The sequence below is a fragment of the Vigna unguiculata genome, chromosome 10 (genome assembly GCF_037176805.1).
Source record: "Vigna unguiculata cultivar grain cowpea cultivar isolate G323 ecotype 2 chromosome 10, ASM3717680v1, whole genome shotgun sequence".
NCBI lineage: Eukaryota > Viridiplantae > Streptophyta > Magnoliopsida > Fabales > Fabaceae > Vigna > Vigna unguiculata.
In genome coordinates, this window is record NC_140801.1 from 13,319,150 (window position 1) to 13,391,238 (window position 72,089).

Consider the following 72,089-nt stretch of genomic DNA (forward strand, 5'->3'; position numbering starts at 1 on the left):
GATATATTTTTTAGAAGAATGGTTCCAAGGATAAATTATGAGATAAAATGTTCAATCTGCCTTTGCTAAAGGAAACTAAGTGAATTGGAAATGATTGCGAGAGGATTTGAAATGATTAAGGGGATTATGTAAAAAAACTTCAATATTCGTGTTCCGGTCAAAAAAGGTGTAAAATAACCTTATACCAAAGACAAAAAGAAAGAAGTATTTTAACCTTAGCTAATGACTCACTTAGGTCAAAATAGTTGCGTCCCTTGACCGTGGGAGTAACATTCTTATTTATAGGGTTTAAAATTGGTTACAACTGTTACGGATATACATAATTAGATACCTAATAATATTTCTAAAAGATAATCTAATAAATAACAACTGAAACACTTCTTTGGAAAAATACCTATAAAATCTTCTTAAATAATAACTAAGATATCCCCTTTTACATAATCTAAGATTCTTCCAGCGCCACTCTTGGAGCGACATTCTCACCAATTCTGTTAACAACTTCAGTTTATCATTATTCTGGCCTCGATTTTGTGGCGATGCGATATTATCAGTCTTACTCCAAAATTGTCAATAGACAACGTTTTTTTTTGCTAATAGATAGCGTTTTTTAAGCGCTATCTATTGGAGCAGTATCTATTAATAGATAACATTTGTAAAAAAGCGCAATCTAATGACACCTTATAGACAACACTTGACTAAACAAACGTTGTCTATGTATTTTCAAAAAGACAACACTTTTTACATGAAATGCTATCTATGTATTCTTCGAAATACAATAATATATAAACAACACTTGGAGACACAAGCGCTTTCTATTTATTTTTCATCAATAAATAGCGTTTTCTCAAATAAACGTTGTGTATTTATTCAATTATATTTTTTTATAATTTATTTAATTTTTTGTTCATTCTTTATTTTTGAGTGTTGTCTCCGTAGAAAACATTTGGCAACTATAATCGGTCTCTGAATACCTCTCATATTAAATTCAATTTATTATGATAGGTATTCCCTGACCTTACATAAAAAGGGAATATTTTTCGTTTCAGTTTTCCTTCATTCATAATATGATTACCTGAATATAACAATGTACAATTCTCAAATAAAATATTTCATTGACTTACTTTATCCAATAAACATTATTTAAAAAAGACTTACTATATCAAATTGTATATATAAAGATTCCTACAACTTTAAAATTTATTCATACATTTAAAAAAAAAACTAAACATTGTACATATCTGAGGACGAACCAACCACCTAAGGTTGGGATAAACAATCCTTGTTCTTAACACTAGAACCGTGCATAGCCTTGCTGCAATTTGCACAATGTTGCCATGATAATGGAAGTTTGGAAAAAGCATACGCTACCATCACACTTCCGAGACTCGAGCAACATTTGGCAAATGCAACAACAGTGTTCCCATACTTTGGTGCTGGCAATGAGACTAGAGAAGACTGGTGTTCCTGCAGAGTTTGTGAGAGAGATGAAATTGTACAGTGCACCAAAGTTTTTTAGACCAAACAACTCTGAAGCAGTGGCTGGAACAATTGCCCAATGAGCCCCGTAACTAAGTCCACACAGTAAAGTGCCAAACATACATTGACCCTGGCCATCCAATACCAATGAAAAGTTGCCCAACAGTCATAATAAGTTGAAATACAACTAATGCAAATGGTCTTGGATATGCACAATCTCTGTTGTAGAGTAATGTTTGCAGAGACAGAATACAAAAATAGAATCTCACTATTCAGAAAAAATTAGAAACGATGAGTATACATGTGGAAAATGTAACATTAGGATAGGACTTGAAGATCTACATACCAATGCCTGGATGACATTGGAGTCCAAGTTAGAGCTACCTCAAAATTACATATATATTCTTTGATGATATACCAAAGTTGTGCATTTGTATCCATCAATTGTAATGCAAAAGCAAGATTATATGATGTACACCAAAAAAGATTAACACTTAATGTAGACAAAAAAATTACATTAACACACATTACAAATTAGGTTAATTATATGATGTAATAAGAAAAAAAAAAGATAATACATATAGCCAAAATTAAAATGTACGTGAATTATTATTCATCTACACTTGGTAATGATTTAAGTCGATAACGATTAGATAAATAACTGGTAAATAGACAAAAAATAATTCTTGAGATAGGACTAATATTAATTATAAAATTTGGATTTAATCTTAAAAAAAATTTTAAAAATCAGTTTATAAAATATAGATTGAATGTGAATGTTAATAAAACTTTATGAATATATATATATATATATATATATATATATATATATATATATATAAATATATCATTTGGGATTCTTGTTAGGAGTCTCATTTCGAATCATGATTTCCATCTATTGAAACATGAAATATTGTTTGAAGATATATATTGACGTATAACAACCAGTTAATTTGTACAGTATATTCGATATCTTTATCTTCTTGTTAAATTCAAAACTATACATATATCAATAAGAATTATCACTTTATTTACACTAAGAAAATACTTCATAAATGATACAAAAATATATAGTGTAGGTGAATGCAAAGAAGACATGAAAAACTGAAGGTTGAAATATTAAATTGTTCTGAAATTCTAGAAGAATAATGACGATACATTTACGATAGGAGTATATCACATCCTCGTCATAGCAGTGAGAGACAAGCTAACTTGTACCATGGTTCAAGAATAGAAAATAAAGGGGAAATATGTATCACTCACCCTTGTACCGAAAGCTTTTGGAGACTTCTCTAATATGTTGGATTAACTTTGTATGTCATTTCATTCTTTACACTAGAAGGAGAAAAAATTCCTGAAGTAAATTGGATAAGGTAAGGCTCCAAAGCTTTAAATTAGATAAGCATTATTTTCCATTGAACTACATCATGCCATAAATAAAATATGATATAATCACAAAGACCCTTGAACACATTGCAAGAAGCAAAACTGGTGTGCATCCTTCACAATAAGGGTTGGCCTTCATCTAATTTTTATTTCAAATTAACTGAATGAGTTCAAGAGTTCAAACCATTCAGAAGCTCAAATGTCTGCTCTCATTTTCACAAAACTGAAAAAAACAAAATGTTTCATCATGAATAAATATGTACCTGTCAATAACTTCAAGGAAAACTCTCAACTTAACCAGTCTATTAATGGCTACTCTATGCTTTGAAACTCCATCCGGAAGCACCCACTCCTCCAACAATTTAGTTGCCACTAGCACATCAATTTGTAGCATCTGCATTATGTATTTCTTCGCAAGAGGCAGAAGAGACCTGATATTTTAAGATATATACTAGTTATAGTCACAAACTCATATTCATGTCGTTTAATGCCACTTCTCTACCTCACTTAACATTGCACTTGTAGGTAAAATAAGAATCCAACCTAATTCCACAATAGTGGCCTAAGGAACCATAAAGTTATCGAGTTGGTGGCTGTGAAGCCCAGACACGGACACGGATGCGGACACGACACCGACATGGACACGAGGAAATGTCTAAATTGAAAAAGTGTAGGACACGGACACGGCAATATATATATATATATATATATATATATATATATATATATATATATATATATATATATATATATATATAATTACAGTTCATAGTCTAAAAAATTAAAGATTAATATTTATATAAAAAACAATCTACCAATTATATTTCATGATCTAATGGAAATCAAGATAAACAATTATAAAAGAAACAAAGTCTAGCAAAAGAAAAACAAAAAACGTATGTAAATTATGATGTTTGGCTCTCATATTTATTTATCTTCATTGAAAAATGCTTCTTCTAATTCTGGTTCATCAAGAGATAGACTAGCATATGAAGAACTCCGCTATCTTCCAATGAAAAGTCATCTCCTCCAATATCCCACAATTTAGTTTTCTCTTCTTTGTACTTTGATTATATATAATTGGTTAAGATTTTTAGTTTAGATTAGTTGTGTATTTATTTTTATTTTTATTTTTTATATAAAATAATTTATTTATATTTATTTGAAATACGAGACACATATATTATAAAATATATTAATTATATAATTATATATAAATTAATGTAATAGAAATTAAATTATTTAAATATAAAAAATAAAAGATATCGTAAATTAAAATTAATTATAATATAATATATTATATACTAATTAAACATATTAAAATTTCTTTAAATAAAATAATTATATTGAGAAAGAAGTTAAATGATGAGGATGTGACAGAAGAGAATTCTTTGAATCCGTGAAATCAAAACAAATTGATTAAATAAAATAACTATTATTAAATTTATATTATGTTTTCTTTCCAGCTTCTTCTCTTCGTGGCTTTTCCCTTCTCTGATAACCCTATCTTCTGCAACGGTAACTGTAATAGTAAGATCAACACCTACTTTTTACTTTTCTCCGTGCGTCCAGAAGGAAGACCGTGTCCGACCCAAATATCAGTATCTGACACCGCGTCGTACGCGCTTCCGACTCGGGGAAGCGCGACTCCAACACCGTGCCGGAGCTTCATAGGTTGGTGGTCATTCACATTCCTTAAAGGTCAAAAGTAGTTAAAACTAAACAGAATTTGAAGAGAGGGTGAACGAATAAGAATTTGTTATTGAAGCAAACAAAGATGCATTATCATTTCCCTCGATTATCAATTTTTTCAACTAGCTTACCAAAAGAATAGAAGAAAAGGAAACTTTTCACCCAAAATAATTAGTGACACCGATAAAAAAAAGCTAGAAAAAAAGAATGACCTGAGAATTGCCTCATAGACAAATCGTTTTTCATAAAGTTTACCTAGCTTCATGGCGGGCATGGAAGCCACCATGTCCATGAAATTTTTGGCAATAAAATACCCTAAAATCTCATACACTCTGTTTGGTTTCAACAGCACATCAATGGCCAAGAAAAGAGGGAGAATGTTCATCAATATTTACATACAATCATTCAAATACACAAACCCTTAGACCCCAAAAAAACCAAATTCAGCACTCAAAACTCAGTGATTACTCAATATCACAACCAAATAATCTCCAATCGACTTTCAATCGACGAAACCAAATCGCAGAGTAATCAAAAGAAGGAAAAAGAAATAAGGAAGGGGAATATGAACCTCTCGTTGAAGCGTGAAGGCAAGAAAACACAACTCGTCGATGTCGCAGCAAGAGAACACGAACCCTAAGAACAAACAACAACCCAGAACGGAGGTGATTCTAGTGGAAAAAATGGAGGTCCACCCTGTGGGATTCAGTAGTGGATGTTGGCCGACAAAGGAAAGGAATTTCACCTCTGCTTAGAGTTCGGTAAAGAGAACAGAATGATCAGAGCAAAGCTAGAGAAAATAAGAGAAATACCTCTATTCATGAAGTCCATGTGTCTCCCTAAAGAAAAAGAAACCTAGAAACGGTGGTGATAAAAAAGACTACTCTTGACGCTTTAAGGTTGAGAGAAGAACAGTGAGTGTGAAAGTAAAAGTAATCAATTAAGCAAGAAGAGTGAAACTTGTGCAAGTAATAAAAGTCGAAGAAGAGCGGAGGCCAAACATTTTTTTGAGAAATTATGCTAAAATAATAGTGGTATTTTACTTAAACGCTATCTATTAACATAATACAATTAGCGCTTAACTTTACAAACGATTTCTATTAGTTTAAATTAAAATATTATATTTTTTAAAAGGTATAAAATAAATATAGATAACATCTTTCGAATAAAGCGCTGTCTATATATAATAATTTTTATAGCGTTTATTTAATAAAGTGCTATCTATTGGTTCGTATTTTGATATATAGCATTTAATTGTTATCTAAATAGCGCTGTCTATTACTAATTCTGGTCTGCATCGACTTTATGACAACTTAACTATATATCTTTGTATATCACTAGTCTTGCATTGGCTTTATGACGATGCAACACTATATCTTTGCATGTCACTAATCCTGTGTTGGCTTTATAACGACACAACTCTACATTTCTGCATGTCATCAATCCTGTGTCGGCTTTATAACGACACAACTCTACATTTCTGCATGTCATCAATCTTGTGTCAGCTTTATGACGACACAACTCCACATCTCTTCATATCACCGTGATGTTTCTGGACAGGTACAGTTTGTTTTCTGCATGCATTACGTTGAAGAAAGTCAAAGCATCCAAGTGAATTTGTTATAGGAAAAATATTCTAAAACTTAGCGTAAGGAGTTGAGTTATATTCCTATAAGGTCTTAGGAAAATACTTTGGATCGATGTCACAATATACTTTGATATATAGATCTTTTTTTTTTTTCTCTCTCTAACATATGAATAAAACAGTTCGTTAAACTAATATATTATTTTCATAGCTTTGTACTGAGTTTTATATTCTGGATTTTTTATAATGAAAAATATTAGAAAAAATATTCTATTAAAAATTATTAACCAACCATTTTATGAAAATTCATTACCAACAAGTCTATGAAAACTCCACTATAATTACGTGATTAGAAGTCTGATTAGACTATTGTATTGAGTTAATGGTTAACACTGCAATTGCTTAGTGGTACTAAATATTCTTAATTACTAGTATGGTTCGTGACGTGTTTGGCAATCCAACATTAATATTGAAGCGACCACACTAATCTATCGTGAAGTAATTATTACTTCTAATTTTTCATATTCTATTTAATATATATAATATTTATATTAAATAAATAATAATATATTATTATTTATAATAATATTAATTTTTTTTATAAAATGTTGGATTGTCTCTAGTAATTAAGCACTTGTGTAACATCTGAATAGTTCGACACTTCTTCTTATCTGGAGAGGGCCATTTTCTTCTAACTTCATTTGTTGTGGAGAAAAATAACTGAAACAATTTTTCAGCAGCTTGGAAACCTGTTCTGCCGTACTTGTCACAAAATAAGATTTCCTTAACAACATTATATCCTTTGGTTCTAGATAGTGAATTCTTTTGGACATTTTGAAGTTTACCTCCTCCTCTTGATCTCTAATTTTTAGTTTGCTCCCATCAACATCTATGATAACTTTGGCGATTTTCATGAATGGTCTTATAATAATGAGAGGAATATCAATATCTTCCTCCATATCAAGTATGACGAAATTCACTAGAAAAGTGAACTTGTCTACTTGCACAAGTACATCCTTAACGACTCCTTTTGGGCATTTGATTGATTGATCTGCTAGTTGTAAAGTCAAAAGAATTGGTTTGCTAACGTATAAGATTGCATTACCACCACAACTGACAAATTTACATAACGTATTCCATGTATCGCAACTGAAAAAGTATGTTCCTAATCTTACACATGTGCTAGAAGACGATGAAGTTTAGATCAGAGAAGATTTATCTTTAGATGTTGGACCAGTACGAGTGGTGGATTTTCAAGTCAAAAAGCTTCGAGGAAAAGAGATTTGTACCATGAAGGTTCTTTAGGATGAATGAACGCAAGAAGCAACATGGGAATTGGAAGACAACATGAGGAAGTCGTATCCATATATGTTTCCTAGTAAATATAATTTTAGAGTAAAATTTTTTTCCGGTTTGAGAGAATGTAAGATCTAGGAAAAATATTTATTATTCTAAGAATGGTAATTGGTTAAATTATTACATAATGACATAGACATAAGTGAAGTGTAGCATAGTTGGTTAGGGCCTTGGTCATAGGTTGGTGGTCAAGGGCTTGATTCTTAATATGCACATTTTGTGTGTTTATATTTTAAATATTGTTTTTATATATCTATTTTGGAAGTGTTCAATGTGCCTTGGTGTAATTTGTATTTTTATTAATTATTCATAATTTAATTGAAATGCTTATACTTTTATTTTCTCGAATGCATTAAATGTAAAGATGTTATTGTATGTTGTTATGCATGTTGTATGGCAAGGTAAATGTGATATTTTGTTTTTTTAGAGTGTCGTTTGAGTGTTGGTGTATCTTTAATTATTATTTTATGATTATGTATAGAGAAGTATTTGAAGTTTGGGATATGGAATTATAAAGTGTGTTCTTATTAGTGATAGTATATGATAACTAAGTTTCAATGGATGAATGCATGAAATAAGTGTGAAATGCACTTTTGGGTTAAGTTTTGACGTACGGGGTGCTGAATCATTTTCTTGATTGTTACGTAATTAGAACAATAATTGTAAAAGGGTTTATGGAATGATGAAATGTGTTTTCTTGAAGGCCTTAATGTGATGTTTAAACTTTTACGGGAAATCAATGGTGAAATGCATCTTGGGTTAAGTTTTTTGTGTAAGGAATGTTAAACCATTTTTCTATAAAAAAAGATTATACTAATTTAGGGAGTGGAATATTTGAAAACTTTTGTTCTTCTTATTAGTCTTGTAAAAAGTATATAAATGTAAATATTTGCACATAATTTTATATTTTATGTTTTTGTAGTGAGTAAAAACTGAGAATATGGTGGACATTATCTTCATGGTCTCTTAAGCACTTGCATTGGGTTCAAGAGAAACTTATGGGGGTTCAGAAAGCAATCCCCAGAGTAAATTTCAAATAGACTCCTTAAAAAACTAGATTAAAATAACACTTGGATCGTCCTAAAGCTATCTCTTGGTTATTTCTTTTAGCACTTGTATACATTGTTACATGGAAAAAGTCCAAATTATTTATAGGTTGGAAGCATTTCTAATTGCACAATACAAAAACCTATTATAAATTGTGAAACCAAAAATTCAATAATGTATTTCAAATTGTATAATTAGTAAATATGTTATGGATTGTAAATCCAGAATACATTTGCAAATTAAAAAACGTATTCTAAATTTTACAAATATTTCTAGAATTTACAATAAAAAATATATTTTCAAATTACGTTATCTATAAATATATTCCAAAAATTAGAATATCTTTTCAAATTAAGTAATTCATAAATATATTCTGCATGGTATAATCCAAAATGTATCAGGATTGTAGAATTTAAAAATATACTCTAAATTACTAAATTATGTTATCTAAGAAAATGTACGATGAGATTCATAGAAGAAAAAAAAACATTCCATATTGTAATTCTAAATTTTAAAAAGTGTTTTCCAAATGACATAATCTGAAAGTAATCTAAAATATATTTGTGGATTCCACAACTTGAGAATTCATACACTACAAGAGATTTAACGGAGGTTATTTTTGGCATTTTCGGCAGTTTTAACCTCCACTAAAGGTGTTACCCGCGATTTGGTTTTCCTCTAGAAAAGTCAGCATCGTTAATAGATTACTGGCAATTTTCAGCAACCCTTGGTAAATCAGTACTTACCGGCAATTCTGGAACCCCTACTTTTTATCGGCGGTTCTGGAACCCCCGCTACTTACTGTCGGTTTTAGAACCCCGCTACTTACCGGCAGTTCTGGAACCTCCGCTACTTACCGGCGGTTCTGGAACCTCCGCTACTTACCGGTAGTTCTGGAACCCCCGCTACTTACCGCCGGTTCTAGAACCCCCGCTACTTACCGGCAGTTCTGGAACCCCCGCTACTTACCGGCAGTTTTGGAACCCCCGCTACTTACCGACGGTTCTGGAACCCCCGCTACTTACCGGCGGTTCTGGAACCCTCGCTACTTACCGACGGTTCTGAAACCTCCGCTACTTACCGGTTGGAACCCCCGCTACTTATCGACGATTCTGGAACTTCTGCTACTTTCTGGAAGTTTTTCAAACCTCTGTTGGTTTTCAATTTCAATCAATTTCAACGTTTTTAAATCCCTGGTGGAGTGTTTTCACTCCTACAATGCAATTCATTATTATAGATGACTTTTGCTTGGTGTTTTAAATCCCTTTAATTTTATTTGTTGCACTTTTTTAATGCACATAATTCCTGAAACATATCAAATAATAAACAAAAATTCTAAAATTTTGATATTTGTTTATAACTAGATATAATATATAAAAACAAGAAAGTTTGTTTGCTCAAGGTAAACAATAAAATTTAAATGTTCAAACTAGTAAAATATTACAATATCTTTGTTTCTTCATAAAAGTAAAATAGTAAAAGTCTAATATACCATTCTTCGACTATCAGTCTTGATCTTAATCTGAATCATTTGTTTCTTCATTAGGAACACTCCCTTGATCAGACACCTAACATAAAAGAAACCATAATTAGTAACATTCATTACAATATAAAATATATATTAATATACTAAAGATTTAATTATTACCGGTGATATATGAAACATAGGAAAGTCTTGAGGCAATTTTCCTTGATAGTTTTGTACAAAGAAAGTCATCATTGCCTTCATTTCATTGACCTGTGATGTTAATGAAGAAACCTATTTTAAAACACAATTAATCAAACTAATCAAACTATTTTAAAAACATATATAAGGTTACTGCCCAAGGCAACCCAAACCTGTCTTAAATTCTACATACCAGCAATCTATATTTGTTCACAATTTAGTTATTACTAATGATGATGTGTGTTGGGTGCTGTGATTTTAAATTGCAATTGTGCTACTGTTTCTGAAATTACCAAAAAATTATAAGCAGATAGGATTATGACAACAATATCAGATTGCAATTTGTTGCAATACTAAAGATAAATGCAGAGTATCATATAAACATGAGAATTCTTGATTGGATAACATTATAGATGTTGATTTATAAGTGCAATCTATTTAAATTCTTATTAATTATTTGGTGCAGCTGTGATGATAAATAAAAGTCTCCAATTTTCATTCAGATGAAATAATACATTAACAATTAGATAGGTAAGAGTTGAGCTGTGGGATTTGTTCATTATTTATACACCATACAAAAATTATATACAAGCATTCATGGCCTTATTCCATTTGTCTGCATTATTTAAAACTAAAGAACAGTCCAGGTTTTGGATGCAGGTTAAAGTCACATGTATTTAGTAAATAGATGATTCAAACGGGTTAACGTCACATGTATTTAGTAAAGCTAACATTAGAAAAGAATAAAGATGAAAAGGATTGGTTAGGATTTTTATTCGGATTCTCCACTGTTGAAAATACTGAAGTATGGATACCAGTTTCAGTTGGACACTCCAACCTTTGTTTGAAGGTGATAGTGCATATTAGACCAAGGTTTTCAGTCAAATGACGACTATTTTTCTTGATGGTGATATGAGATGGAATCAATGTCTTAAAGAAGAAAAGGAATTCGCCATGTGGTATATTCTAGCATTCTCCAATCCAGTGCAAAATGCACAACATCATTAAAAGGTAGAAAATATGCTTAAAATAGTTGTAGGCCATGACTAGTTTCCTAAAATGATTGAAGGCCATGACTATTTTCCTAATGCAACTATGCAATTATGAAAGTTTATGCATAGACTTCGAATCCTAAACTAAGTTTGAGCCATAATAATAAACAGGATGAGTTTATCCCCTCTGTTATCAATACCAGATATTAGACATGTTCTGTAGAGAAAATATGTACCATATATTGCAACCAATGTGACAAATGCAAAAATGACCAAGAAAATGTTATAAAATGTTACTAACCTTGTTTTGTAATTGTGTATAAGAAGGAAAGCTTGAAGATTTCCTACTACATGAATGAGCATTGAAGCCAAACACTTTATATGGGCAAGGTCCCAAACCGAAACCCCTAACACGTCCACAATGTTCTTGACTTCCAAAAGCATGAGCTAAGGAATCATTAATTGATATATCTTTTGATTGGGATGATGATAATTTTGATTCATACGCTTGAATCTTTTCCTATATAGAACACATGAAGAAACTAAATAAAATAACATGAAGTGTGAAAGATAATTATAGACTTTATTAGAATCAAACTTACACTAATTTCCCTTGCTTCATCACGAACAAATGTTCCATTAACACGTTTGTGTGTGGCTATCCATACTTCTCCTCTACTGACCTTATGGCCACACTCTTTTTCATATAAAATTGAAGAAAAAGTATATTACATAATTCAAAAAATTAAAACAAATTTCACATGAAGATATATAGTATTGTCATTACCATTTCATCTCTTTTTCTTGCAATGCTCTTAGATCCACCTGTATGAACAATGGTTTACTTTGTCCTATTCTCTCTATTTTGGAAGGCATGGTCCTAATAGTCAACATATAGAAATTAATAATTATGAATAAGATTGATGGAAAAAATTTTCAATTGGACCTTTGTGTTTGAATTTAGACGATAATCAACAAAAGAAGCCCATTGATCTCTATCTATTCCTTTTGGAGCCATTGCGATGAATTCTTCTCTAGTACGTGTACCATCATTCCTTTGTTGCCATAATTCCTGGCGATAGTCTCTCCACTTTGTGTTAAGTGATTTGAGAACATGGTTTACATGAACATCATAATGGACATCAAACTTAACCTTCAAAAAATGAGACAATTAAAATTAACAACAATCATAGTATAATTAAATTATAAATTCAACTTTTACATTCCTTACCTGAATAGTGTTTTTAAGTATATCTTCTTTATAATCTTTAGGAATCTTCCACCAATTAGAATAGCTAATAGGAAAAGCATTGAAGTTTCTTGAAATACTACCTAAAAACCTATTCAATAATGCTCCACTATCTCCAATTGGTTGGCCCTCATTATTCCATTGCATAACAATCCTTTCATTAGTAGGTAAATTCCATACTCGTAGCTGTTTTGTATTTATCTTTCCTTGATCATCTATAAAGTTTGAAAAACAGATTAAATAGGCCATTATTTGCAATATTACTAATGACTTCATGCAAAAATCTATATGATTAAAAACAGAATCTTAATAACAATACCATATCAAATTATAAATAAGAACAAGTATAAACAAGGACAAGTTCTTACTGCTTGAAAACATTCATATATACCAAAGTAATGTAACATGATTAAAAACTACAAAGATTAGTAAAAATAATTGATAGATAATGAGTAGTTTGTTGTGAGTAATTTTCAAAGAATATGTATAATTTTAATAGTTGCATACCAATAACATCAATAAACCATGCTCTTTTTAGTGCTGCAAGTCTTTGTTGAACTTCTTGCAACTCAGTCTCGTCACTTTCTTCCTCTTCCCTTTTCAGAATATACATATGATGTACGAGTTGAAGATATCCTTACTTTCAATGTTCTTGGAAGTAAACTAGTTGAATGAAAAACAAAAGCAAGTGTGCATAATGATTGAAGGATTAATAAATTCAAAAAATACATCAAACATATATTACTTGGCTGAGATGCACGTGCGAATGGAGGGGGATCCTGTTCATTACTTGGCTGAGGTGCATGTGGAGGTGGAGGGGGAACCAATTCATTACTTGGTTGAGGTGCAGGTGGAGGTGGAGGGGGAACCTGTTCACTACTTGGCTGAGGTGCAGGTGGAGGGGGATGGGGAGCATGTTCATTACTTTGTTGAGGTTGAGGTGCAGTTGGAGGTGGAGGGGGAAATGGAAAACCTGTTCAGTTTTGGAAAATGAATCAAATTGTTGAAAATTTAATTATTGCAATTTATATATGGAAAAAAAATTAGTAAGAGAGTTGAGATATGTAACCAGGTTTAGATAGACGTTGAAGATGTGTAGAATGAGTAAACTTAGGTGCAGGAAATGGTATATGCACTTGTGTAACTAACTTAGACTTATTTAAGGTTGCAAATTTATTCTTGAAGACTCCAGACTTAGATTTATGATCAACTACTTGTCCCATGTAGAAAAGGACTTATGAGTGGTGTGTACATTTGATCTATTATTCTTGGTTGATGTTTTCTTCATCTTCAGGTGGCCTGCAAACACTTCAAAATCAATAGACATACTTGTTTTCAGTAAAATAAGATAAGATGCCTTGTCAGCGAAATTTTGCTAGTCAGAACATTCTTTTTAATTGTGTTCAAAATGCGCAACATTATGTCACAGAAGAAAGATTCAGATCAAAGTTATCTTGCTAACCATAAAAATAATGTCATCCACTATTTGTTTGCTGCAGTATCATCCACTATGTTGATCAGAAAAATGTCGCTCAAAATATCCAATTAGAATTGAGAGTTTTTGAAGCACGAGTACCATATAAATGAAAAGATGAAAGGATTACAAGTGTTGAACGAGATCAAAGAATTTGAGATGCAAATAAAGAAGGAATCATAAACAAATAAAAAATACCCCAACAATACAAATGTTGGAAAAATAACAAATGGGCAGGACTGCCCTCTGCCTATGCTAAAATAATCCATTTATAAAACTAATTAGAAGCAGGACTCATCTAAATTACGACCTGCACTTCAAGAGGTAACCCCCACACACATATATCAATGAATATATCAATGAATGATCTAAATCATAATAGCCTATTTAAATTGTCACGTCATATATATATATATATATATATATATATATATATATATATATATATATATATATATATATATATATATATATATATATATATACATATATATATATATATATATATATATATGTATATATATCAATGAATGATCTAAATCATAATAGCCTATTTAAATTGTCACGTCATATATATATATATATATATATATATATATATATATATATATATATATATGTATATGTGTATATATATACATGTATATATATACATATATATATATATATATGTATATATATATATATGTATATATATACATGTATATATATATATATATATGTATATATATATATATATATATATATACATATATATATATATATATATATATATATATATATATATAAAAGGCAAAGAAACACATTTTAGTTATATGTAATGTGGCTAACTGAGATGTCATGATATATGAACCATTTATTAGTATTTATTGTTTGAGTTGTGTACATTTGAAAACAGTTTTCTAATGAAAGTAACTTACACATGTAATGAGTTCATTTCTATTTAGTTATTTTGTAACTTACACATTCATTAGAGATAAGAGGGTAGCATGTTCAAACAAAGGAGATACTGACTATACCATTAAACAAGAATATAATCAACTACTACTTAAGCTATACTGATTCAGTAAAGGTTACCTAAAAACTACCTATATTCAGATATACTAAAAGTATATTTCTAGAGAGAAGTTAGATATACTGAAATTATTATGTGGAATAGATTGAAAAAGACAAGATATCAATTCATAGAGTGAAAGTTTCACAAGCCTTTATTTATGGATTAGGAAAAAGAATGTGTTGTGACAATTACCTTACTAGTTGTATATTTCCATCCTCATATGAAAATAGTAATTCTAAGTCTTGTTGCTCAAATGGTTCATATTGATGAAAATTGTCAACATCATATTCACCCATGTTATACATATCTTTAGGCTTTAAATGTACACGTATGCACCAATTTTTATCCAACTCATCTTCTACATGTTTCACCAAAATTAATGTGAAGCATTGTGTGAGTGTATATATATATATATATATATATATATATATATATATATATATATATATATATATATATATATATATATATATATATATATATATATATATATATATAACTGGAAGGGCTGAAACTAAAGCAGGAAAACATTAACCAGAGTTCAATGTTATCTATTTGAGCATGGTGAGTGGAGGATCAAAAATTGAAAGAAAAAAGGATTGTTGGTGTGTAAGATATTTGTTAAAATTAATCTTTCTTAAAATAGAGCACGTGTGTGGTAACCATCAAGGTTCAACATCATGTGTTGCAACCTATCTGATAATAAATTGATTGCTCATGGTTCACACACCAATCAATTGTTATCCCACTTTCATGGTTGATAATGTCTCCAAAACAATTATCACAAACCAAAATTGCCTTTTGTATGTGAATTCATTCCTTATATTTCTCTTTCATACCTACCCTACATACATAAATCTATAAAAACCTTTACAAAGATAAAAAGGAAAAAGTTCAATTATTCATGTGAATCTTCAAAAGTCGCATCAAACACATGAGGTAATTAAGAAAAGTATAGAATATTCTATTTTAAAAATGTTACTGGTAAGTGATGAACATAACATTAATTAAATATTTTATTTTCTTAAAAAACATTAAATAATTAATGGTATACTTTAAAATTTGAAAGAAATCTGAGAAGACAAAAAATATCAATACTGTTTCACAAAGAACTAACCATATGCCATTCATCTAAATAGTTATGGAAAAAAAGTTTAAAAGTTTAGTTTATCAACCACACTATCATTTGATGTAATTAGGATATCTAAAACAAAAATGAAGGACATAACGAAGTAACTTACAGATACAGGAATGATAGCTATCCAGAAATATATGTTAGATCCTGCATAAGACAACCAAAAAAATAGTCATTTGTAAGCTTCTTCTAACAACATGCAAAACTAAGATTGACTTCACCATAAGATGAAATTTCAAAACTCTAATATTGAAGGTTGATTAGGAATATGAAATTGTAAGTACAACTGTCACCCGATAAGAACCACTTTCAACCATCTGTTATACAAAATAATAGAAGGGATGTTGTGATCTTATTGAATTACCATTTGCATATATTGTACTGGCACTGCATAAATCAAACTTTAGTTGATTGTAAGAAAATTTGTCTTTCACAATAACTCTATGCCGAATTGATTAGCTGAAACAAAAAACACTCACAACAAAAGACTAAATCCAAAAATTTCCATCACATTAGCAAAAACAAACAATGGCAGTAATAAGTGCAGTAATGCCAACAACAATGGCACATGTACGAATAGTTCCATGAAAATATTCACAAATCTTGAAGGCTGTTGTCTGCTCTCCATTTTCTGGTTTATGAGGGCTTAGGAAAGTATTTACTTGCAGTATACAAGACAACATATAATAGTGAATCCAAATTTCACATGTGTCAAGCTCACACAAAATCCCCACAATGTTATAAACTTATCCCTCATTTCCCTTAAAAACTTTCACTTATCACAAACAACATGAAACTTCAAAACATGTCAATTGAAATTTTATAAGATCTCTTAACTCCACCTTGAAACTTTTTTCCTTCAACCAGATCGATATTGTCGCAACCGGAATCGCGACGGGAAGGCGAATCGAAAAATAAAACGGGTTAAAAAAAAGATTTGGGAGTCGCCACCATAGTTATTCTGGAAAACTATGGAAAACCATAAAGATAAGACAAGTCTGCGAAAAAACCATATTTTAGATTCGGGAGTCGGTTACGCGTAGGGAAGGTGTTACCACCCTACCGCGCCCGCCCGAGGGCGGTACCTTTAATTAAAAATGCAAAGTTGATGTGGTTTTCAAAATATTAATTTTCCCCAAAAATAGTAAGACAAAAATGTTAAAAAGAAACAAAGATATATTTTTAAATTTTTTGGGCCCGACAAGGATTGACCTTGGTCCTACGTATTCTCATTAAAAATGAGAAATCAGGGTTACGTAGTTCTTTAAAAGATATTTGGAAAACATTTTTTTTAAAAAAAAGATTTAATTTTTTGGAGGTGAACCTGACAAGGACTGACCTTGCTCCTACGTATCTCACAATGGAGAATCAAGGATCACGTAGTTCTTAAAAAGATATTTTGTTTAAAAACATTGATGTTTTTATATTTTGAAATTTTATATATTTTTTGGTGTTTTTGAATCATTTGAAAATAGGTGCCATACGATGCGAGCGATCGGACAGACACTAAAATATAAAGAAAACTATTTTAGTATTTTTTTTAAATTATTTGGAAGAATAAAGCAAAAAGAACATTTTTCATTTTTTTATATTTTTTTCTATTTTTTTTTTGCAATTTTTGATAATTTTCAAATATTTTTTTTATAAATAAAAAGAAAAGAAAATAAATAAAATAAATAAAGAAATAAATAAATAAATAAAAGATAAATAAATAAATAAGAAATTAATAATAAAAAAAAGACAATTTAATTAAAAAAAGAAAGTAGAAAACAAAATAATGAGAGTATGTGAGTAATTAGTGGGAGGTACATGAAGTAAATGAGGTTTGTTTATTAAGGGCGGGGTGCAGTAAATAAAGTATAAAACAAACCCAAAATAGGAGTAAAAAATGAGTGTGGGAGTTAGTAAACTTAGGGGTGCAGAGAGTATATGGGACAGGCCCAACTGAAATACAAAGAAGGGGTGTAGGGATAAGAAATGGAGGGTGCATGAAGAAAAGAAATGAGGAGACATAACATAGCATATGGGGGTGGATGAGGTAAAAAACATGGGTGCATATGGTAATGGAGGGGTGCGAAGAATAAAGATGGAAGTGCAACGAGCAGAAGCGCGTCAGCCCCATTTCCATTCAAAGTAAACCTAATTTAAAAAAAATGAAGCTTCTTCTTTTTCCAGCAGCCTCTTCTCCTTTCCCCTTCGAACCACCACGACTCCAATCTGCCACCGCGCGTCCCCGCTCCGCTTCACCACGCCACGACGCAACTGACTCACCGGCGACACCCATCGACACCGGAGCCCTCCACGGCAGCTTGACCGCTTCGTCCTCACACGCACGTCGAACTTGTCGGCTTCCGCATTTCTCACACCTCTGACGGCCAACCGACGTCGCTGCCATCACCTCCATTCCATACCGGGCCGTCGCCGTGAACTGGGGACACTGCCGGAGTTACAAGTTCGGCTCCCTCTTTCCTCACATTAACGTGGCCGAACGTTAGCGCTAGCCCACATACGACTCGCAGCGACGCGGTGAAGACCCGACTCGCCGGCGGTTCCTTTTACCCTTGATTTCTCTGTTTCGATGTTGGGCTGCGATGATGAATCGTAGGGATGGGTTGTAACAGAAAGAAGGTGGTTTCTATTGATGATGAAGAATGGGTGTGGTTGTAGTGCAAAATAAGAGTCCAAAATTGAATCTGCTGTTGGTGATGAAGGTTCGTTGCGGGTTTATGATGAGGGTGATGGTGGGAGAGTTTGTGTTGCGCAGAAATAATGGGGGTGGAGTGAAAATGAAAGGATGAGTGGACTATGAAGGATGATGGGATGCAGTGTGGATGACCGTGTGAGTACTGCTTTCGGGTCTATGTTTTATTTTTTTATTTTTATGCAGGTGTGACAAGAAAGTTAGTGAAAATGTGTTCTGCAGAATATAATTGTTGGTGAAATGTTTGGGTTCTGGTTTGGCAATTTCTTGCAGGTAGAAGGTGATGAGGGAAAGATGATGGTGGCGAGAGAGATTGAGGGTGAGGTTATTTTCCCGCACTCATTCGGGCAGCAGTAACACCCAAATAAGAACATATCTTAACAACAGCAGATAAAAAAAATAAATAAAAAACAATAAAAATAAAAAATAAAAAAACATTGTGCTCTGTTCTTTACTGTACCCAGGTGCGATGGGAATAAACAAAATGAATAACAGATGTAACTATGCTCATCTCAAACCATCTTTCATCTATACATTCATGAACATCAATATCAAATCATGTGTTAACATAAGCTCTAATTCATACACCCATGAACATCAACAACAACATCAAGTCACGGTAACATAAGCTAAGGAGGAGTTAAGAACACTTACCGTGAAAATAAAACTTAATGTAGTAACAACTTTGCTTTCGTTTTCAAATTTGACTCCTTCTCTCCCTCATTGATTTCTAGTGCCCTCTCCCCTCTCTGTAGTAATCCAAAAAAAAGACCCCTCCTCTCATGAATCTTCCCCTTTTTATTATGTAACCCTTTGCACCTTCCAATCTCGAAATCTGGGATAAGGTTGAGAGTAGGTGTTGCTTCCTGCTCCTTCAGCCATCATGACCCTGCTACATGTCATTCCCAATACAAAACCATGATAGCCTAGCAGGCATGGGTCTGATAACAGAGACCTTACGTTACCTCTTTCTTTCCCTTTTTCCCTTTTCTTTTTTTTTACTTTACCTTTTTTTTTTGGTTTTGTTGTTTTTTTCTTTTTTTTTATTAAAATAGAATGAGAGACGTAAAACAAAAATGGAGCTGTAATAATAGAAAGGAAAATAATGTAATAATACAAATAATAAGCCCAAATAAATAAATAAAACAAAATTAAATTAAAAGAAATAAAATAATAATAATAATAATAATAATAATAATAATAAACAACATAGATATTTTTATTTTATTTTTTTTCTCAAACTAAAACATATATTTTTTCTTTCATTAATTATTTATTTATTTATTCTTCTCAATTGAACTTTAATTAATTGATTTTTTATTATTTTTATCATTATTACCCGGACGAAATTGGGTGTTGACAGATATTATGGTGAATAAAGAGTTCAAAGTTCCATTAGAAGCTTTCTCACATGTCGGCAACCTGTAATGACAGCCCCCAACGCCTAACAGCAAAACATCATTGCACTCAAACTTCACCATCTCCTTCATGTCTTTGGAATTGAATTTCATGCCATGTTCACTCGGGAGTTGATGTCTCCTCCAACTTTAGAGAAAAAGAACCTTTCCTTCACGAGCTTGGAATTAAGCCAAATAAAATCTTGAGAAGTGTAAAACCAAATACAGTAGATTTAAAATCAAAGAGACTGAATTGAAAAAATCACGTTTCATGATTGATCACATAAGAAAATCTTGCCACCTTTGTAACACAATCCATGTTCCCCAATATCATCAACGAACTTGCCATAGCTATACCTCAAAGGCATTCTCCCCAAGACCCTATGAAACTCCCCAATACACCATCCTCTTCTCTTCCTATGCTCCCCTTTCCTACTACTCAACCCTACTCTTTTCGCCCCCACCAACAATGGATCCACTTGTGTCTCCTTCGCCACCACCAAATTCATCAACACAGCCACATAGTTCCGGACTGCAACCATGATCCCCCGCGCACGCGCGCCATGCCAACCCCACCCACACATGTGTACAGAAACAAGTTCACAGAAATGTCTCAAATGGAAATAGGTTCGGTGAAATTAAATTTCAAAAATGTGGATTATCAAATGGAGTAGGAATTTTCTAATTGGTAGCCCACACATCAAACACAAACTTATACCCCTTTTACCTTTTGCAAAAGCAAAAACACAGATTATTTTAAAAAATAATGAAGAAAAATTAAGGATTAGTGCGAACTGGATATTGTGAGAGCTAAATAGGTTTCTGAATTGAAAATTATACCTATTTTGATATACGAGATGACATCCAGTTGCAGTGTTTGCGGTCACCGCTGCTACTTGACAACACTAAGTTAGAATAGGGAAAATAAACAGTGAGTTAGGGTAGTGAGATGAAATAAAAAAGATGAAATGAAACTTGAAAACGAAAGAGCAAGGGATGCGAAATCGAACTTCAAATTAAGAATACAACGTAGTGATGCGGAAGATGAAAACATGAGATACAATCAGAATGAGAAATAATTATGAAATTGAAAGAGAAATAGTGATGAAATAACATGGAGAATGAAAAGGTTGTTACCTGGGACTTGAAATTTGATTAGAATGGAAGAGTGATGAAGGAGAACAAAGAGAGCTTCTGAACCACGTGGAGCACGAAAATAGAGACAAAGTGTTTTTAGGTTGATAAGGTTATGGAATGTTGTTTAGGAATGGTGTTCTATAGCACGTGGCCCTATTCAGAGACAAAGTGCAAATTTTAAAAATTATGAAAGCAGAAAAATGAAATAAACATTGGGAATTTAAATTTTATTGGGGTTCTTAAGAAAACCCCTGGTATTTAACAAGGGTTTTCAAAACCTCTCCTATGTCCATTTCTTTCTAGAGGTTATTATAACCCTTGTTAATAAACCCCTACTAAAATTTTATATTTTTGTAGTGATAAATGTATTTTGTAAAATATTTCCAAATTCCGCAATCCAAAAATCTAAAGCATAGAATATTTCACATTTCTAACACACATAGAGAAACCTGGGTGAAAAAAAGTAATTACCCTAGCCTTGATCAATCCCGTAAAAGCAGGCTGTCTTAAGAAAATTTTAGGTTAAAATACTTTTTTGGTCCCAATTTTCATCATGTTTTGTCAAATAAGTCCTAATTTTGGTTTTGTGTTCAAATATGTCCCAATTTTTGTTAATTTTGTTCAATTGGATCCTTTTTTGCTAACACCGTTTAAATCATTAACGACTATGAACAGTGACTGCACGTGTCACTTCGTGATTTTTTTTGAATTTTATTTATTTATTTTTTATTTTTTTGAATTTTTTGAATTTTTTAGAATTTTTTTTAAATGTCCACGTGTCAACCCAGTAGCGTGTCATGTGTCAAATTCAATGTTTTATATTTAATTTGGTCCATATATTTGTTATTTTTGTTCAGTTTAGTCCCAATTTTTGTTACCATGAACCAATTTGGCCCTTCTTCAAATTAAAACCAAATTTATTTTTTATATTAAAATTCACATTTTTTATTAAATATTTTTATATAATATATTAAATTCACATCATTATAACTTTGATATAAAAATTAAATTTGGTCACATCTTCGATAGGGACAAAATTGGTCAATTTTAAACAAAATTGAGACTAAATTAAACAAAAATAAGAAATATAGGGACTAAATTAGATATAGAACATTGACTTTGACATGTGGCACCCTACTAGGTTGACACGTGGACATAAAAAATTTAAAAAAAAAATTAAAAAAAATTAAAAAAAATCCAAAAAAAACCCAAAAAAATCACAAAGTATTTTAACTAAAATTTTAAATCCTGAAATTGGCCTCTGTCCTAATAGTTAAAACAAAGTCACAAGTTTAGCGTTTCAAATGCTATAATATAGGAAAATGATATAGTAACATTTACTTTTTGACAACTTATCTCACAACGTGATGTGACATATGTTTTTCAATTTTTTTTTTCAATTTTCACGATGGTATTTTTTGGAAGAAAGTGGGAGGAAAAAAAAGTAAAAAGTGGGAGTGGAAATTGAAGGAGAAAAAACAGAAAGCGCAAGTGCAAATGGTTGAACTAAAGAACATTTTGTTCGTCGTCTTCAACTAGTGATCTTCGTCTTCAACTGCCACTCTTCATCTTTAACCCCTATTTTTCTTAAAACCCCTATTCTTCTTCTTCATCGCAATAGTGTGGGTTTACCCATTAGATGAAAGCTTCAACAATTCGACGTTAGTATCCATTGGGGTGGAAAGGAGGGATATTTGTTGTTGTTTGTAGTGCCTTCATCGTTGTAATGGTGTAAGTTTGTGGGTCTCGTCTTTGTGGTGGAATTTAATCGGGGTTGCTTCTTTGAAAGGTGTGTGGTGGTAAGTTGTATTTATTTTTGCGTATTGCTTGTGATTATTTTTGTGTAAAAAGTAATAACGAAGATGGGTTTTTGTTTTAAATGTGGGTTGTTGAGGTTAGGGTTAATATTTTGTGTTCTTATTTTGGTTATTGTTTCTGAAATGTTTCTAATTACATTATTCTTGGATTAAGTCAATAAACTGTAAATCCACATATGTGCTTACTTACGACTTAATATATGCGAACTCATGTTGTATGATTTGCACATTATATATCCTTGGTAGTTATAGTGGAGCAAAAGTGATTTTGCATTTGTTAACTTATTGAGTAAATTGTAAATCCACACTTGAGATATAATTACTGCGTATACTTGCTCTATGATTTTCACATTAGATATCCATGTTACTTATAGTGAAGCAGGGATGATATTCATTCATTGGTTTACTGAGTAAACTGTAAATCCAAATATGTGCTTACTTAAGAGTTCATAATTGCGAACCCATGATCTATGATTTGCACATTGGTGACCCTTGTTAGTTATAGTCGAGTAGGGATGATATTCAGTGATTGCCTTATTGAGTACATTGAAAATCCAAATATATGCCTACTAATGAGTTAATAAGTGTGAACCGATGGTCTAAGATTTCTACATTACATATCTATATTAATCATATCTTGAGCAGGTCTCATATTTTGTGATTGACTTATTCAGTAAAGTGTTATCCGAATTATGTGCTTACTGATGACTCAACCATGTGCATTAGTGCGAGCTAACTTATAAGAAGTTATTGGCTATCCTTTATATTTGTACAAGTTATATCATATATACATGTTATTTTTGCATTCAGGTTTGCTGGTGTGATACATTTCATTTAAGTGATGAATTGGACTATTTATCAGACTTATTATTTTGGCGTACCTCACTAAGGATAAGTGTTTGCATGAATTATGGTGACCTAACTTCTTCATCAAAATAAGTGATTTTAGTGAAGACAATGATTGCAGTGGTGACATGCAGGCTGGTAGTAAGGTATGTTATTTTTTTTAATTCAAAATGAAGTGGTCAGTTTTAATGATAACTTTTTTGCAGACTTGTACGCATTCTTGTGGGACCAAATACATTGGTTTTCTAAATAACAAGTTAATTGCGCAACAAAAGTCGCTTCTTCAAGGAACATCGCTTGGATGGTTGACCATGTTGAAAGGATTAACCAAGAAAACGTTTCAAGAGTCAAGCTATACAAACTCCCTTTCAGACCTACGCGGGGAGAAAGCGACAAAATTAAAAGATTTGGCATTACTGAATTTTGTAGTGGTTTTTGTGGCAATGTAATCAAGTTGATTTTTTTTCATGTGCAAAGATTATTATACATTAGTAGTAGTGTTTTATGTTTTTAATTATGGATCAAATGTTGTTGGTTTATGAGCTTGTTTAAGTGATATTATCTTGAGCAACATTATAATTGGAAGTGATACTTTAGTAATCCACTATGAGTAGTAGGTTCTAACTACGTGCTTACTCCTGGGTAAGTAAGTGCAAATCCAAGTTAAAGGATTTCCACATTAACTTTCCAAGGATAGACAAGTTGACCATGAATGATTTGGAGAAGGTTCTACAACTTCATTTCGCAAGTGTTTAAACTGATACTAACTTGATAGTTTTTAGTCCTTTAAACCAAATGACAAGAAATACTTTACAAATCCACTATCAACACTAGTTGTTAACTGATATATAAATAAGTGCTAACTCATGCTATTCGTTTTGCACTTTCACGAAACCTCTTACCAAACCTTAGCAAGTGTTGACTATGATGGTTTTAATTAGAAAAGGAAAATGATATTGTGATATTCACTTTTTGATGATATTACCTTCATTTATGAACATATTAAATTAACTTAACACGAGGGAGTAAATTAATCTATTCCCCTGAGTATTTGCTTACGCCTAAGTAAATAAGTGTAAACCAAAGTCAAATGATTTGTACATTAACTTAATTGGGAAAGAAAAGTTCACCATATATCATTTGGAGAAGTTGGGTGGATGAGTGAAGTATACAACTTCATTTTGGAAACATTTAAACTAATACTAACTTTATAGTTTTAGTCATTGAAATGAGAGGAATTACTTTAGAAATGCACTATCAACAGTAATTGCTAAGTGATATATAAGTAAGTGCTAACCCACGCTATTCGTTTTGTACTTTCATGAAACTACTTACCAAACCTTGGTAATTTTTGACTGTGATGATTTTAAAAATTGATGATATTACCTTCATTTATGAACATATTAAATTAAGTTAGCATGAGGGAATAAATTAATTTATTCCCCCAAGTATTTGCTTAGTCTTGAGTAAATAAGTGCAAACTCAAGTTAAAGGATTTGTACATTAACTTAATTGGGATAGACAAGTTCACCACGTATCATTTTGAGAAGTTGGGTTGATGATTAAAGTCTACAACTTCATTTTGGAAGCGTTTAAACTGATACTAACTTCATAGTTTTAGTCCTTCAATTCAAATAAGAGGAGTTACTTTAGAAATGCACTATCAACAGTCATTGCTAAGTGATATATAAATAAGTGCTAACCCATGCTATTCATTTTGCGCTTTCATGAAACTGCTTACCAAATTGTTAAGACTCCGACAAGTGTACCAGGTCATGTAAGTAGTAACTGGTAAGACCGGGATATCATTTCCCAAGAGACTCGTGTATACTAAATAATTGTGTAATTATTGACTCATTTAAACTAAAGAATAAATCCATAATTTGGGTTTTTGTGTGCAAGAAAGTAAATATTTCATAAACAAGTAAAAGGTGAACTTGGATATTTGAAAACTCTAGAAGATGGAAAAGACTAGAAATGCAATGAATTGATATTGTTGGGGTTAGACTTCACCTACTTCACTCTCATCTATATAAAACAATAAAACTCTTCTCCATTAAATTACTAATGTCAACCCACAAGTCCACTCAAACCCTAATCCCTTAGTTGAATGAGCCCAGGTTTCCTTATTAAGAGTCAATTCCTTAAATCCCTAAATAAGCAAACCCGCTTTACAAACTAGGGTTTAAGACAACTAATGGGTCAAGTTCCATTCGTAAATACAAGTTCCATTAGGTATCTTGTTCCAATTCTACGTTTCAAGAGATATTTTCTAATACCTAATGACCTAAATATCATGAAATGAATGGTTAAAACAAAGCAAGCTTTAAGTACATAAACAAGGATACTAGAAATTAATGGAAGAAGCATATATACATTCAAATCATTCACAAATACATGAAAATTCAGTGGCTACATCTAACCCCAACAAAAATGGGTTTAGCTCTCCATTGTCATGGAGAGCCCAAGCTTACACAATGGAAGTGGAAGAGGGAAGAGATACAAAGTGGAAGAAGGGGTAGTTGCCACTAGCCCTAGCAGACCTCCAAGTGCTCTAAAACGTGTTGCTCGAGCTCCAAAACCTCCAAGATGAGTTTCCCCTCGTGAAAACAGAAGAAAAAGAGCCAACTTGATACATCAGCGAAAACTAGTGCCTGGCAAAAGCCTCTCACCGCCAGGCACGAGGTACCAAATAGTACTGAAAACCTGCATCTACCACCTGACGGTGTCCAGGTGCCGCCAGGCAGTGAGCTGCTAGAAGCTGGCTGGCGCTGACTACCTCTTACACCTGGCGCTGGTCTTGTGTCGCCAAGCACTTCCTGTTGACATTTTTTATCTTCTCCCTGCTATTCCGGGTCACTCATTTGTCTGGATGTTTGGAACAAAGCTTCCAATCTATAAATAGACACAAAATGGGGATTAGTGGTATATTTAGATCAATGTAACCTAAAATGTATTTATTTACAAAAGTAAGGTAAAAATGAGGATTAAGTAGATTAAAAGCTTTGGAAGAGATGATTTTGCTAATAAAATGTAGCTTGGATAATGACAAAAATTAACATTATCACAAACCTCAATAATTGTTGACTATGATGATTTTAATTATTGATGATATTACCTTCATTTATGAACATATTAAATTAAGTTAGCACGAGGGAGTAAATGAATCCACTCCCCTAACTAACTACTTGGTTACTCATGACATCAAATATTTTAGTAATGCACATTGAATAATTCTTGCTAAGTTTTGTACAAGTTAGTGTTAACCCATGTTATGCATCTTGTACACTAAAAAAAAATAGGTACTAAATTTGAATTTTATAGTGGGTTTGCATTTTATATTATACCTATATTATAACGTCAAGTAACACCTCCTACTAAATTAAAAAATAACAAATTTCGAAGAAAAATTTCACCATCACTTAAAACAACATCCAAAAGATTAAACATAGTGGTCCTTAGTTATGAAAGGCCTATAGTCGTGATTTGGAGGATTCTCCTGCTTGAAAACGTGGCAACTTCTTCAATGGTTGTGGATATCACTGTTATCCTCAACAATTTAAAATCCGATGAATTTAATTAATTAATTAATAAATACGGGTATTGGGAACATTTAAGGCAATTAATGCTGGCTTGTATGACATAGAATAATACTAGCTTAATTGGTTGAGAGGACTTTGTTATGTCGAGAGGATTTGGGTCTGAGTCCTATGTTTGCCATTTATGTGTGATTTTTATTTGTGTTATTAGAGGTGGCAAAATGGACTGACCTAACCCATCCGTTTAAGATTTGTGGGTTCAGATTTCTAACCCCACGTGCCACCTGGTAGGTTGGCGGGCTGGCCCACTATTTTTTTTAAAGAAACTTGTTGCATTTGAAAGTGGTGGTGGTTGGAAAATTTAAGAATCAACATACATAAATAATAATGAAAAACACACATGAAAATACATCAAGGTGCCCTAACATATATAATTTAAAATTGCCATAAAAGTCCAAGAAGCCTTCCCTGTAGTAATAGAGTTTTGTCATTACATTTTACAATGTAATTTTGCAACTGACGTTTTCATTTGAACCTGAACGAATATTGCTTGTATTGTAAACAATCATAGTGGGGCAACAATGAAGATTACAATAGTAGACTCACATCGATTCAAAGTCCAATAATTTCTCAATACAATAGTTCTATAACAGTTCTAAAAGTCCAATAATGTCTCATAACAATAGTTCTACTTCTAAAGCAGTTCAAAGTCCAACACTAACACAAAAAAACCCTATAACGTCACCCATATAACGTCTGTCCACAAAAATTCCCACGTTAAAAATGACCTGTGGCATTTTTGTAAATTATTTGACTTTTTTAACGTCCGCCCATTCCAACACAGACGTAATTTAACGTCTGACCCACAATACCCCGACGTTATGTAAAAATTAACGTCTGAGCTCTCTGCCCCCAACTTAATTTAACGTCTGACCCACTCTGCCCCGACTTAATTTAAGGTCTGACCCCCTTTGCACCAACGTTAAGTAACGTCTGACCACGCAGCCCCGACGTCAATTTTTGGGTTTTCTCTACGCGAAACGCATAAACCCTAATTGTTTCGTCGTGCCACCAATTTTTCGCGAAGCTTCTCCGTCGGCAACCACCATTCCGAGCTCCTCCAGGTAATTTTTAAATGTTTTTCACCACCAAATTTGTTGGGATTTGATTATGGATTGATTTTAGGCGTTTTGAACCGAATATTTTCCGTTTTCATCCTCATTTGCAGTGTTTCGCGATCCTTCGCGTCGGTGACCATTATTCTGACCTCCTCTAGGTGAGTTTCAAACATTTTTCACCACCAAACTAGTTGGTATTTGATTGTGGATTAATTTTAGACGTTTTCAACTGAATATTATGCGTTTTCATCCCCATTTGCATCGTTTTGATATTATTTTGCTTGTTATCTGTTTTTCATTGTATGTATGTAATTGCTTGTATTTTTTTATTTGCAATCATAATTTTTATCTTAGACTATTTTTTTTTTGTTTTTTTGGCCTATTTCTTTTTTAATTGAATTTTTATAATAATATTTGTAAAATTACGAAATAAAATTATATTTATTGTTATTTGTAAAATTGGACTAATTGTATTTGATTTTTTAATATTATTGTTGCATTAATTTTTATTTTATGTATGTAGATTTATTATAGATTCATTGTGGACCAAGGTCGATCTGCCGTATATGGATTCATTGAACCTCAAACCATTCAATCTTCGGGAAACTCACATGACCACATCAAACTTTATTTGCAAACATGGATGGTTGAGTCAAATAGAGAGATCTACTTTGCGCCATACATTGATGCGTATGTTTTTTTTCTAGTAATATTTTATGAAGTATTATTAATTATTTCTGCTAAGTACTTGTGATACGACGTCGGTGTTTGGGCAGACGTCAAAGGTCAAAAATATCGGACGTTAAAAGACTTTTTTGTGTTAGTGCAACAATTTCTCAGAATAGCAGTTCCATGACCAAATAAAAGATAATGTTCAAAGTTAAAACATCAAAGCACATGAAGAAGTCCAAAGGAAGAAAATAAGGTTCAAATTTGCAACATTAATTCAACCAATTGACAAACCACCAACAATCAAGTCATTCATCATGTTGTTCCATATCAAGAATATTTGAAGCAGCCATGCTTGTTGTCCCCTCCAATCTTCCATCTGTCTGAGCAATTTCATCATCTTTTTAAAATATGACATGTATATCAAACGAAAAGTTAGAATATAAAAATGGAGTATCAAAAATACATAACAGAAAATAGGATTTAACTTAGACAACTTACCATCACAAAAACCATGCTTATAACTTGAAGTGCAAATAATTGCTTCAACACATTCTGGTAACAATCGATTTCTATACTTATTTAGAATTCTTGATCCAATACTGATTGAAGATTCAGAAGCAACCTAGTAATTGGGATACTTAGCAAATCCCTTGCCATCAATGACAATTACAAAAAATGTTCATTGTTACCCGTCCACCATCGAAGAACATCCATAGGTTTTGTGAAGTCAAGAACTAATGTTGGCTCATCCAAATATACATCTAGTTGATTCCTTCCATTTTGACAACAACTTGAAGTTTGCATTTTTTAAGAGTATAACATGAAAAGCAAGAAATAATTTATTTTATATACAAAACAATAGTTAAATTAGAAATCTGTTTCTATGCTTAGAAAAACGTACATCAAAATGTGGTCGTTTGGTGGGAGCAGAAAAAGATGACACATTACTACGGTTTACATCACTTGAAGTTGAACTCTTTGCAGAATATTGAGAGAAAATGTTGTACAACTTGTCCTTCAAGTTTTCTAACTTTGTTTCCCAAGTAAGGGGTTCAATTTGTTCATAACAATAACCTAATGTTTCCAACTTAACTCTTGGGTCACAAATAGCACCGAATGCAAGGACTACACTATATTCCTCCCAATATTTATCAAACTTCACTATCATACTTTCAGCTATATGTCTTATAACTCCATCTTCATCATTTATGCTTTCCATTAAAAGATTTTGGATATTCCAAACTTGTAAAAAGTACAAGTTAGATATAGGATAACTTGATGTAGGAATCAGAGTTATGATGTCATAAAATGGCATCAAGAAAGTACATATTTTTTCTACTCTTTTCCATTTCTCAAGAGATGGACACAACTTGTAATTCTCATCAAGAAAGTACATATTTTTTCTACTCTTTTCCATCTATCTTGTGGGAACATCTATAGACAATGCACTTGAAGCATCAATACCCCCTATTTATTCAATTCATTGCTTAAATTTTATCATTCTACTCTCAGATCCTTTAACATACTTTATACTCTCCCTAATTTGATCTATACCATCTCTAATTACCTTCAACCCTTCTTACACAAATTAAGTTTAAAATGTGCGCACAACAACGCACATGGAAGAATTCCCCATCACAAAGCAACGAATTTTGCAAAACAAGCTTCTATTTTTAACCAAAACATCATTACTAGAAGCATTATCCAAAGTGATAGAAAATATTTTTTTCAAGCCCCCACTCACAGAGAAATTCGTTCAACTTCTTAGATAAGTCAAAGCTAGTGTGAGGTGGAGGCAAATGGGAAACGTTTAGAATTTTGCTACACAACTTCCAATTATAATCAACATAATGAGTTGTCAAACATATGTTACCATCTATCGTACATGAAGTCCACAAATCAGAAGTTAAACAAATCCTAGATGGAAGGCTCATAAACTCTTCCTTCAACAAGTTCTTTTCTCTCATGTAAATTCTCAAAACACCACTCTTAATGGTATTCCTAGAAACGAAAACAACATCCGGGTTCAAATAAGTGTGATCCAAGTTCTAAGTTCTTCATATTCAACGAATTTAAACGGTAAACCATGTCGGATAATTAGATTAACCAACAACTTACGGGATACCATTTGATCTATTATCTTGGATTTCAACTTTCACTGCATATTCATCGTCATTTGACTCACATCTTCAAACTTTATTTTGCTACATTTTTCAACATCACGTTTTAAATGTGAAGTCCCATACTTCTTAATCCCAACTATATATTTTTTATTATAATCATTACATTGTGCCCTCTCTTTTCCATCCTCACCAGGGCCAATCTTAGTGAAAAATTTCCAATTGTCAGATGTTGTGGACTTTTCCTTTTTCTTATTAACTTCAACATTTTCCTTATCAACCACATCTTCAACATTATCATTCACTTTAAAACTAACTGAATCATCCATTATAGTTATAATGATAAATCCTATATACCAAAGGCATAAAAAGTGCATTAGTAATGTATGTGCATGTCATCAATAATCTCTTGCTCACGAATAAGCATCCAGTGACAATCCAAAATAAGAGATAAATGTTACACACACACACACACACTTTAATCGAACAGACACATGGAAGGCTTCCTAACAACTCATATGAACCATCCAACACAACGAATAAAGCCCAACACAACTGAATCAAACAAATCAATGATACACATAGCCACCACACACAGATCAAGGATGATACACAAATAAAGGATACAACTCAACCAAACTAATCATATAAAGTTCTAATTAACATACATGCACTTTCATTATCACACGCACATAATGAACAAAGCCTCCACGAAATACACGAATCAATACACATTCCAGCAGCCAATACCTAATTGATACCTTCTACTGCAAATTAGGAAACAAAGTGAAGAAATTAGGGTTAATGTTTCGTTAATCCTCGAAGAATAAAAAATGAATTAGGAATTTAGGGTCAATCGAACGGGTACTGAACTAGGGCAAACCAAATTCAAGAAATTGGGGATAAATGAGGAGAAAGGGAACAAAACTCTCTCTACTACGTGAGCCGTGGTGGAAGAGTTACTGAATAGCAGTGACGTTGACAAAAAGAGCTTAATCGGTGACGTTGATGAAGACAACACCAGCGACGTCCAACGTTGACAAAAAGAAGACAAGAGAACAAGAATAGTAGTGCAGTGGTGATTCACGAACGAAAGGTGATGAAGTTTGGTATGGTGTGGTTGTGTTTGAAGCTCACGACGAAGAGAAGAAGAATGTCTCTCTCTCTCTCTTTTTGGTGGTGTGTTGTGCTATGGTGTGGGTGACTGAGAAATGAGAACGAAAAAGAAACGCGAATGCACATGAACGTGAACCACTTTTTTTTTTTTTTACTTTTCACCTTGCCATCGGGTTGCAGGTTGACCTGCCCTAACCCGTAGTTACAACCTGTCGGGATGCCAACTTAGGCGAGCCAGGTTGAAGCGGGTTCGCGGGTTTCCTCCTTTAATTTGTCCCGCTATTTACAATCTAGGCTGGCGGCCGGTCTTGTCGGGCCAGACCCGTTTTTACACCCTTATGTGTTATTTGATAATATAATTATGCATGATGAATGATACGATAATCCTAGAATTATAGGAATTATTGTGAAACATGAATTAGTTGTGCAATTGCTCTGAGATTTCATGGTTGGGGGTTGGCCTATGCAAAATAACTTTCTTTTTGCTAAAATCATTTTTTGCATGAATGTGAAGCGCTATAAACCCTAGCTATTTGGGAGGCAGCTAAGAGGGTTAGAAAACCATGCTTGAATGGTCATTGAATACCCCTTAAACCCACTTTAATAGAATTTTTGTTTTCTACCATTAAGTCAAATTAAAGCATAGTTAAGAGCTCCATTAAGAATGAGAGAGTGTGTCATTGAGGCTGCCATTCAAGCATAGTGCGAGGAGAGAAATCTCAGAAAAATTAAACTACTGTGGTGAGGAAAGGGAAAGGCTGAACTGTGGAAGAACAAAGAAGGTTTTGGGAGTTAAAAAGGCTAACTAAGTTTTGCAAGTGGAAGCAAGAATACTAAGTTAGGGGAGCTGCATCTCTTGTTTCTATTTTTGATAAACAATTCGGTGATGTAAGTATGTATATGACTTGGATTCTATCAATTTTTGCACAATTTGTTCGTGTTTTCTAGAATTTCCAGAAATTGCCTGGCGGTCATTTACGACCTGCCAGGCGACACATGCTCCAGAACTCAAACTCAAATTATGGGCTTTCTCTATGAATCGCCTTGTGGTTGTGTGTTGCCCGCCAGGCGACATGAGTATGAAATTGAGTTGTATATGTTATGGTTGGTGTTTTGATCATTTGCAGCCATGATATTGTTGTTTAGGGATGGCAATTAGGGCCTGGCCCGCGGGCCCGGCCCGCAGGCCCGCATAAAAAACGCGGGGCGGGCCAGGATAGTGAGCCCGCAAGCCCGCGCGGGTTCGGCCCGCATAGGCCCGCGACCCGCGCGGGCTAGCCCGCGGCCTGCGCGGGCCGGCCCGCAAGCCCGCATAAAATTTAAAAAAAAAAAAAAACTTGCACTTGTGTATATTAATTACTTCTTTTATGGACTCTTGCATTAACATTTCAAATTCTTGTATAACTGGAAAAGACAAGTATTATGTAATTCTTAATGTGCTAAAATTTAAAGAATACATTGTGTATGTCATAGTATGAATATGATGAAAATGTTGAATTATCAATTTATCATCTAATTCCCCAAAGTTTTTACTTAATTTTGTGAACTTCTTAAAGTTTCCTAATTTTTAAACATTGAAAGTTTTATTATAAAAAAAATAATAAATTAAAAAATTTTTAAAAAAAAAAAAGCGGGCCGGCCCGCGGGCCCGCGGGCCAACCTTTATGCGGGGCGGGCCAGAGTATGCGGCCCGCATAAAATGTGCGGGGCGGGGCGGGCCTTATGCGGGGCGGGCCTAAACGGGGCGGGCCGGCCCGCATTGCCACTCCTATTGTTGTTGTTTAATGTGTAGGATGATTTAATGTTTGAATTGAATATGATTAAGGGCTTAGACTTATGTTTTATATATAGTTGGGATGAATCATGATCTAATTAGGGGTTAGGGTTCTTGTGGGGTTTGGGGATGGGTAAACATGATATTTGCTTATGATTATTATATGTTTCATGGAAATAATTCTAAATTGAATAAGCATGAACTCTCTATGATATTGGAACATTAAGATTATGTCAAAACGAGTGCTGGAATTGTTGATTTGGGATTTAGGATTCGTATTTGTAAGAAAATCTGGGCATAACCCATATTTGTACGCACCGCTTGGCGGCACATGAATTGCCACCAGATGACACATCAGTGAAGATGAGTATTTTGTTTTTGTTTTGTATTGTGCGTCCTTGGGTGTGTAACTGAAATTATTATGTATAAAAATTTGGAATTAGGCATAGGGGGTTGGAAAGGGAACATAGGCATGTAATGGAATTAAATAAATGCAAGGTTATGTAATGATTGAGATGACCAAAATGCCAAGTAATGTTTATCTTGATTGAGATGTGGTACATAGTTTGTTTATGGATTTCTATGATGTGTAAATTGTGATAATTGTGTGAGAATCAGTGTGGTATGTTTCATTGGTAAAAGCATGAGGAATATGGTTTTACAGATTACTAAATAAGCCAACTAATAAAAATCATCCCTGACAACTATAACTACCATAGATATCTAATGTGCAAATCATAGAGCATGAGTTTGCAAATATTAAGTTTACTGTTCAACTATAAATAACATGGATATCTAATGTGCAAATCATACACCATCGATTCGTAGTTATTAAATACTTAGTAAGCACATATGTGGATTTACATTTTACTCTCAATAAGCCAACTAATGCAAAATCAATTTTGCTCAACAATAACCAAGATGGATAACCAATGTGCAAATCATAGAGCATGGGTTCACAGTTATTAACTACTAAGTAACCACATAGATATGTGGATTTACAGTTTACTCAATAAGTCAACAAATGCAAAATCACTCCTACTCCATTATAACTATCAGGGATATCTAGTGTGCAAGTCATACAACATGAGTTTGCAGATATTAAGTCTTAAGTACATATGTGGATTTACAATTTATTGACTTAATCCAAGAAAAATGTAAGCGGAAACATTTCAGAAACAACAACAACCAAAATAAGAACACAAAATCTTAACCCTAACCTCAACAACCCACATTCAAAATAAAAACCCATCTTCGTTCTTGCTTTTTACACAAAAAATAATCACAAGTAGTACGCAAAAATAAATACAACTTACTACCACGCAGCTTTCGAAGAAGCGACCCCAATTACATTGCACCACAAAGATGAAACCCACAAACTTACGCCACTACAACGATGACGACACTACAAATAACAACAAAAATTCCTCCTTTACACCATAATGGATACGAATGCCGAACCGTCGAAGCTTTCGTCCAATCAGAAAAAACCCACATTGTTGCTACAAAGAAGAAGAGGGGTTTTTAAAAAAATAGGGGTTGAAGATGAAGAATGACGGTTGAAGACGAAGATCACTGGTTGAAGACGATAAACAAGATGCTTTTTAGTTCAACCATTTGCACTTGCGCTTTCTGGTTTTTCTCCTCCAATTTTCACTTCCGCTATTTACTTATTTTTCATCCAGCTTTCTTCCAAAAAAACTAACTTAAAAATTGAAAAAAAAATTGAAAAACAGATGCTACGTCATGTTGTGAGATAAGTTATCAAAAAATATATATTATTATATCATTTTCCTATAAGATAAATGTATTGTAACAAATGAGGCACAAAAAGAAATAAAAGACTGGTGCAAGTTTGTGGACATAGGTTGTTGTGGACAATAATAAACAACTTTAACCTAATATTCGTTCACCATCTTTTTAACCTTGATTTTTCTTCTTCTCCACTCTTCCTTTACAAAAGTATTTACATGAGAAGAATTTATTCAATAAGCCTTTAGTTAAGCTTTTTACGGAAGCAACCTTCAAGTCCTCCATGGATTCCACTCGAGGAGAGATCGACCCAAAAGCACATGAAGATTCATAACTAGGAATGCTCAAATTCGATGCATGGTACTGCTCTACTTTTTCATCAATTTCCTCATATATAAGATAAATTGTCGTCATGTTAGCAGTTAATCTGCTGCAGAAAACCACAACAATCTGCACATTGTTTCCAGGCTCAATGTTTGATAGTACCCTCTGCCACTCCTCATCATCAAACGACGCTAATGCATTTCTCTTGTAAAGCTGAATGGTGCTCTTTGTGTGATTTATCACCAACAAATTTTTCAGGCCATCTGATGTTATACTGTCAGAGGAAGAATAATGGATATGGCACATCATTGTCTTCAAGTTACGCCCATTCACTTGGGGAATTTCAAAAGTCACAGAAGAACCTTCGCTGCTGAAGGTTAACCAATCTGGATAACAATCTCCAGGTAGCAAACAATCACCCCCATCACTCGTAGTCATATTCTGTAAAGGTAAAGATATATATGCTGTAAGTTTATCAATCGAAGCATTAATACCACTTCTTACAAATTCATCAATTTATGATATCACAAGATAATAACTCATTTTATCATGATCTTTTTGTCAAAAAGTATTCTAAACGATGACAACTTGCATGAAAGAAGTAAATTGTTAAAAGAATTTAATGTTATGTACAACAATATCATATTGTTATTCTCTTTCTTTTAGCTGATGGCAACTTTTAATAACAGAATATATGATGGCACCTAAAAAAATCTTCTATGTTGTTGAATGATAAAGTAATATGATTAAAATAACATCTTTAAACTTTTATGTTGACAGCGTATAACTATACACTTGCACATAGAATTGGTGCACTAAAAATAATTCAATTGCCAAAAAACAAGTGAATTTTCAAACCATAATTTATGACAAATATTTATATCATAAAAACATTATAATTAGATGCATTTAAAGGAAGGAACCTGTAAAATTCTCTGTTTCAGGATGTGTGTGATTTCCCAACTCCTTCCCATTTGAATTAAAAGTGTCTTCTCAAACAATTTTGATCCTGAGTTGCATTCAATTAATGTAAATACATTCTGCAGTTGTGATGCTGTTGCAGATGACTCAGATTCTACAGAATTTGTCGCATTTAAAGCCTCCAAAATACTCGTTGTATCTCTAGAAAGTTGAAGATCTGAGCCACACTCTATCCAAAGACTCTGAAGCTTTGGAAGCTCCTCAGATATATAAGATAGCTGATTGGAACTGCTATTTTGTACATCTAAAGAAACAAGAGAAGACATGTCCACGAATGTTTGAACACGAGAAGAGAGACTATTTACCGGTGACATCCAAGACCAAATGATAGAGGGAAACACATTGCGTGAGAATCCTTCATAACCACACAATGAAATATATCCAATACTTTTTGATCTAACTATCGAAAAGGGCACCCTTGTTATACCAGTCTTGTCAGCAACAAGGGTTGTCAAAGACTCCATCTGTTCTATGTCCTCTTCCAACTTATCAATCTTTAGACAACCGGAAAGAATGAGTGTTTTAAGAGATTTCAACTTATAGATACTTCTTGGAAGGTTACGAAGGCTAATACAATCTTGAAAGTTTATTAGTAGAACTTTAGTGAGATGACCAATCGTATATGAAACTTCAGACAGTCTTGGACAATCCATGAGTACAAGCTTTTCAAGATTAGGCAAATTTAGAAAGTCTGGAGTCTTCGTTAAATAATGAGAATGGCTAAGATTAAGAATTTTCAACTTCTCCATCAGCTACAAAAGAAGAAATACAATGGAGATAAATTAGATAAATAAACGACAAAAAAAATGAAAGCAATTAAAATGTCATGAACAGTAAAGTGGGATGTTAAATATATACTCATGATTCCTTTGCTGTAGTTCTATTATATTTTGGTTCAAGTAAAGTTGACCATAGTGATTGCACTGAAATAAGCATACATCGCTAATAAAATAGGTTGTACTTGTCTGGATTTGCTCTGAAGTTTGTGATTTATTCCTTCAATATGCTATTAGAGTGGTACGATGCTTCAATCTTCTAATGCTACTTAATGAGGCTTCCAAGATTGGATCATTTGAGGAGAAGTCAGAAGACTTACTTTTGTCTGGACTGTCAAGACTAGAACCAATCTCAGGCTGATTTACACTTGACAAACTTGTTAGATATACCAAAAAATTCATATTATTTTTCTATCATCAAAACTTAGCATGACTTGCTGGAAAATGTATAGACTTGAGTCCGATAATCTATGCCTTAAAAGAGATGTAGCTCTCGTTGCTGGTTTTCTAATAAATAGAATGTCTTATTCCTCTCTTGAAAATCAAATTCCTCATACCATATTTTCCTAAATGATTACATATTTCATGTCTCTCCTAAGGTATTGTAATGCAGATTAGGTTGGTTGTCATATCGACACAAATCTCAATCCAGTGCAGAAGAAGCTGAATATAAATCTATGCCTATGCAGTCGGTAATGGATGTACTAATGGTTTTGCAAATACCGGTTTTGTTAATAGACTTGATTTTCTTTGGTTTGATGCTTTACCTTCCCGTGTTCGTTTTTTTAATTTTTTAATAATCTTTTAAGCCTTTGGTTAGCTGTTTGGATACTGTTTATTCTTTGCATGAGTTTAGTTTGGTTCCTTCATGCTTCTTATCTTTTTTCTCTTTTATTGATTTTTCATGTGGAATGTGATTCATGAAACTTTAAGATGCCAACCTAATTGGGATGATAATGTTTCATAGTAATGCCTAATATGATTTAAATAAATACAAAGCACAGAATGAGATTCAAAACACTAAATTAATACCTGAGTTGCTTTCCACATCATGGTAATCTTACTGTTCTCTAACTCAATAGAAACTAGACTTCCTTGATAAAAGTTTGTTGGTATAAAGGCAAAAGGAAATCCATGCCAACATAGCCATCTAAGGTCTTTGGAAAGATATTCAAAATCTCCAACAAGTTCTACACCAGAAAGTTGCATCAACCTGAGTTTCTTCATGTTCATAAAAGCCTTGGTGCTTAGAGATTTTGTATTACTTCTTGGTAACTTCAAACTCAATCCCTCAATATATTTTGTTCCCTATCACAGAAAACGAACGATAAAATATGCATAGCTAAAGATATATGGCAGTCAAAATCCTGATGAAAAAAACCATCTGTTTTTTCTTTTTTTCTAGGAGATAAGAGGAAACAATCAATTCACAACCAAACAAATTTTAAAAATTCTTGTGACAATCAACTGAACAAATGAATACTAATAAGAAATTCATAGATGTATATAGTTTCCATTAGCTTTATATATTTGTAATACTAAAATAATAAATGAAGGTCTCACAGTTTCTTTTGATAACACATCAAGCACATCCTCATGAAACCATAACCTGCTACGCCCCTCAAGCTCCATTGGTGATTTTGAACGAATAATTTCCCTTCCCATGTCTCGTAGCAAATCATGCATTCCAAGTCGGTTCTTATCATCCACAGTTACAAGACTTCGCTCTACCAAGACACGTATTCCATTTTCTGCAAAAAGTCCACAACCATTCAATATATGTATAACATCATTTCGATCCTTTCCTATAAAGAAACATGCTATATCAAGAAATGTTTCTTTCTCTGTGTCATCACTTAAACCATCATAGCTTATTTTTAACTTCTCCTGCACTTCATCGTTAGGAATTTTCCTGAGTTTTTCTAATACACTCTTCCACTCTGTTACTTCCATATCAAACAAATAAGACCCAAGGACTTCAAGAGCAAGTGGCAATCCCCCAGCATAAGCAACTACATTTCTTGAAAGTTCAATAAAATCTTCTTCAGGACTTGCTTGCTTGAATGCATGCCAACTAAAAAGCTCAATAGATTCATCTACATCCATTCCTGTCATTGCAAAAACTTGGTCAACTCTTTTTCCTCTAAGTAAATGTATGTCTCTTGTTGTGATGATTATTCTACTCCCAGAACCAAACCATTCAGGACTTCCACACAAAGCATTTAATTGTTGTAATTTATTTACATCATCAAGTATAAGAAGTATCCTTTTATGGCGAAGTCTTTCTCTTAATATGATTTTTCCTGATTCAATGTTATGTATCTTTGTATTGTGTTCTTTGTGGATATCGAATAGAAGTTGTTGTTGTAAACAAACGTGGCCAGCTTCTTGCCCCCAAACTTCCCTAATATCTGCAAGGAAACTCCTTCCCTGAAAATTGCGGCCAATCTTATTGTAAATTGCTTTTGCAATAGTTGTTTTACCGATGCCTCCCATCCCCCATACCCCAAGTAGTAGAACATCCTTTGATTGTTTTTGTTCTAGTAATTGAACTATTTCTTGTACTCGAGATTCTACTCCAACTGGATTATTGGCAACAAACAACTCTGTCTTGTCCAACAAACTTGTAACATTTTTAACAATATTCTTCACAGCTTCACTTTCATTCCTACAACAAAAGCCATGCTATATGCATCAAAATAAAAGGAAAATTTGAGTAAAAAGTTATGCTTGTGCAAATGTGTGTTGCTTCATTAAGTTCATCAAATGCACCGTAGTTTCATTATTTGTTTTTTGAAAACTATGTTGTAGCACATATGTCAATAACTATCCTTCATTCTACATGACCTGTGAATGATAAAATTAACGAGGAAAGGAAATACAGCGAAAAGGTTGATTTAAAAGGTTAATAGCATATATAAAATTTGTGCATTTATAATAGTGTTATACATAAAACTTTGAACTATAAAGTAATGGTCTTTCAGTAAAAAAAAATAATAATAATAATGAGAGAAAGTATGAATGTTTCATTACCTAGAATCGAGGATTACAACTCCGGAGATGGCAGCAGCCTCACGAAGTGCGTCCCTATGCTTCTCGATATCGTTGATCTCATCATCCGTCATTAATCTTCATACATATTATGAATTTCATGTGTTAGTTTTAGAGACAATGTTCAGTAAAAATTGGAGAACGTAGGTTTTCGTTACCTGCGGTGCTGGACTTCGAAGCTCGAGATGCCAACAGCGTCACAGAGTGCGATCCTCCAATGTTTCGCAAAGCTTTCTATCCGATTGTAAGCCTTCAGCATTTTAATACTTCCATACATGTTATGAATTTAATAAATGTTAGCACCAGAGACGATGTTATGAATTTAAAGTGTTTCAGTTATTTCTTCAAGAGGAGTGGTAGTGGGAGGAATCTCTTCAACACTCTTTCTTACTTTCATTTTGCTATTTGTTAACATTTATTACAACTTGCAAATTTTAAATAGGTTTAATTTCTAAATTATGAAAAAGGTTCAGAGAGAAAATATGACAACGGAGTTAAATTGTTTACCAATACAAACGGTTTTGAATTTTATTATTTTAGTCATAAAGCTTGTATAAGTTACCTATTCAAAATTCATTTTACAAAAATCACGATTTTTATATGTCTGTAAAACTCTTTTTTTATCTATTTTCTCTCTAAATGTCTTAAATAGCCATTCATCTTATCACAGAATGAAGTCCACGTTAGATATCCTGCTAGAGAGTATAGCACTTTTGTCCTAATGTCATTTTTTAATAAATCTTTGTTGCTCTTTTTTTTTCCTGAGTTAGTTTTAGGGAAAACGATGCATCGTTAAGATAGGTCGTTAGGAATAATCTAAGTACGAGTAAATGATCTAAATTAAGTAGAAGAAACAAAAATTAAATATTATATAAGAAGAAAGACTCATAAATTCATTAAAATACGATAAAATTATATATCAATAATGTGATTTATTATCGTAAACATAGTTATTTGCAGGAAGGGACTGTATAAAAGTTTCATCTTGTAAATAAAGTTTAGATTCTATAAAAGATATCGTGATTATACTAATGGACGTGAGTTTACTAATATTGGACGTGAATATTATATGTATATTAATTTATCGTATGGTGATTAGTAGTAGATATTTGTTCGTGAGATGTTACACAAAAATATAAACAATTATATTAATAAACAAATTTCAACTAATTGTAGTGTTTTGAAAATAAAAAAAAAAAAAGTTCTAAGAGAGTGACTAAAGTTTCTCTTACCACGATACATAGACCGCATCTGTCGCGACGTTAGCGGCCTCATCAAGTACCTTCATCCAACGCTCCAAGTCGCGTTCTATTTGAGTATCTCTACTCGATACATTTTATGAATTTCATAACGTTACTTTTAAGCAAAATAATGTACAGTAAAAATTTGAAAGTTGAAACTTTTACACTTACTTGGAATATTGTCGTTTATCCTCCAATATACCATAAGCCTCATAAATTTTCTCGCTCCAATGATTCCGGAGTTTCCATATCTCAGGATAACCAACCACCCTCGTTCCAAAACTTTATACATGTTACGAATTCCATAATTATGTTACTTTAAAAAAAAAAATGTACCGTAACAATCTAAAAACAGAAAGTGTTTCAATTACCCTTTGGAATCTAAGACACCACCAGCTTCCTCAGAAAATGCATCCTTCCAATATTTCAATTGGAGTTCTATTGCTTTAGTAATCTCAATTTCTCGGCTTCACACATGTGATGAACTTCTTTAATGTTATTTTTTGGAAACAATGTTTAGTGAAAATATGATTTAAACATTAAATGTTTCGATTACCAGGAATTCAAGATTGCGCCCCGTGAGATGCCAACAGCCTCAAAAAGTGCCTCCCGACAATGCTTCACTTGAAATTCTATCGCATCAGCAGTCTCCACTTTTGAACTGCATATATGTAATCAATATCATAAACAATATTTTTAGATCCCCATACATTGTATTGTCTCCAAGAGTAAGATTTCAATATCAATCTTCGTTCCTCAGTCATTGATGTTTGGTTTTGGCGGAGTTGGAGGAATCTCCATTACTCCAACTCTATCTATTAAGAAGACAATTACACCATGATTGAGAATTGAGGAGGGCTTGATAGCACCACGACATGTCCAAATTTCGATAAGATAGATTTTTAGTGACTTTGATACTATATTATAGAATGAGTTTAAGCTTAACTTATTCTTACCAAATCGGCTTGTAAGGTAAAAATTATCTTATTAATATACTATAATTTGGTGTTATCTCAGTAGCTTAAAGTAGGCTTGAATTCATATTAGGCGTCATCATTAGTTATATGTTCACACTTAGAACTTCTTTTCTTGTTCATATTTTTTGTAACTAACTTGTAACTATCTTGCTTTGTTCTTGGGCATAATTGTTGGCTATAAATAAAGTCAAACTCTCTTGTAAGCACACTTTTGAAAAAACAATGAAATGCTCTTCTATCATACATCTTCGAGAGTCTTGAGAGTATTCTATTCTTGCTTTGATTCTTATTTTGGAAAGCTTTATCAAATGGTGAATCCTCATCCTAGTTATCCTTTGGAGTTCTCTTTCAAAGATGGTATGTTCTCTATTACTTTCCATTTAATTCGTTTTCTATTTCCTCTATGTTTCTTCTTGTTTCTTGAATATGCAAAGCAAAAACACATGAAGTTACTACACTTTTGTCATTTCCTTTATTCTTCGATGACTTTTGAGTTCTCCAACACCACTTGAGTTTATCTAGATCCTTCGACCTTGTAAGAATTACATCAACCACTAACACAAAATTCGTCATCTACGGCACTGAATTCACGTTCGACATGTAGGCAACAAACATAAAAAATGTGTTATGACATTTTTGTAAATAAATACTCAATATTTACGTTTGATATATAAAAGGCAGACATAAAAGAAGGTTTTTACGTTTGATCCTTATACGCCAGACGTAAAAACCACTTATAGGTCAAATGTAAATGTGCTTAATATAATATGCAACGCCCATTTTTCCCTAACTTTTCTCCCTACACAAAGCTCTCTCTCTCAACTCCAGCAACGATCTCCTGCATATTAGCACTTCCATGGTGACTAGAACTTACATTTTTTGGCATTTTTAGTGTGTAGTTCACAAGGAAACATTCCTTCGATTATTTTTGTATTGAGGATAGTTTTCTATACTTCTCGTTGGTCTATGTGCATTATTGTTCGCCTTGTTTGTCTTGAATGCGAGTTTTATAATATTGGGTTCAGACTTTGTTAAACTAGATTTTACATGCATATATATTAGTTAAAATGTAAAAATTCATAGAAAAAATAATTCTATATGTAGATATTAAGTGAACCATAGTTCTCGTTTGAAATTTAGTGCAAATGATTAAACTTTAATCATTTAAATCTTGAATTGTCCGATGGGACAGTTTGGAAAAAATATTTTTTATAATTTGTTAACATGTGCACATTGTAAGCCTACGCATAAATTTGATAAATTTTTGGTTCAGACCATTTTGTGTTATTCTCCATATGCATACTTGATTGTAGTCATAGGTGACCCTTTCCTTTTGTGTACTTTGAAGATTGATGTGAAATGCTGTCGAAATTTTATCAATATATGATGATAGATTTTTGTGTACAAGATAATGAATTATGAAAATGTATTTTTGAATAGGTAGGCCTCACCTTGTGAGGACTTAAAAAAATGTGAGAATAGTGGAGTTTGTTACTAGCATGGTTATGGATTGTAGCTAGATGAATCCATATCATCTTAGTGAAGACTATGAAAAAGGATAGTTAAGTTATTGCAATATGCTCAAGAACACTCTAGACCTGTGAACATGACATACTATTGTCCTTGTATTCACTATTTGAGTTAGATAAGTCATTATTTGGGTGAAATGCGTGATCACCTCTGTTCATCTTTGCTAAAGTAAGGTTTTATACAATTTGGACTTGGCATGGAGAAGTATTAGACAACCCTACTACATTACAAATAACAAAATATGTTGAAGAGTGGATGGATGATTGTTTAGAGGATATGATATGTGATATTGGTGAAAAAAAATTGGAAGAAATTATTTGTGTGATTCTTTAAATTCTTATTTAGAGGAACAAATGTACCCAGGGTGCATTAATTTACACGATTTTCTGCAACGTTGAAATTGTTTAGTTTGGAAGCAAGAAATTGATGGACTAATAAAAGTAACCCTTATATCATTGCTTGGATGCCAAGGCACCTTGAAAAGTGCATGCATCTTCACTCTTGAAGAAGATTCTTAAAGCTTTTTCAATTTTTTTTTTTCAGATTTCTTGTAGTTTCTTTCGCTAGGGTTAACTCCTCCATTCTATAAATAGGATTGACTCAAGCTTTGTAAAAAAAATATAGATAATTTATGCCAAATTTGTAGCTCTCCTTTGTTCTAAGTTTGTTAGGATATGTTATCTTCTTAACTTTTCCTAGACATTTTCCTTGATGGTGGGCTCAACCTCCTTCAAGAAGCACATCTAAACCACTCTCCAAACTTCATTCTATTCATCATTTCATGCTTCCACGTTTAGGCGGATCTTCTTCATGGAGTCTCCTTAAACCTTGTGAAGTGTGTTTCCATCATTTGGCACCAAAGCTTTTTAGTCTTCCATAAGGAGGCAGTACTAACAATTTATATATATTAAATCTTGAATTGTTCTGTTGGACAGTGGACAATTTAAGAAGATTAATCACTTTTTCATAGCCAGAAGTGAATTAAGGTGATATTTATTAATGTTAAGTTAACATATATTACGATAAATCTGGTAACATGGATTTTAGGTTTATTTTAGTTTTGTATAAATAAAATTGGAGATCTGGTTCCTTTGGTTTAGATCTTAAGATGAACTATAGCAGTAAGTCCCGTGTCATTGGCAGTATGTCTATCTTACCCATATTTGTGTTAAGATTTAGATCTAGCAACCGAAAAAAAAAAAGAGTTTTTGTAAAACCAGATTTATTGGATATATGGAAATTTAACATTGATAAATGATGCCTTATGAAACCAAATGAGGGTGAGATACCATATATCATACAAAATGAGTAGTCTCCTTCGATCTCTTTCTCGTCGTCTTTCTATTAAAAGTTCTGCCTCCTTCTCCTCTTCTACCTCAAATAGGTCAAATCAAAACTTGCTCACTGAGCATAATCAGACACAAGAGGAAATCCCTCCAAGAAATAATATCTTCGAAGAAGAAGTTTGCTTTGAAGATATTAACCAAGTAATAGATAATTGAGAAATACCGAAGATTCCACAGGATGAACTGTATATCCCAGAAGAAAACAAACCTGTCCGAAATTCGGATTACATAATCAAAACAGCGGAAAATAATATTCCGCTCAACCTTGAAGCCGGAGAAGAATTTCATCTTCTCACAAAATAATCAGTGGCTGAACATGCCAAAAAATACAAATATTTACACATAGGATGTTTCAAGTAGCAATTAAACCTTTAGTTAGAGAAGGTCTTAACGCCTCAATTCTCATGTGCCTTAGAGACACTAAACATAATGATTTTCATGATTCCTTAATAGGAACCGTACAAACAAGTCTTGGACAAGGTCCTGTGTATTTCAATTGTTTTCCCAACAAAACGGTGAGTCTTTTGGATAAAAATATTCTAGACTCATTATTTCTAAACATTAGGCTTCATGGTTTAAACATGAAGGAGGGATCTATTCCCGCAACATTACTATATAGAATTTAGTACAAGGTTATGAATACATGTAACTCTAGAGTTCTATTGAAAACTACCGATAGGGAAACAACCTTATTTGTCATTGACATGGCCAAAGCTAATGTCACAATTCCTAGGCTCATCAAATGGGATGAAGTTGATTTACCCACTTCTTCATCTGAGACAATGTCTGCCCAGGTTTTCTGGGGAAGTGTAGTTAGTCCTTGATCTTGAAGAGCTAACAACGTTTGAATTGGGATAGCATAATCTAGTTTGGTTTGTTTGGTTGGAAGAGGTTGGTTGGGTTGATGACCCAATGATTTCTTTTCATTTTTTCTAGATTGATGACCCTGATTGGTTTTGTTGGGTTGATGACCCAATTTGTTTTGGAGTCTGTGACCCTAATGATTTATTTAGGCCAAGTATGGCCAGTTTAATACCTCGACTTCTTGTCGAAGCTAATGCTGCCTTTTTAGGCATGTTCGTCAACTGGCTTTTCCCTACAAGTATTCACGAGTGAGGTAATCAGGGAGAGAATTCGAGGTGCCTCTGAGATATTCTATTTCAAAATCAAAATCACTTAAAATAGCTTGCCATCTTGCAAAAATTTGTTTTGATGTTAAGTTTTTAACGTCTTTTTGTAAAATGTCTTTTGCAGATTTACAATTGACACAAATTAAAAATTTTTGGTTGAGCAAATCAGATTGAAATTCTGTAACACAAAGAACAATTGCTAAAATTTCTTTCTTAACAGTCGAATAATTCTATTGAGCAGGATTCCAATGTTTAGAAGTATAAGCAATTACTTGTTCTTTTTTATCATTTCTCCATTTGAAATCTCCTAAGTTTTTACACCTGAGATTTGATAATTTGGATATTTCCTAAATATTATTTATATGCATTTTCTTTATTGCAAATGCCATTTGATATTCTAAATGTGACTACACTTAAACATAAACGTCTATCTTTGATCATTGAGAAATTTTATGATTTTAAGACAAAACTGACATTTAGATATATCTTTGGAGCTAAAAAGAATGAAAATTCATGTGTCAGATACATGGAAATTGATGAAGAAACCTGACATCAGTTTGTTGAGATTCGTACATATAAGGGATGGAGGTTTGTTTACTTTAAATCATCCATTTTCCCATTGATAGTTGTGTATAGGTTGAACTAATTCATAAAATCAATTTTATATTATAGGGTGTGAGGGTGAAGGCCTAAGGGATAGGCACTCAAAATAAAAACCCACATATATTGTCTCGTGGTGGGTATATAAAACTTGTAAAAGAGATAATAAAGGAAAAGGAAAAATCTAGGCCCCCACCTTCAAAGGATGATTGTGTACAACCTCCTTCACCACCATCCCATCATGAGAAATGAAAGTTAGCCCGTATACGATCATCGAGTTCCTACACTTCCAATACCACAAGACAAATATCTGAAAGAATTATAAGATATAACCTTTCTTTGAATAATATTATAATTTGATACAAATTAGATGTTAAATTTCTTTTGTTATGTTGTAGGACTCCTTGATTGAGCAGAGCTTCCAAGGTAATTTCACTCTTGAAGATCATCATGACATACTTGCTATTGTTATTGGATGATCTAAGCACCCTGAACAGGTGCGTGTTGTTGGATTAGGAGTGGGCATTCGCTTGTATTTTGAAAGCTCCCAACTTCAGTCTTTTAGCGCACACAATGTTGAGTATGAAGAAAGGCTAATGAAGCAAATCACTCAAATGGTTAGAGCGTAACTCTATGATGAAGTCACTAAGCAAGTGACTAAAAGGGTTATGCGCCTACGAAATTGTATTTGGCCAACCACCTCTTACATATCTTTCATATCTGCCAAGAGATTCTAAAATTGAGTTGGTGGATAGAAGTCTTCAAAAGAGGGAGGAGATGCTCAGATTATTGAAGTTCCACATTAAATGTGCTTAAGAGAGGATTTAGTAGCTTGTTGACAATCATAAAACAAACAGGAAATTTTAGATTAGGTATAAGCTTTATGTGAAGTTACGATCTTATAGACAAATTTCAAGACAAATTTCAATGGTATTTAGGACTTGTGGTATGGTAGCCCCTATGTTTTTTTGGACCTTTCCTCATTTTGGATTGCATACAAGTTATAATCGCTAGCTTATGTTTCTCAATTAAGGAAACAAGTTGTTAATGTCCTTATTTCTACTACGTTACCCTCTGCATCAATGTTAGAGGATATTGCAAGAGAACCTAAAGCTATTTTGGATAAAAAGACACTGAAAAGAAGGATCATTTTGTGACCAAAGTATTGATGAAATGGAAACATCAATTATTCAAAGAAGCTACTTGGGAATTCTACTTTGATTTGAAGGAGTTCAATTCTTGAGGACAAGAATGTTGTTAAGAGGGGGAATTTGTTTTAGGCAATTATATGTAGGGTATTTTCGTAAATTCAATTATGTCAATAAGTTATGATCACAACAGAATCTAGAACATTCAATTTTTAGGGAAGTTGCACTGTCATTCTTAAGGATGACAACGGGTCAGGTTGGATCAGGCATGAATACTATCAACTCACAACCTGACCCGCAACAAAAAAAAAAACATCTACCTGTTATCCACCTATTTACCCGTGAGGTACCCATTTAAAAAATACCCATGGGTATTTTAAAATTCACGGATACCCGTGAATATTTAAAAAAAATATTTTATATTTTTTAAATAAAAATAAAATTACAACAAATATAAAATAAAATATAAATTTAATTTAAATTTAATCAAATTAAATATAAATTAAATTTTAATTGTAATTAAATTTAACTTAATAAAAACATAAATTAAAAATTTATTTTATTATTTTGTGGATAATGGGTAGCTGCGGGTACAAATAATATTATACCTGCACCTATTCGCGGAACATCATAGTGATAGGGAGAGCCACGACTCCCCCAAAGCTTTTGGAATTTTTTTTATATATATTTATATATTTTTCAAAATTATAATTATATATTATTTATATTAAGTTTATATTATAGAAAATAATAATAAAAAATAAAATAAAAAATTTAATGGAATTATTGATTTATAAAAGGGATTAGGGTTTTGTTTTTGCTATAAGATCTTTCTACCATGTAAGTTATTATGAAAGTGTGTGAGAAGAAAAATATATGAAGAGATAGATTGAGAAACAAAGGTCGTAGAACACATATGTTTAGATTGAAATATACATTTTTGCATGATCTCTCACAAATCAAGGTTAGTATCTTATTAATGATTTATGTATGTTAGATTTATGATTCTTCTTAGGATGTTTATCCCAAATTAGTATAAACCCTAATTATGATCTTAGGGATTCTTTTATGAAACTGGTATCAACTTTAATTACAATTTTTCCAAAATAGCATAACCCTTAATTATGAAATTTAGAGATTTTGTGTTTTCCGGCTTATGGTAAATTTTTAAAGTTTTGAATATATACAAGAGACGTGATAAATTTAGATTAGAAAGATGATGATAAAGAGTAAAAGAATTGATTCTCTTTTGAAGGACAAAGGTTTGTAATAAAGATGAGAAAAAATTGCATCTACATTAACTAAACTTGAGAAATTTCATGACAATGAAAAACAAATCTCTAAAGTTCCTAGAGTTACATATAATGAATTTAAAAATTCATTAGAACGCGATCCGGGAAAAGCGTCCTCAAATGTTACCATACCCACCAAATTAAATTAAAGAGGAACAAAGGATTTATCTAAAATGGTATTCATGGTTATCATGATATCATAACGAATGATAGTAATATTTTTTTGAATTATACTATTATGTGTGTTTGTTTGAAACAGAAGAAATGAAAAGAGAAAATGAAAAGCTTTTCTTTTTAACTAAAAAATATATATAAAAAATATATAATTTGGTACCTCTAAATATTTTGTCCAAGTTCCGCCACTAACCACACTCAATCCTTCTATAAATGGGTATATAAATGAATGTTAAAATATCCATTACCCACGAATAACAAATACACGCGAATATCAACTATCGATAGTAAATTTCATTCCCATATACATGTGAACACGGATATTTTTACCATCCTAGTCATTCTATCATATTTCAGCACACAAATCAATAAAGCGTTCGGTTCCATTCCTTTTCTTGGAATCCCTATGACTTCTTCGTTTCTTTATAATGTGAAGAATGTTGCATAGGATTGATTGAAACAGATGTATAATGTAACCTAGTTAGTATTATAACCTCTAGAGTGATGCAATAGCAATTTTATCTTGGCTAAAAAGAGATACAATGTTAAGTAAAAGTCTGAAAGCATAAAGTGTTTCAATTACCTTGGATATAAGTCAAAATGGAAGATGGGGTAAGGCTCACGAAATATGACCGCCCAATGCTTCACGATGAAGTCTATCTTATCATCGATCTCCATTTCTCTAATTAATACATGTTTTGAATAATTTCATAAATGCTATTTGTGGAGACAATGTACATGGAAAATCTGAAAGCAGAACATAATTTACTACTCACCTAAATGGGATTTCAGCACCCATACAAAGTCTCTCCATCAACTGCTTCACGGGGAAGCTTATCCAATCAGCAATCACCGATTCATCCCTTGACACATGTCATGAATATCATAAACAATTATTTTGAAAGATAATGTTCAGTAAAATTTCATAAAGCATTAAGTGATTCTATTACCTTCCCTTGGAGTCTACATAAGATGGCGTCGTCTGAGCAACCTCTGAAAGTGCCTTCTTCCAGCGCTTCAGAGGTTTGTTTACCCTTTCAAACCTACATACACGTTACGAATTTCAAAAATTATTAAGAGAGAATGTTCTGTAAAAATCTGAGGAAGCAGGAAGCGTTTCATTGCCTGGAAGATAGGATTTCAACCGCTGAGAAGCCACCAATCTCACCAAGTGTCTTCCTCCAAAGCTGCTTCCAATACAGCTCCTTTTCTTCATCCTCAATCGAAATCTTGCCATATAGGCGTTGAAATGCTTTCCCAAATTCGCCTCTTTGATGACGTACTTCAGAGGGATCAACGTCATAGAACACTGGAAGCACCACATGCCCTATGGTTCTGTGGCACTCCATTATTTTCTCCAACTCCTTCAAACACCACCGCGACTCTGCATAATTTTTCGAGAAAACAACAATAGAAATTGGAGAGTTTTCGATCGCTAGCCGCAGAGAGGGTGAGATTTGCTTTCCCCGTGGAAGTGACTCGTCATCCTTGAAAACAATGATTCCTGCATTCTGAAGAGCGGCATAGAGATGCGAAGTGAAAGAAGCACGAGTGTCTTCACCCCTGAAACTCAGAAACACCTCAAAGTTTCTGCTGTCATCGTACCGTTCACGAAGAAAGTCCATTTCCATCTCATCATCACCGCAATCTGAGTCAGACGGGGAAAACATGAAAGTTTTTCGTTGGGGAAGAACGAAAATGGAGCTTTAGGGAAACGCTTAGGGGCAGATCAATGTCGGCAAACCAGCGCCGACGACTTTGCTGCATCAACTTTTAATGGTCATAAAAGTGAAGTAAAATAATTGTACTTGCACACTACTGCGAATTCTTATGTATTTTAAAGTTTTTCAATTTATTTATTATACTTTTAATATACTTTTAGTTCTAAACTTTTATAATTTAGACTTAACCCATAATTTCTTTATTATAAGTATAACATCCCATTTAATTTAACAAACAAAATTAACGGAAACATCGCACGAGATAGCATAATAGTGCAGTCCTGGAGTTTAAACCTAGCTCCTTACAACATAAGGCACAGAAAACCAGTTATAAAGTTAAAAGGAACATAAAAAGATCATAAGGTTAAACGGATACATGGGCCGTAGCCCTAAGAAAAACCCAACAAATAAAACATCAGGTCCAACCCAGGTGGACTATGCAACAGAGTCCTCTCCCCTCTGTTGACCACGAGTACCTCTCGCCTCTGCTCCCATTAATAAAATTGATGATCATCGCAAGAGTAGAAGGATAACATACAAGGCATTCAAACAAGAAAAGGGTAAGCTAGAGCCATAGGATTTCATCTATACAAGCAGATACATTTTCACAATCCAATACACACGTCTCAACCAAGCATGTTATGACTTCTCAAACAATACACTACAACTCGACTCGACTCATCCGGATACATATAACCTGGTCAGATTCAGCGGATCTTTGCACTTATGGTGGATACCTCTGCTCACTCCCGAGTTGTGTGTTACAAGTGTTACGATGAATCAATTTTCCCTCACCATAAGGTTAGCCCTTAATGAATTTCAGGCCTCCTGCTACTCTCACCACAGGAGTCAGTCCACTCTAGGTGAGACTAACTGACTCCTTAGAGTGTCAGGTTGCAACCTTACCTTGAATCCTTAGCTAGGTTACAGATTGGGCACCACCATGGACACCCACTAACAGGGGCCATGGAATTACGTCCCGACCACTAAAGCACGACCCTGAGAATCTCACCTAGAGATCCCAAGGAATTACGCACTGACACGGACCAAACTTTCTTAATCAATCAAACAGATTCAACATGCATACCCACAAATATATACATATATATCTCATAAAGTTTCTCATAATTCACCTCTTTCGTATTCCCAGCAAAATCATACCAACTCATTATTCTCGAACCCGGAATATGGAACTCTGTCTCATATCATTACCATGCCACATTGATACCAACTCTTTCATGTCTCATGTCGAACTCATACCAAACTCATCATTGTAATTTCATGAATCATCTCATACAATTATCATACTCACATCATGTTAAAAATCACAAATCACAACTCATACACCATCCCATTCACAAAGGTAATTCAGTTCATAATCTTAAAGGTAACACCCATACAAGCACATTATCAACATTTGAGATCAAGGAAAACATCAAGGCCAGCCACCTTCTCACCCAGCTTCTCGCTCAAGCAAAAGGGTCTCGCCCAGGCGAGGAGGACCCTCGCTCAGGCGAACTCCCCTCGCCTAGGCGAGAGCTCGAATTCCAGTACTGTGGCCTTGCACGCGTTCTCGCTCAGGCGAGACTCTCCTCTCCTAAGTGAGACGTTCGCTCGCTCAAAAATGCAGCGGGTCGCCTGGGCGACTATTCGTGGAAAATAGCTTAGGCGAGCCCTGTTAATCTTGCCTAGGCGAGACAAGCTCGCTTGGGCGAGTTTATCAGTTCTTGCCACTGTTTTCTCCTACAGCAGGCATGATGGCATACCAAACAATGACCCAACTATCTCATACATTCATAACGGCACTCAAAATTCGATCAACCACGAAACCAATACCAAACAGCCACAGACATCACAAACAGTTAGGAGGGTTCTAGCTTCCCTTACTTGGAAAACAAACTAGCAGCTGGGTCCTTGGGTACGAATAGTGAATGCAGCAGCCCCTAGAGTGGATTATTGAGCTGGAAATAGTGAAACCCAGTTCAAAACGAGCTCACCATGATTGACCCTAGTTAGAAACACAAAGAAGGAACTAACCTTAGCAGAGCTTTGAAACGGAAAGGGAGGCAGTGTTTAGGTTCAGGTTGCAAAAGTGAGGCTGAAAGGGAAACCCTAGCAGCTTTAGGGCCTTAGCACCCTATGGGCCAACCTTTAGGTCCAACAGATTAAGGCCAGCCTTTAAACATTAGGGCAGAGAAAAGAAACTGGGCCTTACAATAAGCAACATATGTATATTTTTTACTCACATATTTTTTCACTATATTTAATAATGACAAAGAATGAAAATATTTTTTGTCCAAATAGTTAATAAAAATTATCAACATCCAATTTTGTCAGAATATTTTTTTTTCAAAAATAAAAATTAGTTTTAATTAGTGACAAATAAAAAAAAATTAAATATTAAAAATCATAAAATTCAAAATAAAATGTGAAAAAAAAATAAAGAAAAATAAAGATAACTCAATTTCATTTGGCCTTTTGCTTTTTTAGTAACCCAATTTTCTTTTTAGAACCACACTTTTTGAGGAATTTCTTCTTGCACCCCATACTTTCTTCATACACCTCTATTATCTTAAAATTCCATTTATGCCCCAACTGTAATTACTTTTCGGATAATACAAAATTACATTTTGAATTATACACTCCATAATGTAAATTTACATTCCGAATTATACAATTCGTAATACAAATTAAGAAACCAATTTTGAAATGTAAATTACATTCCGAATTGTATAATCCGTAATGTTAATTTAAACTATGCATGATATATTATGGAATGCACACGGACTATGGAATTCAAAACTTTCCACGCCTATCATCGTTGATTATATCATCTTCCATAAACTTCATATTATTGTATTGTTTCCAATTGTTTTAATAAACACTTGTGAATATTTTTTAAGGTAGACATGGAAGAAAAATATAGGATGGAGGTGAAGATGGAGGCGATGGAAGAAAAAGATGGGTTGGAGGTGGAGGAAAGTATGGATGTGTAGTGGGAGAGGATAAAGGAAGATGAGGGCAAATTTAACTTCTTACCTTGATTATAGGGTGTAGTAAGATAATGTGGGTGTGCAAGAATAAATATCCCACTTTTTACATTTTTTTGATTTAATTATCCAATGGATAGATGTGTTAATTTTGCTAAGGGTTAATAGGCAAGCCCTAGCCCACCCCTCACTAAGCCCCTTTTTACAGGGTCCGAAATGAGGGGGCCAAAAAAGTATCAGCTATAGTTTTCAAAATAGTTAGAGCCTATGGGTCAATCCAGTCTATCACAGGTTCGGGCAAGGTTGAGTTGAATTTTTTTTACAAATTTCACTACAGGTTAATTTTTGACCCGTCCCACTAAGAACTCGGCTCACCCAGGTTCAACCCACCTACAGATAAAGGGTCACACAATTTTTTTTGTATTTGGGTTGGGTTGGGTTGTTTTCTTTTTTAGCTAACATATTGGGTTAGCATATGCAAACCTGCTATGCTTATGATTTTGGTTGAACATTATTTTGGATTGTATTGAAGTTTATTTAGATTTTAATTACAATTATAATTTAGTTTTTTGGGACGAAAGAAAAAAAAGTGTATTTTTCTTAATTAAGTGAGTCAACCGTTTAAATTATCAATCCATGGTGGGTTGGGTTAGGTTCAAATTTTTTTGACTCATTAATAAGAGAGTCGAATTGGGTTGATTCATTAAGTGGTCAACTACTAGGCTGAGCCGTTGTAATTTATAGTTTTCCATATAAAACTAATCTTACGGTTACTAAAAAAATTCAAACACCTATTTAATTATCTTAATTATTAACCATTAATAAAATTTAAGAAACATATTTAAAAATTTTATTAAAATGATTTTTTTATAATAACAAAATATATAAATCTTTATTATTTTAAGCTCACTGGGGATTTTTTTTTAAGTTTTATAACAATAAAAGTTTAAAAACTATAAAATGGATAAGATTTCACAATAAAGTTTAACTACAATTATTTTATTTTATTTTTGAATTTTAAAATATTAATTTATCAATTGACGTGGAAAAGTCGTCTGCAATGACTTATCAGTGTTATCAGAACTTTGAACCAATAAGTAGAATGATTGTGATTTCCTCCTAAGTGTTGGGCTGATAAAAATAACACGTCTTGACAAATCTTAGATCGCCTAGGATAATTTAGGAGTGAGTGTTAGTGACTATATAATGGGTTCTAAGTTCATGATGTTTCTTGCCCAAGACAAAAACACTTTGAGGTAGTGTTAGGCTTTTCTTATTCTAGCTAAATTATTCTTTTAGAGAGTGTGTGCGTACTTGGTTTCAAAGGGTTAAGAGTGTTTTCTGTGTATTGTAAAATTTGTACATAGTGATTATTCTCTGGTGGTTTTTCTCCATATTTGGAGTTTTCACGTTATATTCTTGTGTTCTTTGTGTTAATTTTATTTTTGTATTAATAGGGTGATTTTTGGGATAAAGACGATAATGTTCTTAATTTCCCAATAGTTGGTATCAGAGCCAAGGTCATGAGTTCGATTCCTGATAGGCAATTGTTAAAGGAGAGATTGTTGCGGGTTGTACAATTGCTCCGTGGCAGAGGCCAGGTGGGCCAAGTCACAATCCAAGAGTGAGATTCTTAATAAGACAATTATATAAAAAAAAGTTGCATCCTGACTAATGACTATAGTTTTTAGCCTAGTGGTAAGCGATCCTAACACTAAGAATTTCTCTAATAACTTTATTTTTGTTCTCTGGCAACAAAGAAGTTTCATCTCTTCCATGTATGTCTTAGGTGGCGATGATGACATGGAAACTGACTTTCTTCGTGATCGGTACCAGGATAGTAGAAGCTTTGAAGTCTTTCAGAATAACATTTTTTAAATTTCTAATATGAATGTATCTTTGAAAGGGTAAACAAAGCATTAGAAAGAGGCACTTTTTGAGGTAATAGACACACTTCATAAATTCATGAATTTTTACTCAACATTGTCTCTCAAAATACTAATTATGATATTCATGACATGTATAAGGGGGAAGATGAAGATTGCTGACAGGATAGATTCACTTGCGAAGTAATGGATGGTGGGATTTCGTAGGGGTGCTAGAATCCCAATTAAGTGTGTAGTAAACTATAGGTAATTGAAACATATCCTGCCTTCACATTTTTCATGTACATTGTCTCTAATAGGAACATTTACACATGTATGAATTAGAGAAATAGAGAACGATGATAAGATTGTCTTCCTCGCAAAGCAATGGAGGGAGGTATTTTGAGAGCCTGTTGGCATCTCAAAGGTTGCATTCTTAGATCCGTGGTAATTAAAACAATTTTTGCTTTCAGAGTTTTACTTAACATTGTATCTTTCAGCCAATATAAAAATGCTATTGCATCACTGTACATGTTATAGTTCAATCAATCATATGCAACATTCTTCATATTATTAACAAACGTAACCAAACTAATTATACAACAATGGACATATCAACTTTCAATTATGTTACAACATTCCTTATTCACTAGCCTATTTTTCCAACGTATTTAGTCGACTCTCCATTTTGTCCCTTCGATCAGATTCGATAGGTCGGACCAAACTGGTTAAGAGCCTTCTAATGAAAAGACAAAACAATTATCCCTTTTTGTATTATTCAACAATTATCCACTCAAAGCTCAAGCATCCGCTTATAGAGGATAATTCTTCCTTTCACATATGACATTTCCTATCACACAACCAAAAACATTTCTATCTCAACATTTTGCAAGATACAAATATAATGTCCTAACCCTGTATTAACTAACTAATTTTGTTTCTCGGCAAAAAAGAATATAACAAATTTCTTCTTGTAAGGCCCTCTTTTTTTTCAGCCCCAATGATTAAGGACTGTCCCAAAATCTAATGGGCCTAAGGGCTGACCTATAGGGTGTCCAAAGCCGTAAAATAGCCTAACCCTTCCATTCTGGATTCATTTGCAAAAATCAGTGCTCTTACTCCTCTCCATTTCTCCCTACAGAGCTCTGTTAGGGTTTGAGTGAGAAGCCCTTTTTCTCCAAGTTGTAGTACGGTGTTCTCACATAAGTTAAACTCCACTTCTCTCTTCTACTTTCCTATGCTAGTTGTACTATCTGTTGTGAGTCACCCTTGTAGACTCATTTTCGCTCTTGTGTCCGTGCTTCCAGTTTGCGAAGCTATCCTTGGAGCCGTTGTACTTTTTCGCTTGTGTAAGCCCTCACAATTGCCCTTGAAAAGGTAAGGGAAGCTAGGGTTTCATTATTTTAAGTCATTTTTTCATGCTTGGCATGTTTTACATTATGGATGCTTGATTCATGTTGTCGGTCGTATGAAAATGCATAGCTTGTGTTGTTTTGGATGGTTTTTTGGCTTGGCACGCATGAGAGCAGGGGAGGTTCTGCTGAACTCGCCCAAGCGAGTTGTTGGTCGCTCAAAATGAAAAGCTCTCGCTTAAGCGAGGAGCTCTTGCCTGAGTGAGAATAGCTGCAACCCACCCTTCTCTCTAATTCGAAGGCTCGCCTAAGCGAAGGCCACTCGTCTAAGCGAGAGTAGTCTCGCTTGAGCGAGTTGGATTAGCTTGAGCGAGACCTCGATGTGCCCTCTGTTTGTAGTCTCGCCCAGGCGAGAGCAGGTAGCTTGAGCGAGGGGTTCAGCGAGAACACTTTAGCTTGAGCGAGATTGACAGAGTAGAGTGTATATGCATATGTTTCACATGATTGGATGATGTGTGTTTTAAACAATTCAAGTTATGATGCCATATATACTCTATATGATATATTAGGGCTGGAAGTCGATGTGTTTGGCATGAGCTTAGTATGATATATGCTTGGATAATTGGTTATTTATATATATATTGGCATGAGATTGATATGCATGGAAACTCTATGATTGGTTGGTGAAACATGGAAAAGATATGGGTAGGACGTAATCTCATAGTGGGAGCTCATAGTGGTGCCTCATCTAATGGACGTAATCCCATGGACCCTCCTAGTGAGAGTTCATGGTGGTGCCTCATCTATTGGACTTAATTCCATGAACCTCGGGGTGAGAGTTCATGGTGGTGCCTCGATGCAAGGACGTAATTCCACGAGGGTATCATGGTTGTGCCTCAAGGCCAGGACGTAATTCCACGAAGGCCTTGTGGTGGTGCCTCATGTAAGGACGTAATTCCACGAAGGTCTTGTGGTGGTGCCTCACTGCTAGGACGTAATTCCACAGGTCTCGTGGTGGTGCCTCATTATACATATCTAGATAGTCAAGTTTTGGAGTCTGAAATGGTTTGGCGTCACATGTATGGATGTTTGTTATTTATGCTTGACTTTGAAATTGCATGTTGAGTGTTATGATATAAGAATCTTTTACACTAGCTTATCCTTCTGCTTGCTTGTATGTTTGTGTGTAGTTTTTATCCTTTGCGATGATCATCAATTCTATTGATGTGAGCAGATGTGAGAACCCTTGGTAGTGGTAATAATAATAGGGATGTTGCAGCTTGATGGTTCTGGACGGGTTTCGGGCTCACTATGGAGCCCACAACTAAAGGAGTTTTATTAGTTTAAGATTCTCTTGTCCTGGATAAGACCTTGTTCTACTTTTAAACTATTGTACTTTGTTATAGGTACTGTGGGGCCTCTTTTTATTTGGTACAGATATGTTTGGTGTACTGTATACCTTCATATCCCAAACTTCGTACTCTCTGAATATCTATGTATGCGACGTTTTATTAATTTGAGGTTATCCAATTTTTAGGACGTTAAACTTCCTATAATACACTTTTGAACCCCTCTCATTATTTCCTTGCCTAACACAATGTCGGAATGTATGATATGTTTATGTGTTGATCTATGATGCTACTCAACTAACTTCATAAGTTGACTACTTAAGAATAAGTGACCAGTAGTTTCATGTAACAATGAAGTAGTCTCATGTAACAATGAGGGAAAGAAAGGAACAACTATAATTCAACAATTCCTATTGAAGTCAGTCATTTGTAGGGTCTAAAGAATAAAGGTCTTAGAAGGAGTGTTGAGAAATAAAGAGACTATATTTGAAAGATTTTGAGAGATCTTAAACACTCCTCTCATATGTTCTCATATTTATATATTGATAGAGTTTTGATACAATGAGTATAAGGAAGAGCAAAGATCAACCTAGGTTCTTAGGTACAAAGATAGGTATAACTCATTGGTACAACATATAGACATTTTCCAATACAACTACTTCCGACCTATATTTAATGAAACTACTTCCTACCTATATCTAATACATGTTCTAACATTCCCCCTTCTTATTGTATATACTATAGTCAACTATGGTCAACTTGTAAAATTAGTCAAACTTGTATAGCAGTAGGTTTTTTTCATTGTATATGTTATTTTCTCTCCACCATTGTGTCTATAAATACCTCTTGTACATATAACATTCAAATTATAAAATAGTTAATATAAAAACTTCTAAGTTAAACTTGTATAAGATTGTTCATTTAGGTCCTTGGATTGAAATTTTGTTTCCAAAGAAACAACTTCAAGATTCCAGGATTTATATTCCAAGATCCTACTACAAGAATAACTCTGAAGTCCTCTTGAGACTTGAATTTGAACTCAAAAAACCAGGTCCAAGCAAAATTATGTACCATTCCAAAACATGAACCCAAAGGAGAGTGTTGCTTTAACACGCAAATCATCCAATTTCATAGGCTTTTAACCTTTTGCCAAAAATGAATCTTCCAAAAAGATTGAGTTTACATCTTGGAAAAAACTTCCTTCTTACTATGAAATATAGTGAAAATAGGTTTGGGATTAATCTCACTTGTGTAGGAAATACATATAGGGTGTTGTATTTACAATAAAGGAAGTATGGGCTAAATGTATTTCCAAATCTGGAAATGACTTTCGAAATGTCTATTTTGATTTTATTTTTCTATTCTGTAATGTATTTCTGAGTTTTGAATGTGCTTTCAAATCTAGAAACACCTTCTAAAACCCCTAAAATACAAAAAATATTTTTTCAAAATGGGTATTTCGAAAGGTATTTTCGAATTCAAAAATATGTTCCAAAACACCTATTCCAGAAGTATTTTTCTTGCATTTTCTTCTTCCATGTGTAACTCAAGAGTCTTACTCCTTTTCTTCATCAATTTGGGTTGGATGTGAGCACATGCATCAAAGGGTAGATGTTGCGTGCAGGGGAACGTGGAAGGAACACGGTGTAAAGGAAAGGAGGTGCGGCAGAAATGTGTATTTCAAATTAGGGAAGAAGGGCAATCGAAGAAAGTCAACTTATATTATTAACTCATAAGGGTAGAGTGGACACTTAAAAATTAGGGGATTCAGGAAGAATAAAAGTGGGGCACAGGTAGCATTCATCTAATTGTTATTTGAATTGATTTTTTTAAGAAGTCCATTTGAAATTTTATTGGGCGATGCTTTTTAAACCCTCATAAGATTCTCTTACACTCAATAGAAGTGTTTAAGAGACCAAACTATCCCTAAAGCTTACGTGTATCATTGATGACTATTTAATAACAATCAATTATACAAAGGGCACTATTGTATTGAAGTAGTATGCAAGAGTTGTATCCATAGAGACTTGTCAAAGTTTACCAATATTTAGACTTATAAATTACTACGGTTTGATTGATATCAAGTTTTTGTCACAATAAAACAGAATGAATTATTAGAAATTTAGTTAACAAGGTTGAATGCTTTTGTACTTCTCCAAATTATGTCTTAATTTCTCCTCTTTCATTTAGAGCTTTATCATGAATTATGCTTTGGAAGTACTCTTTTGGGTAGATCTAGATGCATCCCTACCAACTAGAACCCAGGGAATTTTAGACCCAAGGTGATCTCTTAACTCTTGGTAGAATAAATCTCTACTTTATTGCCCTGGACTTTTCTATCCAACATCTCCTGGCTACTGAATTGACACTAGTATAGATATGACAAATTGTTTGGACCACAATTCAAACTAGTTTCACAACTCAATTTGAACCCATTAAAGAAATACAACAAGAAGTAAACCAATTTGCAATCTAATGATTCAAGATAGTAATAGATATATAAGAGAACAAATCTCAATAGAAAAAGGGAAGTTTCATTACATTCAACCTTGTCTTTGAGTTCTAACCACTCATGATGGAGAGCATATACATAAATACACCAACACCATTCACTCTCTCACACTTCTCCTAAATAATTTCTCTAAACAGATTTACAAAAGAAAATGGCCTATTCTCTACAAATCTGATGATTTTGCCTTTAGGGTTGGTACTGTTTTATTGACTGCGTTGGCAATGCTCAGCCTGAATTTCCCAGCTCAGCCATCGGTCCTTCTTCTTGAGTTTTTCCACTATTTTGCTTAGCTTTGTGAATCTATTTTGAGATTGAGGTTTGCTTTTACTCTTAATCTAGGACATACTCATTTTATATTGTGCCAACTCCATTGTGTGGCTCAACAGTACTTTTCTGACTCAACCAAGAATTCTTTGTGACTGTCCTATTTTTTCTCTTGTCATGGTTGAGCTGCTCTGTTGTGGCTTAACCAAGTGATTATTTTTTCCTCTTTTTTTATGCAAAACAATGTTATTTTATTATTTTCTTGGTTTATCTTTCCAAAAGGTATGATGCTTGATGATTTAACAAAATAAGGGTATTTTTCATGAAGAAAACAACTTATCAATCATCTTCTTAGTTTTTCGATAAAAAATAGAAAATTACAAACAAATATTTATTTTTATACAATTTTTACTATAATAAAAAGAATCTCGAAATATTTCACGCTCTAAATTAGTATAATCTTCTTCATTGAAGCTTCATCTCTTTTTATCATCTTAATAATGGATCTTGTAAAGGTCTAGTGTGTTCCTTCACAAATGATCCTTCATCAATCAACATGCTCAAAGAATGATGGTCTATAAAACCCCTCAGGATACTAGATAATCATTACTTGCTTAGTCGTCCAACGAAGCAGTATAAACATATCGTCTAATGTATCGTCTAGCAAATTTTCTACCCATCATTTCAAAACTATAGAAAACATATACACATATTAAATATTTACATTCCTTAGGGATTAATTTTTTCAAAACAAATTTACATTAAAGTATTTCCTCTAGAAGATTTTAAGTTACAAAGTTATCTCAAGAATAATAGAGAATAAAATGATTCTCACTTATTTTTTCTCATTATACACATTGAATATAAATACATTAATCCTTTTGAACATCTTTGAAATCCTACTGAACAATTTTAGAAATAAAAATGGAATATACAAAATTAAAGCCTAATAAATGCAAAATTATAATAAATAAGCATAACGTCAAAAAGTTTCTAAAATATCTCAACACTCTCCCTCAAGTTGGTGACTAAGTGTTTTTCATTCCTAGCTTGGATATAATTCTTTTAAAGTTATTATTATTCAACCCTTTGGTAAGTATATATGCAAGTTGTCCTTGATAAGAAACATATGGTATGCAAATCATGTCGCTGCCAAGCTTTTCTTTAATAAAATGTTTGTCCATTTCAATATGTTTGGTTGTATCATGTTGTACTAGATTGTGGGCTATACTAATTGCATATTTGTTATCATAATATAAATTCATAGGTTCATCCCATTTTACCTTCAAGTCTTCTAGTATAATTTTTAGCCACAATAGCTCACATATCCCTTGAGCCATTATTGAAAATTCTACTTTAGCCTTGGACCTACCTACCACACTTTGCTTTTTGCTCTTCCAAGTCACCAAGTTTCCTACAAGGAAAGTGTAATAATCAGTACCCGATTTTGTGAGATCCTAGAAATTTTAATAATTAGAAAAATATAAAAATATGGTAAATATTTAAAGTAAAAGATAAAATGGTTTGTTAATTATAATTTAAAAGATTTATTTTATTTTAAAATATATTTTAGAGAATAAAAATAGAAAGTTAGAAAAAGATATATCAATGGGTGTTTTAAGAAAGATGATATTGTGATGAAAGAATACTTTTATTTTATAAGTTTCATGGGTACATGCGTGAGTGTCTCTTAGCAAGAGGTGATGTCTTAGGTTCTTGGTAAACTCCCTATGGTGGTACAACTAGTGAACTATGTTTGTAAGTCTCTTTGAGCGAGCAATGGGGAGTGAACTTTGTCTACAAGATTCTAGGAGCAGTGAGGAGTTCTAGCTCTAGTGGCAATCGAATATCTGGTAAGCTACATGCATGAGTTGTAGTTGGGAACTTGTAGACTGAGATCTTTGTGCTGGAGACAACATGTTTTGTGTTTGTTTGTATGATGTGTCGTATGAGTTTTTGATTTTATTTTATTGAGAAATTATATATATATATATATATATATATATATATATATATATATATATATATATATATATATAGTGTCTTGGTTTTTAAATATTAAATGACTTTATTTTCAAAAATGATGTTTTTGCTTAGTGATGTTAGCTCAACCTTCTATTTTAGTGGTTGTGGTTTCCACCTACGATGATCGTATTTTATACGAGAGTACCGTACATGTTTTGAGAAAGATGTACAACAATATGAAGAGTGGTCAATATCGAGAGATGTTTGACATAATATTTTAGTCTTATGTTTTTTTTATAAAGTTTGTTTGTAAAACAATGTTTTTTTGTTGTTGTTTATTGAGACTTTCAATGAAATATGAATGTAGTTTTGTTTTAAATTATGTAATTTGAGTTAATTATATATTTTAGGAAGCAAAAAAATGGGATGTTACAGATCTTCTATCAACAATTGAACTTGCATAATCAACATCAGTATATGCTTCAAGAATCACATTCTTGCTTCTTCTAAATAAAATTTATCTTCCTGGTGTGCCTTTCAAGTACTGAACAATCCTAAAAGTAGCTTGTAAATAAGCTTTCTTTAGTTGATGCATAAACTGACTTACTAAACTCACAACAAAAGTAATATCAGGTCTAGTGTGAGATAAATAAATAAGTCTTCCTGCAAACTTTGATAAATTTCTTTATAAACATCCACACCATCCTCTTAATTTCCCAACTCTACATTTGGATCAACATGTTGGTATCGCGCAGCGGAATGTTTGAGCGTGCGGACAAAACCAAGAGGGGGGGGTGAATTGGTTTTTGAATAATAAAATTAATACTTTAAAATTTTTCAAAATTTATCAAGTAGATCAATAAATAATTTCTTTATAACACAATAATAGATGAAATAAAGAGATAGAGAAGAAGATTGAACACAAGTATTTATACTGGTTCGGATCAAAAGACCCTACGTCCAGTTGTTAATCTCTTAAAAATGAGATTAACTAAATCACTAACAAGTAACAGATTTACAATCAGATATTTAGAGTGTAAGGAAAGAAAACACCTCTCTTGAATCACACAAGAGATGAACACCTTTCTTTGAATCACACAGAGAACCTTGACCTTAGCTTTCCTAGCAACAGCAACAGCACTCAATCTCCTAGAACACCTCTCAGGAAAAGTTATCGCTCTACCCACACTAGGTTTTTCAAAGCTTCAATTGAGAACACTTCAGAGAACTCTCTTGCAGTCACAGCACTAGTACTCTAGCTTCTCAAAAAGGTAATTGAGAAGTAACTTTGAAGTTCCTTAAATAGGGGTTCCAGAAATTAGGTCAAAAAGGTGAACAGTCGCGCCCAACAGACCAGGATAATCGATTATCACTAGTGATAATCGATTATTCCAGTGTGGTTTATGGAAAACAAATTTTTGAGCAGATAATCGATTATCAGAAGTACTAATCGATTATTCCAGTGCTTTCTTGAAAAAAATTGTTCAACTCAGGATAATCGATTATTTCAAGTGATAATCGATTATCATTTTGATATTGCGAGAAATACTAGAATTTTCTTGTACAATACTGCTTCTAACTTAATCTAATTACATTTTACAAGATAGCTTTAAACATAATAACATGTAGTCTTCATATTGTCTTCCAGATGGCTTTCAGGCTTCTTTTATCATCATCAAAATCTTGCTTCAGCATTTAGACTTGTATTGCTTTTGCCAACAATCTCCCCCTTTTTGATTATGATCAAAACAATATGTTTAAAGTATCTGCAATCAAAATATCTTACAAGAAGATTTGTTAGTAGCACTGTTTGGTTTAAATGTTTAAACTTTTTCTCCCCCTGTTTTGATCATATGAAAAAGGTTTTAATAAAGAAGCTCCCCCTCAATTTGGCATAGGTAAAGAATAACAAGACAAATATACTTATATTAAAAATAAAATTGGAAAACATATTACAATTGCAAACAATGAGACTATGATGTAGACTTTTAAAAGTCTTGACTCATGTCATCATCGTCCTCATATTTATCAAATTTATGTTCTAAGTTAGAGATCCTAGAATCTAATCCTCTAATTAAGCCAGTGACTTCTTCATGTCTGTGAGTGGAGAGAAGAAAGAATTCTTCAAGCCTCTGATTGAGATTTAAAATGTGATCCTCTAAAGAAGAGGATGAGCCACCAACACCACTGGATGATCCAATATGTGTGTCAACAGGAGGAATAGGAGCAGTGAGAGGATTTTCTTCTTCTTCATTGTCCGAAGAAGGCATATCATCCTTGTGAATGTAGGTATTCCCAAAAGGAATAAATTTCATCTGCTTCAAGGAGTTTTCTGCAATTTTGTTTGCTGCAGTTGTCTTATGAGACTGTTCATCAGAGACATTTACCCCTTTATACTCACAAATACGAGAGATGAGCAAGGAATACGGAAGAGGATATTGAGGCAATCGTTTGGCTTTTAGCATGGTGTCAAGAATGATGCTTGGCCAATAGATGGGGATGTTGTTGAGCATGGCATATATTATCATAAGATCGGCTTCACTGCACTGTGCGTGATTTGTACCACGTGGACATAAAATCCAAACAATGAGATAGTGAAGTAGACGCTCATCGATTTTGAGAGGTCCAGCTAGTAATTGACGGCCAATTTCTTGATCTGGGCGTCGCATAAAGGATCTATATGCAAAATTCTGTTGAACCCTTCTATGCCAGCCGTGAGAATGGGAGATGTACCATCATGAATGGGAAATTGTGCAACATTTTCCCAAATATCATCATCTAAAATGATGTCGATACCTTTCACTTTTGTGAACCCAACTCCATCTCTGAATTTGTAGTTGAAATAAAAGGCTCGAACCAAATCTGGATAGTAAGTGCCTTGCATCTCTGTGAAGAATTTCACACCTTATTCAGCCAGAAAGTTTTGAATGGTGAAATGGCGATTTACAAACCATTGAGACTGGATGAATTTTGGAGTGATGAGGGGTTTGTCTTTCCATAGTGTGATGAATTCAGAACGTCTTTCTTCATCCGAAATCCATCCTTCAATGGAGGCTGTTCTTGGTGCAGTTGAGGGATGAGAGGCATGAGATGCAGTCCTTCTGCGTGTAGGAATTTTTCTACGAGAGGATTCAGCCATGGTTTAGGTAAAGGAGAGGGAAGCCTTTGAGAGTTTTGTGAGAAAATGAGAAAAGGAGAGGGTTTTGAGTGTTGATGGAGAGAAAAGAGTGTTATGGTGACAAAAATGGCTAATATTTATAGAGAGAAGACTCCAACGGCCATATACACGTGATTTGATGAAAATCTAGCCGTTGCAACGGCTAGTTTTTGAAATTTGTTGGTCCAACGACGTGTAATAATCGATTATTCTAAGATGATAATCGATTATTGGTTCATAAACTGGGCAAAATATGAAGTCTGATGAGCTGATAATCGATTATCCTAAGTGATAATCGATTATTCCAGTGAGTTTTGATTTTTGGCTCAGAATTAAGGATAATCGATTATGGCCCTGAATAATCGATTATTACAAAATGTTTTTGAATTTTTAGGAAGAGATTTTAAGGATAATCGATTATTACCCAAAATAATCGATTATTCCAGTATGTTTTGGGATTTTTGAAGAGAGTCTGATAATCGATTATTGACACTTGTAATCGATTATTTACGCTATTTTTCGGATTTTTTAAGGATTGTGAATTTTTAGCATTTTAAGAGATCTCTAATATGCCTAAGTCTCTTCTCAGTTCATAAAATCTATCTTTAGCTAAAGGTTTTGTAAAGATATCAGCTAATTGATGCTTTGTATCTACATATTCTATTTCACAATTTCCTTTATTAATGTGATCTCTTAGGAAATGATGTCTTATTTCAATATGCTTTGTCCTAGAGTGCATTATGGGATTTTTGGTTAAATTAATAGCACTAGTATTATCACATTTCAGAGGTATGTGATTTAAAAAGATATTATAGTCTTCTAGTTGTTGTTTCATCCAAAGAATTTGAGCACAACAATTTTCAGCTGCTATGTATTCAGCCTCTGTAGTTGACAAAGCCACACAAGCTTGTTTCTTTGAGTGCCAAGAGACTAATGAACTACCTAAGAGGTGACAAGTACCACTGGTACTTTTTCTATCTATTTTACAACCACCATAATCAGCATCTGAATAGCCTATCAAATTAGGAGACGCTCCTGAAGGATACCATAGTCCAAAACATGCAGTACCTTTTAAGTATTTTAAAATTCTTTTTACTGCAGTAAGATGTGATTCTTTTGGATTGGCTTGAAAACGAGCACACACACATACAGATTGCATAATGTCAGGCCTACTAGCAGTAAGATACAACAAAGAACCTATCATGCCTCTAAACATAGTTTGATTTACCTCTATTCCTGATTCATCTTTATCTAAGTAGCAGGAGGTTCCCATAGGAGTACTTGCTTCCTTAGCAGTATCCATTCCAAATTTCTTAAGTACTTCTTTGCAGTACTTAGATTGAGAAATGAAAGTTCCATTTTCCATTTGCTTAATTTGAAGACCCAAAAAGAATGTCAACTCTCCCATCATTGACATTTCAAAATCTCCCTGCATTATGCTTGCAAAGCCTTTACATAGTGAACTATCAGTAGACCCAAATATTATGTCATCTACATAAATCTGAACTAGCAAAATATGTTTATTTACTCTTTTGATAAACAGAGTTAAATCAATTTTACCTCTTTCAAAATCATTTTCTAACAAAAATGTACTTAATCGTTCATACCAAGATCTAGGTGCTTGTTTTAATTTATACAATGCTTTCTTTAATTTATAAATGTGATTAGGAAACTTATAGTCTTCAAAGCCAGGTGGTTGCTCAACATACACATTTTCTTTTATAAATCCATTTAAAAAAGCACTTTTGACATCCATCTGATATAGTTTGAATTTCATGAGAGAAGCATAGGCAATAAGTAAGCGTATAGCTTCTAACCTGGCAACTGGAGCATAAGTCTCATCATAGTCTATACCTTCTTCTTGTCTGTATCCCTTTGCTACAAGTCTGGCTTTGTTTTTAGTGATGTTTCCATCCTCATCCAGCTTGTTTCTGAACACCCATTTTGTTCCTATTACTTGGTGTGAATCATCCCTAGGAATGAGTTCCCAAACTTCATTCCTTTCAAATTGATTTAGCTCTTCTTGCATTGCAATGCACCATTGATCATCTTGAAGAGCTTCGTCTACACTTTTGGGTTCTATCTGTGAAACAAAGGCAACAGTCATACAAAAATTTGACATATTTCTAGTAACAACTCCCTTTGATATATCTCCAATGACATTTTCCAGAGATAATCCTCTAGGTGATTTCCAGCTTTTGGCAAGATCTTCAGGTTCAGTCAGTGGATTTTCATTTAGATACATCTCATCAAGGGCTTCTTTGAAATATTCTTCATCACCTGCATTTGTTTTATTTGACTCAAGAGTGTTCTCCTCAAGGTTCACAATTTCATCAAAAACAACATGCACAGATTCTTCCATATTCAAGGTTCTTCTATTAAAAATCCTATAGGCTTTACTAGTTAATGAATAACCTAAGAAAATAGCTTCATCAGCTTTAGAATCAAATTTACCCAAATTTTCTTTTCCGTTATTCAGAACAAAGCATTTGCATCCAAATATTTTTAAATGTGCTACATTAGGCTTTCTTCCTTTAAACAATTCATAGGGGGTAACCTTTAAAATTGGTCTAATGAGCATTCTATTTAATACATAACAAGCAGTGCTCACAGCATCAGCCCAAAAATATTTAGGCACATCATATTCGTTCAACATGGTGCGAGCTAATTCTTCTAAAGATCTATTTTTCCTTTCTACAACTCCATTTTGTTGAGGAGTTCTAGGTGCAGAAAAATTATGCATAATTCCGTTTTCTTCACAAAAGTTTTCAAATAATTCATTTTGAAATTCTCCACCATGGTCACTTCTTAAAACTTTAATTTTCAAATCTTTTTCATTTTGAACAGCTTTTGCAAATTTTTTAAAAGCTTTGAATGCCTCACTTTTTAGTGTGAGAAAGAAAGTCCATGTATATCGTGAGTAATCATCAACAATAACAAGAGCATAATAATTTCCTCCAAAGCTTTTTGTCCTTGAAGGGCCAAATAAATCCATATGCAAAAGTTCTAAAGGTTTTGATGTAGAAATTACATTTTTTGAATGAAATGAAGATTTTACTTGTTTTCCTTTTTGACATGCATCACATAGTTTATCTTTTTCAAACTTTATTTTTGGTAATCCAATTACTAATTCTTTGGAAATTAGTTTGTTTAATTGTTGCATGTTAATATGAGCAGCTCGTTTATGCCATAACCAAGGATTTTCTTCTTTAACAACCAAACAAGTTATATCACTAGATGATGCAGTATCAAGATCAATTAAGTAAATATTATTGTGTCTCATACCTTTTAATGCTACTTCTTTAGAGTCCTTTTGATGAATAGTGCAGTAGTCACTCTCAAATATTACTTTGAGTCCTTTATCACATAATTGGCTTATACTGAGAAGATTGTGTTTTAGTCCTTCCACATACAATACATCCTTGATCTCCAAAGTATTTCCTCCACCTACATCACCCGTTCCAAGTATTTTTCCTTTGTTGTTATCCCCATAAGTGACAAATCCTTGTTCCTTCTTTTTAAAGTTCTTAAACTTCTTTTTATCTCCAGTCATGTGTCTTGAACAACCACTGTCAAGATACCACATTGATCTTCTGGATTTAGAAGTCATCTGCAAAATAAGGAAACAATTCATTTAGGTCCCCAGCAACTTGTTTGGGTCCTTGGGGTTAGAAAAAATATCTACTTATGAACAGGAACCCAAATATATTTCTTATTAGGAACACCAAGATGTTTGATATTGCATTTGTTTGAAGTATGACCCTTTTTCATGCAATAAAAACATGTAGTAGTACATGCATATGTATTTATAGAATGATATGTTCCTTTTTCTACCCAAACTCTACGAGTTCTTTTATTTTTAAAACTATGATTATGAACATGCTTGGTCTTATTTGGATTTTTCTTGATTTTAAACTTTTCACAATTTTTATTTTCTAAAGCATCTGCGAGATATTTTTCCAAAATACATATATCAAACATGTAACTTTTGCATGAAGCACATTCAACAGTTTCTTTATTTTCTAAATTTGAAATTTTATTTTTCAAAAATTCTTCTTCAAGAGAGATTTTTCAAATTTACTTTGCAAATCTTTAAAATCAGATTTTAACTTTTTATGAGCAGTATCCAATTTACTAGATTTAATAAGCAATTGTTGAAAGGCGTCATACAAATCATCATAATCATTTTCGTGGCAAGTAGAATTTACCTCACAATCAGAATCATCATGATTGGCCATCA

The 72,089-nt window shown here is 33.2% G+C and overlaps 1 protein-coding gene and 3 pseudogenes across 2 annotated transcripts; all 4 read right to left on the bottom strand.

Annotated features, from left to right (window-relative positions):
- Nucleotides 1-10,059: 10,059 nt before the first annotated feature.
- On the bottom strand, nucleotides 10,060-13,062 carry LOC146882170 (uncharacterized; annotated as a pseudogene).
- A 7,420-nt stretch (nucleotides 13,063-20,482) lies between these two features.
- Nucleotides 20,483-20,797, bottom strand: LOC146882171 (glycosyltransferase family protein 64 C3 pseudogene; annotated as a pseudogene).
- A 15,316-nt stretch (nucleotides 20,798-36,113) lies between these two features.
- Nucleotides 36,114-52,470, bottom strand: LOC114167056 (uncharacterized). 2 transcript variants are annotated; one of them, XM_085667910.1, is made up of 14 exons: nucleotides 51,800-52,470; nucleotides 51,625-51,717; nucleotides 51,451-51,537; nucleotides 51,258-51,356; nucleotides 43,034-43,138; nucleotides 42,849-42,944; nucleotides 42,649-42,759; nucleotides 42,469-42,558; nucleotides 41,395-41,502; nucleotides 41,219-41,314; nucleotides 39,749-40,853; nucleotides 39,218-39,493; nucleotides 37,352-38,161; nucleotides 36,114-36,869 (listed from the first exon to the last, which is right to left on the bottom strand). In XM_085667910.1, exons 1-14 carry the CDS (start codon nucleotides 52,342-52,344, stop codon nucleotides 36,273-36,275), a joined length of 4,218 nt encoding a protein of 1,405 aa, XP_085524036.1. In that variant the 5' UTR covers nucleotides 52,345-52,470; the 3' UTR covers nucleotides 36,114-36,272. The 2 variants fall into 2 exon arrangements, with proteins under 2 accessions (XP_085524036.1, XP_085524037.1); XM_085667911.1 differs by lacking the exon at nucleotides 51,258-51,356.
- Nucleotides 52,471-67,321: 14,851 nt separating this feature from the next.
- LOC146882172 (uncharacterized) overlaps nucleotides 67,322-72,089 on the bottom strand; it is a 5,841-nt pseudogene continuing 1,073 nt past the window's right edge.

What these genes read in the sequence shown, in the direction of transcription:
- LOC114167056 (XM_085667910.1), bottom strand. Translation starts at nt 52,344, where the DNA reads ATGTTTTCCCCGTCTGACTCAGATTGCGGTGATGATGAGATGGAAATG. An exon ending in GATGCGGTCTATGTATCGTG is followed by an intron (nt 41,503 to 42,468) that starts GTAAGAGAAACT and finishes CATGTATGGAAG; the next exon opens with TATTAAAATGCTGAAGGCTT. An exon ending in TTCGAAGTCCAGCACCGCAG is followed by an intron (nt 41,315 to 41,394) that starts GTAACGAAAACC and finishes ATATGTATGAAG; the next exon opens with ATTAATGACGGATGATGAGA.